Source organism: Bombina bombina, chromosome 2 (assembly GCF_027579735.1).
Source record: "Bombina bombina isolate aBomBom1 chromosome 2, aBomBom1.pri, whole genome shotgun sequence".
NCBI lineage: Eukaryota > Metazoa > Chordata > Amphibia > Anura > Bombinatoridae > Bombina > Bombina bombina.
In genome coordinates, this window is record NC_069500.1 from 628,781,002 (window position 1) to 628,853,090 (window position 72,089).

The following is a 72,089-nucleotide window of genomic DNA, read 5'->3' on the forward strand; positions in this document are numbered from 1 at the left end:
GGAGTTACATTGTGAACCGTGACTCCAGCACCACTATCACATTTGTAAGCCCGGTCGACTGATTGGTGGTTAAAAATGCGAGCTTAAGTCTGGAAACAGGAGGGGGCAATGATTACATGTAGGGTTGATAAAGTGGCGAAATGTAAACTCAAGGTATCTTTAGCCGCATGCTTGAAGAAGGTGTTAGTGCGCTCCATTGTTCTCAGGGAGTCATAGGGAATAAGGGATTAACCTGGCAATGATACAACATGTTCCCTCCACTGAGAGCCCCGGCCGTGGGCCCCGCAAGGTAGTGGGAGTACCCAACCTTTATTAGCGTGACAGGTCTAACCCATATGCTGTGGAGCATTTATCAACATATACAGCCTAATTATTTAAGAAACTAGCTTTAAGCAGGTGTCCAAGTGCAAGTGAATGCTACTAATAGGGGGGTATGATAAGATAAAAAAAAAAAAAAAATATTAGCCGAAATCCAAAGCTCTCCGTTTCCCCCACTAGTCTGTACCTGCTTCTGAGCCCCCATGTTCCACTCCGTTAAGTTGTCCCCCACATAGAACAGTAGTCAATGATTAATACAGGTTATACATAGTTAGAGTCAAAGGTTGCCGATATAAGAAATCAGCTGTCTGAGAGGGGCAGCTGCAGTCTACCCCTCCCCAGTCTTTGGAATATGGCCGACATCTTTTGATTGCAGAATACTCCCCTCCAAGGCAGATAGATATCCTTTTTCTCCAGGCCTGTAAATTACTGCAAACCAACAGTGGGCAAACTGATCAGTGGGTTTTTTGGGTGCCACTAGAGTTTGGCATGGGATCGCTGACAAGGCGGAAAGTGTCCATCTGTGTTTTGCGCCTGTGTGGTTGTCCGGACTGTGCAGCATTATATTGTTCTTGTCCAATTTCCCTGTAACTGAGCTTCAGCCAAGTGGTTGCCTCTGCCTGCGAGTGACCATCAAGTTCCCCAGCTAGCGCAATGCTTCAGCTTGTCGAGAGTGTCAGCTGAGGCCCTGCCTGTAGATTATCGAGTGCCCGCATGTGAAAGGCATCTGATGCTGCATAGTGGTCGCCAGTAGCCGGGTCCCCAACAGAATAGCAATCTCCTTTGATATACTCATGGTCTGAGACCGGCATCAAGCTCATCTGCGTCTGAGTGATATCATTGCAGCAATGAAGGCTTTGTTGTTTCATAACGAAATTGTGAGGCTCTATCGCTGGTATTGTGTGCACTGTGGAATTGGCGCCACATGGTGTGCTTGATTCATAGGAACTGTTCCTTAGAGCGCATACTAAGTTGTTATTGGAGATCTTGGCCATTAGAAAATCGCATGGCGCTTTATTGGGTAGTTTTTCAAAGAGTCTCTCCAGCCTCTCAAGAGAAGGTGTTAGGCAGTATTGTAAGTCCGGTACTCCTATGCAGATCATAATGAACGAAGAAGTACTTAAGCACACACACTCCTCTATCATATATTTGTTTCCCAATATCTTATTGATGTGTCCACATATATATCAGGTGTGATTAAGTTTTGAAGAGGTTCGGTAAGTCAGCCTGATCTGACAGCACCGATAACCCGGCTCTTCCCGGGGGGGAGGTGGATACCAACTGTTAGGCCGCTGCCTTTGGACGTTCTCCGATCTGAATGTCCAATGTCATTAACACAGCAAACAAGAATAGTTTAGATCCCCCAAGTGCCAGGACTATGAGGCTTGATGTTTTTTGTTCATATTATCACTGTGAGAGATTAATAATCGGCGGATTATCAAAGGTTCTGTTGGAGCTTTCAGAAAATGCGTCCGATCCTGAATGCTGCACGGACACCCCCCCCTTATCACTATCTTTTATCTGAACATTAGCCATAACAGCCAGTTCTTTCAATGCATCCCTCTCTGATTTTGTTACGTTATCCTCTGGGATTGTACTTTTATTAGGCATAGATAAGATATCATTGCACACCATATTTAGAAAAGTGAGGGCATTGTGTGACACATTATTAGGAGGCACAAAGTGTGATTTTGCTTTTAAAATTGTTTGCCAACTATTGTGCTGATTACATATATTAGATGGTTCAGATTCCTTAAATCACCAATTGTCGCTAGATCATCTTTATCCAGTATTCCAACCTTTGAACTACATGAAAAGTATTTCTGAAGCAGTATTTTTCTAGTGAATAGATGTGCATCTTTAATGGTCTCAAACTTGTCAAATAAATTGTTGGGTACAAAAGAAAGGCATTTTCTAAGTACTAAGATCTGTGAGTCTGTCAATGTTAGGTCAGAAAGATTAATTATATTAAGACTATTGTCACTTATTGTTTTTTGATTTGGGCTTTCTGGTGGAAGCGCACTTGTCTATAGATACACTTTATTCTCTGAGTAATCACTTAGATCTCGATCAATTTTCTTTTTTTCATCTCAGAGATAAATCTGTCAAATGTTTCCACCTCTCACTTAGTCTTATTATAGGATTTTTGAAAATCTTCTTTTAATTCGTATTGTTTGAGTTCCTCGCTAAATTTCATGATTTCATCTGTGATTTCTTTAACGTTTCCATTTCGTGTTCTATAAGGTAACCCATAAGTGTAAGTGAGCAGTCGGTCAGCGCTACTTTCCATTTTAATTTGAATTCTGGCTTATAGTCACTAAAAGCATGAAATAGCTTAAGACGTAATCCTCTAGGGATGATATTATTATCCTTATAAAAGTTGTACATCCCTATATTCCATTTCCTTTTTATTTGCTTTTTCCTAATTTTTTTAAGTTCTTTCATTGACGTCTGCAGTTATCGGCCAGGAAACAGGGGGCTAATTCCACAGTTTTCCTTAAAGTGGTGGTGGCTATCTAGCAGGATTACCTGCTTTTTATAGCAATATTTACTTATTATAGGTTACGTTTTATACCTGTATATATTCTCAATAGAGGAAGAGTGCTAGAATAACCCTTATCTTTCTCCCCAGTTCTTTTGGGGTTTGTTGGAAATTGTATTTATTAGAGGGAAGCACCGGTCCTGCTCGTTATTAGTAGGTTCATTATTTCTCTATCATACTGTATCATAGTGCCAGTTTAATTTCTTCCAATTTTTTATTTTCCCAATATTTTTAATAATATCATTATCATGAACTTCAATTTAGGTTCATACATTTGAAGATCCACAGGTGAACAGGCGAGTAATTTGCTCTCAATTATGCAGCTATTTGAGGAAGGGAAAACTATTGCACTTTGATTCTGCATTGGGGCTAATTAGTAAGATCTTCTGCAGATTGTGAAGTTTTACCTCATTAATACTAAAAGAGTATTTGGCATCTTGTTTAAAAGGCCACTATCAACAGGATTAATCATGTAATGCTTAAGTGTGACATTGTGAAAGACCTTCTATTTTATATCTGCTTGTATGTCATTTTGCAACAACTTACAATATTAAATATTATTTTTTTTCCAATTAAGCTAAATAAGCTGAATCCATTGACTTATTGCTTTAAAATAAATACTAATTAAAAATTGCTTTAAAAAAATATTACATTCTATGTGTTGTTGTTGTTTATTTTTTTATCAAGTCTAACATAGTGGTAGATTCCCTTTTAGTTGAAAAGCTTACTAACATTTCTTCTCCAATATTCTTTTACAGGTACAAATCCCTATGTCCAGAAAATTACAAAATCCAAACATTTCGAAATTCAAACTTAATTTTTTTCTTTATCACATATTACTATTTTTGCCTTCCTGTAAGTCACAATCTTCTCTGCCTGTGTCTTTGGTTTCATTTTTGTGTTCTAAAATGCAAGTAGTCTATATTTATTTAAAGCAACAAATATTGCTTTTCTGATTACAGTACTGTACTATCTTTCTGAAGGTATTATGTATACAAAAGTATTACAAATTATATAAAGTACCTTTAGGTTACATGTATAAGCTATACTATGACATGTAAATATTGCCTTTATGACAAAAGATATTGTTGTTTATGCTTCGTCCAATCCCCTATATAAACGCTCCCATTTTACAGATGCAAATAATCCAAAATCCCAACTATTCCAAAATCCAAGCCTTTTCTAGGTCCAAGCAGTTTGGATAAAGGGTTTTCTTTCTTTTTATATTTAGTTTATATCTTTATTTACAACCAACAATGTGTACAGGATACAAAATTACATTTAAGCACCACACAGGGCACAATAAAAGGATACAGAGCATATATAAATAAACCAAATACATATTCAGGTAAGCTAGAGTGTATATCTCTCCCATTTTAACTGCACATTGTTGGGATTTTATATTTTATATTAAAATAAAGCACGAAAAAGAAAAAATGAAAAATACCACATAACCAAAAAACAAAAACAAAATAAAAACAATACAAAAACAAGAAAAAACAGCACTAGCTTACAATGATATTGGTCAGCCACTGTAACTTATGAAACATTTAACTTAGGAAAAAAACACCAAAAACAGTACAATAGAGAAAGAAAAAACATAATCATAAAATATATTTTGCTTAGTGTTGGGGCAGTGCAGGGTCAAAAAATAAATATATCTGAACAAAGTAATCATTACAGGTAATCAAACCAATGTTTAACTCATTAATAATGGCCCTGCAAACCCAGTCTGCAATCTACTATTGAAATTAAATTATTTTGAGGCCCTTTTCTATGTAGACTTGTCTCTTATCAAGAGAAAAAAATATATATATTTTTCCTCTCCCCCTCCCATGCTCTCAGAGTATATTTATAAGTCTATATCAATTCTAGTATTTCTATGAATTTGAAAGGGTAAGTAAGTATATTTTGTTCTCTTTCTGGTAAAGCCTTCAAAAACAGGGACCATTTTTTGAAAAATGTTTCTTGATCATCTCTCTAAAACAACACTGAATCAAATTTCTCTATTATACATTGCTTCTTGTTGAAATGAATCAATTCTTCCAGCTTTGGCTCTTGTCTAATTTTCCATTTTTTAAAGATTATATATCTTGCCACTAATATAGCTAGATTAATTATTTTATTTTCTCCAGCAGAGTTCCATTTATTAACTAAGAACAATATTCTCTCCTTATTAAATTGGAAGTTCTCTATTTTTATAATTTGTTTGAGCCAAAATTCTATTTTGATCTAGAACTGATATTTTTGGGCATTTTCATAATAAATGGGTGATATTTGCTGCCTGTAGATAACACTTACTACATTTGCTAAATTCTAAGTTTTTCCACTTGTACCCTTTAAGTGGGGTATTGTAGGATTGGTAAAGGACTTTCAGATGGGATTCTTTCCAGGTAGGAGTTAATGTTGTTCTTTCTACTATTGTAATTTATTTTTTAATGCGTTGATTATCTATTGTACCGTTCCTAAAGTATGGTAACCATTTCCCTACTATATATTGGATATTTCTATCCCCTACTTTCTCCAATATAAAAAAAAAAATGGGGAAAAATAAAATGTTGCTGTGGCACAAACAATTTGTCACTGTACTTCCAACCTGGTAACACTTTTTGTTTTTCTAGATGTATAAGTCATTCATACAATCTAACACATTTAATTTTTGCTACTGACATTCTCTGTCACATACATTAACACTTTAAGAACCAGAGTGTTAATTTCCCATTTGTATATTTAACAATGCATACATCTGACATGATACAGTATCATAAAGTTTTTGAGCAAACAGTTGTATTATATAATTATAGTCTTCTTTAGATCTTATATTCTCTACAAGAGAAAAGTGCCATGTTTGCATTATTCTCTCTTTGCAGCATAGTAATTTTTCTTTTTGTAGGTGCGCTTTAATTCTTCTTGTACTGTGTGAGACACATAGTAATATTTCTTCTCCTACATGAACGACACAATAATTTTTCTTCTACGTCAAGGGACAATATTGCTTCCCCTACGTCAGGGAATTCTAAGTTGGAATAAAAGTGCAATCATCTGGTCTATTGCACCTGACACAATAACTTCCTCATCTAAATATGTATTTGGATCTCCAGGTCATCTGTACACGGTGACACTATTTCTAGCGTTACCAATATAATTTTTTGCAATCTTATTTGCATATTAATAGGCATTTAGTTTGCATTATTAATGACTTAAGCTACACCTGAGAATAATTACAAGATGACAAGATTCTCTCTTGCATCTGGTTATCTCAGCTGAGCCTTTTGATTTATTACATATTGAAGGAAGGTGAACATGTTTTTAAAAGCAGCTATTATAGAAAGAAAATGGAATTTTAGAATTATTAATATACCTCAAATTAAATATTGCCTTTAAAGGAACAGAACATTCTATACATTTCTCTCATGTATATGAGAAAAGCACTAGTTAAACATGTTGAAAATATATTTGTTTGCATGAAAAAAGTTTGCTATGAAATTGTAAAGCCCTTTACTGGCTAGAAATGTCATTAAGGGTTAATGTTTGCTAGAGAGTGGTAATAAACTTGTGTGGGTCAATTGTCACAAGTAGAGCTGTTCTATTTAAATTCTGTGCCCATCAGTTTACAGGTCCTCTTCTGTTTTGGTGAAGACATTGCTTTTCCTGTTGTCCCTCCCTGGGGGATATGCTTGATGGTGGTGTGTTTTACAGCATCTTTAGGGTTGCTGGTAGTTCTTGAATGGCGTAGCCTTGGAAAGCTCATGGGATATAATTTATGTCTCTACCCAGTTCGAGCCAGGCTTGTGTGGCCTAATGAACTGTAGCCCTTATGACAGGAGTACTTTTTAACCACTGACAGTGGTAGGACCCAGTCTTTGAGTACATTGATGGATGAGTGGATCGATGGCTAGGCTGATAGGCGGATGCTTCAGGTGGTTGCCTGGGATGCCTTCTTCCTCACTCTACTGTTATATGTTGTATATATATATATATATATATATATATATATATATATACTGTACATTATACTTTACTAAAGTGACCAACAATGGTCTTTCCATTCAAGTGGTGTTTTCTGGCTGTTTATCTATTAAAGTTATTTTGATACATTTTAGTGAATCATATATCAATTACTAACAATAAGTGCAATTGGACCTTAAAGCCTGAATTCTCTGTAGCTCCCTTACTGCTTTATTGGTAGACAGTGACATGTCTCACAAGCACTTTAAACCTTCTTTAAGATGGAACAATGGAACACAGAAAAATATGATTTTTGTATCCTTTTAAACATAAATTAAAATAAAAGTATACTCCCCAAACAGGAAAGGAAATTGATATATGTTGTTTGTCATAAAAGAATATATTTATAAATGACATGTTATCTGATCCTTGGCACCACAAAAGGATAATTTATTATTAGGCTAGTGCATTCATTTTGTCACAAATGTAAATTTGTGACAAAAACACTAATATTTGTTTAGTTTTCATGAAACGACTATCCAAACAAATGCACAGACTAATTTAGAGAAAAGCAACAAATATTGATGACATTCATTAGTATTAATTTGTTTCCTTTAAATAAGCTTTAAAGGGTTAAATACTTACCTATACTGTGCTGGGGAGCTGAACTAATGCCGACCCTTCTTCTTCACAGAGCCCAAGACTGTGCTAATATGAGGCTTAGCGCGGTGGATCGCAGAGCCTGCATTAAATGATAAGGTTCTGGATTCACTGTGCTAAACCTTCTATTAGCATGTACCAGGGCTTTGTGAAGAAGGGTCAGTATTAGCATGTCTCTCCAGCACACTAGAGGGTAATTTTAAGTCTAACCCTGCTACTTACCTGTTCCTAACTGACTTTAACAGATAACTGCAAAACAATGAATTTTATACTAGCACAATTATTGTGGCTAGTCTTGATGTCTATGCTCAAGCCTGGTATGGCTACCCCAAATAAGGCAAGTGGCTGGTAATGGTTGTCTATTGAAAAAAATTGTAGTATTAAATGTATTAAAGACAACTCCTTTAGGTTTCATTTTCTATTGAAATTAAAGCTTTTGTTTAATGAAACCACCACCCACTGCACGAAAAACATGTCCTTTTAAATAGGATAAACCTGCAAAAAGAGCAGCCTCCTTATCTTAGCTTTTTATATACACAAATACTATAGGTACTGGTGGTATAAATAAAAACAATCCAAAATGAAAGAGAGGAACAATTTCCAATACCTATAATACTATGCAGCTGGTACGTATGTTGCTTTATGAATAATCTGCTATAACAAATTACACACAGCTGGTATTTGCACTCCAAAGAAATAATATAAAAATAAACCTTGGGTCAATTCCACCATCACCAACAACAGGAACGGAAACAGACAGTGAATAGGATATTGTTGCTGGGATATTGTGAAAAGTTAATTTATAAAGCACAGAAACATTTCAGGCAGGTGATAAAAATGAAAGATATATATTAAAGAAAATAGTTTACATATGTGGAGTGGTACTTTATTATCTACTTCTATATAGTAATACTGCATCTGGCATTGAGAATGTGGTATCTATATGCTAATGTCTATGTACTCAAGAATAATAATAACATACATAGTTGCACATTTTGTAATTATATTAAAGTGTATATATTTGTACAGAATACAAAAATAGATAATTTGCACAATGTTGAAATAAATGTTAATTGTCAGCTGGACCCTAGACTTCCACTCATGCATATCAATTAAAAGACATTGATAGTAAAAATGTATTTAACTGTAAAGCATAAACTGATAGCTCAAATAAATAACAATTCTCCAGTACTGCCATATGCCACTGTGCCCAATTAAACACATGCTTTACAATTATAGCCCTCATTTCCAATAAAGGCAACTGGGATGTAGAATGACTTCCAGTTACTTAAGCCAAAAGCTAAAGAGAATTCTCAGCCTGAATATGCTACTTACTGTCTGTGCCTGTATTCATGTTTTAGAAAATAAATGTTTTTTTTGTTTGTTTTTTAATAAGCATTTGTTAATATTTGTGATTGCCAATCACATCATGGGACACCTAGCTTTAATTTCCTAAATGTAATTAAAACAAAATAATAGACAATTTTTACTTCTTTGTAAGTGTCTGAATAAAACAATGCAGCATATGCCAGAAATATAGGTTTGGCAAATTTGGTAAAATACAGGAATAGAAAGCCAAATAGTGATCATATTGAAACTTTACATTTTCAAGTTTAATAAATTGTAAACACTATCACTCTTCTATAAGATTATATGACAGAATTCCATTTTCCTTGTTTAGTTTGTTAAAAAAGGGTGTGTGTAAGTGTAGATAGATGGATAAGAGATAGATAGATAGATAGATAGATAGATAGATAGATAGATGAAGTATAAATGTATGCACGTAAAGCTTGTGTGTATGTGTGTATGTTTATAGATATAAGAAAGACAGAAAGATAGATAGATGATAGATATGTATATAGAGTATATATAGTATAATGCAAGTAAATCATATGTGTATGTACTGTATATAGATATAAGAAATACAGATAATAGATAGATAGATAGATAGATAGATAGATAGAGATAGATAGATTTATAGATAGATGACAGAGAGACAGTTATGTGTGTGCAAGTAAAGTACGTTTGTAAATGTGTTTGTACATAGATAATAGATAGACAGATAGATTGATAGATATGTGTACAAGAAAATTATATATGTAAATGTTATGCAGATAGATGATAGATAGATAAATAGATAGATAGATATGTGTGCAAGCAAATTATGTATGTAAATATGTATGTATGTAGATAGATAGATAGATGATAGATAAATAGATAGATAGATAGATAGATAGATGGATAGATATACAGATATATACAAGTAAATCATGTATTTCTATGTATATATATATATATATATATATGTATATATATATATATATATATTAGATATGACAGACAAACAGACAGACAGACTGTGTGTGTGTAGACAATAAAGCATAGTTAATGTTTATTCTCAAACAAAAATAATGCTAAAAAACACCCATTTTTTTCCTTCTGCCATTTCTTAACTTATGCTCTTGGAGTCACTGCGAGCATGAGATTTTAAAAATGGGTAAGGAAATGCTATTTTTAGCTAACATAGTTATTGCAATGCAGGTGCAGAGAGCCCTCATATAGTGACAGCTCTGCAGAAATGAGCTCACACCAGCTAGCTGCTGAAACTGCTTAATGACCGAGGAATGGCCCATGTTCTGTAGTTTTAAACAACCTACTTATTTATCTAGTTACAGTGAGAAGAGCAATTTATCTGTAACACATCTCTGTAAATACCAAACTTCCTGTAAGTTGAATAGTTTTAGCACTTGAATGTTCATGGCTACTAATGAATTGCATGCTCTGCTTCTAGTAGTGACAGAAAAAAAAACAATTTTCAGTGCACATATTGCATGAATAAGGTATTCCTGTATGGTGGGATGATGTAAAGAAGGGATGGCAAGTAAATAGTCAATTAAGTCCCCATATCGATAATTAATTATAAAATTCATTATTTGGTCAAAACAAAAATGACCACATAAGAAGTGTGATTTTAATCCAGTCTAATATACGTGATGGGGGGTGCTCACTGTCCGGTATTCCTGTATGGTGGTTTGCAATAATTACAGTGTATTTTGGCAATAACAAACTCAGACCTCATTATAACGTCTTATAAATTCTTTTAAATAACATATGTAATATATATAATCTGGCATAAGAAAATAGATGCAGTGGATTGCATGTCTCAAATGAATCTGTAATAGAGCAATAATGGAGCAAACATTCCTATTGTGTGTGTGTGTCCAGTGTTGCTAAATAAAGCTATGGTGCCTTTGAACTACAGAATAATAATATGTGCAATTCTACAATAACAGTCACAATTTAGATTTTATCAGTTACACACTCACCATATGTTGGTTTAACCTAACAATTCATTATGAATAATTTGAAAGCCATAGGTTCACAAACTCCCTCTCATTCACTTAAATTAAAACCACAGCTGGTGAGCATAAACCATTTGTTTAGTTCTTTGGCCCATTACACTCACGGTCACAGACCTGCATGTCTAATAAGAAACAAGTTGATGGGAGTATGAAAAAAAAGACAGAGAGGGAAGAGAGCTCATTATCAAGGTCTGTGGTTTGACCTTCTTCCTCTCAACACATAAAAATATTGAAATGCCCTTCTGTACTATAGTCAGATAGAAATGAACTACAAATAAAGTGAATGTTGCAATACAAATGATAGTTACATAGACAATACCAATAAATACAAACAGCAAGATTACAAGTGTTGCGGTGCGGCTATACCGCTGAAAAATTGGCCTTTGCGCATGGAATGGCAGGTCTCCTGTATTACAAGTTGTGGCAAAACGGCTATACCGCTATAGTTTTAGCCTATACCGCAACGCTCCACTCAAAAAATGGCTTTTGAATGTGGAATTTTTAGTTCTCCCGTACTATAAGTTGTTTCGTCAGACTATTACGCTAGCATTATAGCTTATACCGCCGCAATCCATTCCATGACCAGTAGTTATGGATTTTGCGAAACAAAAATGTTTCACAAAACTTATAACAAAAATGTTACAAAGTACACTAACACCCATAAACTACCTATTAACCCCTAAACTGCCATCCACCTGTATCGCAAATACTATATTAAACTTATTAACCCCTAATCTGCCAACCCACCACATCACCAACACTAAATAAACCTATTAACTCCTAAACCACTGGCCCACCATATTGCGACACACTAAATTAAATTATTAACCCCTAAACCTAACACCCCCTAACTTTAAATTAAAGTTACAATATAACTACCTTTAAATTAAAAAAAAAAACTTAAACTATAAATAAGCCTAATAGAACTATTTTAAAAAACTAAAATAAATTAAAAATAAAAAACCTTACAAAAATAAAAAATCCTAACACTACGAAAAATTAAAAAAAAAACTAGCATTACAACAACAAAAAAAACACTAAAATTACAAAAAATAAAAAAAATCTAAGATTACAAAAATAATAAACAAAATTATCCAAAATAATAAAAATTAAACCTAATCTAATACCCCTATAAAAATAAAAACGCCACCCCAAAATAAAAACACCCCCTAATCTAACAATAAACTACCAATAGCCCTTAAAAGGGCCTTTTGTAGGGCATTGCCCTGAAGCAATCAGCTTTTACATACATGTTGCCGCCTGGATGAAAACTTTACTCCATCTTGAAGAAGATGGATGTCCGGAATTCAGGAACTGAGTACATTTTTGGGGGTTAGTGTTAGGGTTTTTTGGGGGGGAGGGGGTTTGGGGTGTTTTTTTTGGATTAGGGCTTTATATATTTTTGTTATGGGCAGCAAAATAGCTGATTGTCCTTTTAAGGGCAATGCCCATACAAATGCCCCTTTAGGGGCAATGGGTAACTTAATGTTATGTAAAAGAGGTGATTACTTCAGGGCAATGCCCTACAAAAGCCCTATTGAAAGTTTATTGTTAGATTAGGGAGTGTTTTTATTTTGGTGTGGCGTTTTTGTTTTTATAGGGGTATTAGATTAGGTTTAATTTTTTATTTTATTTTTTGGATAATTTTGTTTATTATTTTTTGTAATCTTAGAATTTTTTTATTTTTCGTAATTTTAGTGTTTGTTTTTTTTGTAATGTTAGTTTTTTACATTTTTCGTAGTGTTAGGATTTTTTAATTTTGAAACTTAGGTTTTTTTATTTTTCCTTTATTTTAGTTTTTAAAATAGTTATATTAGGCTTAGTTATAGTTTAAAGGGACAGTCAAGTATAAATTAAACTTTCATTATTCAGATAGGACTTTTAATTTTAATTGACTTTCCAATTTACTTTTATCATCAAATTTGCATTTTTCTCTTGGTATTCTTAGTTTAAACTAAACCTAGGTAGGCTCATATGCTAATTTCTAATCCTTTGAGGGCTGCCTCTTATCACATGCTTTTTAAATCTCTTTCAACACAAAGAGACAGAAAGTACATGTGGGCCATATAGATAACACTGTGTTCAGGCACAGGGGGTTATTTTAAGATTTAGCACAACACAATGCTAAATTTAAGACAATAGATAATAAACAGTCACAGTCATGTGATCAGGGGGCTGGAAGAAGGTTCCTAGATACAAGGTAATCACAGAGGTAAAAAGTATATTAATATAACTGTGTTGGTTATGCAAAACTGGGAAATGGGTAATAAAGGGATTATCTATCTTTTAAAACAATAACAATTCTATGGTTGACTGTCCCTTTAAGCTTAGTTTTTTTACTTCACAGGTAAGTTTTTTTATTTAAAGGTAACTTTAAGTTAAAGTTAGGGGTGTTAGGTTTAGGGGTTAATTATTTGAATTAGTGTTGGGGATGTTGGGGGTAGTGGATTAGGGGTTAATGATTTTATTTAGTGTTGGCAATGTCGGGACGACTAAGGGTTTATGTAAAGAAGCTAGGTTTTTACATAACTATAGACATCAATGGGGAATGCGTTATAAAGATCGCCATTCTGCAATCACAGGTGTTAGGATTTTTTAAACACTTTCTGTCTATTGATGTCTATGGGGGAAAACATGCACAAACACGTCAAGTCAGGCATTGGCTTTTGTGTGGTATGGAGCTTATTGCACCATACCGCACAACAAAAGAAGGTTTATTCTGTAACTTGTAATGACAGCGCTATGGAAAGTGCGGTACCGCTAAAAATGTAGCGTTATTTACGCACCGGGTTTAGTGCACAATTTGTAATCTTGGTGATTGTGAGTTATTTCATAATTCATCTATATCACTCATCTAAATTGTAGTGGTCATAATGTAGTAGAGAATACCAAAGCAGTGTGTATATGCCCTAGATACCATAAAACAAATTTATGAAACTAATATCTCACAAAAACAATAAATAAATCACTGCTGGATACTGGCAAGATTCTAATTATGCAATAGAATTGCATAATGAATAAGTGCATAATAAAAAGATAATGATTTAACATCTACTCTGAATTTCAAGTAAGCAGTAGATTTTTTTCTGACAAAAATTTTTTTTCTCCCATTTTCTGGCCCCTTTTATCATGTGACAGACATCAGCCAATCACAGACTAGTATATGTATACCCTGTGAGCTTGTGCACATGCTCAGTAGGATCTTGTTCCCCAGAAAGTCTGCATATAAAAAGACTGTGCAAAATGTGATAATGGAAGTAAATTGGAAAGTTTCTTAAAACTGCTTGCTCTATCTGAACTATAAAAGTTTATTTTTACTTGAGAGTCCCTTTACGAGAAAATGTACCCCCCCCCCATCAGAGCAGCAGCTGTGAGGATCAGCTCCTTTGAAATCTATGACACTGCTTAAATTGAACTTACTGGGGAAAAATTACTAAACAAACTGATAAAAACAAAGAAAAATAAAATAAAACTAACAGCCTTTATAAAAACGCTCACTCTAACATGTGTAAAAGAGAAAGTTAAAAAAGATACATATATTTTTAAGAAAATAAAAAGGGACAACTACTTGACCACTTGACCACTGCTCGAGAATGCCATAGAACACTGTGGAATGTCAACCATGAGCCCCTTGTTTGTGTCTGTAAGATTGTTGTTACAAATGTCTTTCTATCCAGCAGGTCTATTTTAACACAACAAATTACATTTCAATATTTAACATGTACACATATCTATATAATGTATTTTTATAGTCTTGAGGGTGTACCCCCCCCCCTGCCTTTTTTCAAGAGATTCACATTTGCTGAAAGAGATATCATGTATTGGGTCATTTCACACAACTATGTATGTTGATGGCAAGAACGTCCAGTAGCGTTTCGCTAAAAAAGATAAGGGAAATAACGATAGATTACATTTTGAACATGATCTCACCTTACCAAAGAGACCCTTTGGCAGCTTAATGGGTATCTATACATTTAGCCAATTGTGGATTCTGAGGTTTTGGTCTATATATTTCTGAGATTGAAAAAAAAAAATGCTACTGTAACTGATTTCAGTTTTTTTTGTTAGTTCTAAATATCCCTTTAATATAACTTTAGGGATAAATTGTTGTTATTCTTCAAGTAAGAGATTGAAAAGGATGTCATTCATTATAAAATAAAATATTCTTAAAAGTCTCACATTTTCTCCACTAGTGCTTAACGATTATTTAATAATAACATTATTGGTGCACATTGAAAAAAAAACCATTAAGTGCAATTTTCCTACATATGCTGTTTTCTATGAAGAAGCATCTTTGATAATGTCTGGGTGATTTAAAGTTTATTACATAGCTTTTCTAGATTGCTCTTAGCTAGAAAATTAAAGGAAATTGCAAGTGTAATCCTGCAATCACAGTGAATATTTTAGCCCATTTTGTACAATAAAAAGCTTACTCTTCTGCAGCAACATAATCTAAGATTTGCCACTTATGCATTGATACTTTTTTTAGGTTTCTGGTTGGCTTTCAAGCTTTCATATATATTTTTTTTTCACTGACTCTTTTTAAAACTCCTTTACTTGTTTGCTGTATAAGTTAGCCACCACAGTGTATTGATTAAAATATATGTTTCACATACCATGTCCTCTGCAAACAGAATATTGCACACTTTTTGTTCTTACTGTGAAATGTGCATATAACATTACATCATTACAAGAAGCTTTTTGTGGGCTCTCATTATGGTATGCCTCCTAAGTAATGGATATGTGCTTTATCAATCACTTGACTGTTTTGTGGTTGGAGAGGATCAGACTTTCACATCCTTTTTGACACACACTTTGAGCTCAGTTACCAGTGTTTAATTGCTAAAAGCTCATGTTTGAATAGTTTATTTGTTATGTTTATTTATACAGCTTCTGCTTCATTAGGGCTTTAACTACATGCATTATGTATCGTCTTTATCATTTTTGTTTATTTTTTAATTTAATTTCTTTGATTTTTTGTTATGTGTCTACTTATCCCAAAGTATTTACAATATATTACAATGTATTTACTAATATATTTCTTTTCCTGGAGTATGATATATGTATATATTTTTTAAATAATAAAAAAATCAGTTTGAGCTCCATCCACAGACTGTGTCTGACCAAGTATTTATTAGAGATCTGTAAAAAAAAAATTAAATAAATAAAAGAATAAATAAATAATTTAAGATAAATTGTTCATCAGGGAAATATGTCTTTAGTTTCAGTTTAATCCCATATCTGTCTAAGTTAAAATAGTATTTGGTGCTACTGCTACAAGTCAGCAGCAGCACTCTTTTTTATGTCAAAAACAAAACTAAAACCTATATAATTATTGGCTGATACGGACTGTGTCTGACCAAGTATTTATTAGAGATCTGTAAAAAAAAAATTAAATAAATAAAAGAATAAATAAATAATTTAAGATAAATTGTTCATCAGGGAAATATGTCTTTAGTTTCAGTTTAATCCCATATCTGTCTAAGTTAAAATAGTATTTGGTGCTACTGCTACAAGTCAGCAGCAGCACTCTTTTTTTATGTCAAAAACAAAACTAAAACCTATATAATTATTGGCTGATACGGACATTGCTGGATCACCATTGAATTAGTGTAAAAAAGTAAACTTTAAAGCCTTTACTGTTAACTGTTTTATCCGCAAATCAACTAAATATTTATTCAATCTTTTATTCATTTAATTGTTAAAGGGGCTACATGTTTTGCATTGCATTTTTAAGAATGTACGTGTTGTTAAGAAAAAGTTACTTAATTTTAGTATTTATTATTATTATTATTATTATTAATAATAATAATAATAATAATAATAACCCAGCCATTCCTTTGTGGACATTATAAAAAAGACATAAATTACTTTTTTTAAATTGATATTCTCTATTCACACATTATAACATTTAAAGCTGAACATTAATTTATATATTTGTTTAATATTTTTTATTAAGGTTCACCCAGCAGTACAGAAAATAAAAGAACATCCTTCAATGTGTAACATTAATACATAAATTCACAAATGCATACAATGAGAGGCACATGCCCCCCCCCCCCCCCTTGCTGCAAATGACAATAACAGTCACATTGAATGGTAATCACATCATACAGTACAACATAACACGCCTTCTGGCTGAGAATGAGGGCCACTTTTGGACCCTTCATGTTCCTAAAACTTATGGAAGGCCAACGGTAACTAGGGGACCGCTGTTGGGTCTCATCGAAAAGGTAGAACCTAATTTTATTATTATTTTTAGACCTGATAGGCCACTCATAGGCCAAGCACTTAACACAATAATAACAGCTGTAACTAACGAGACGACTTATGGGTGCCAGATAATGACTGACAGAAACTAATAAAGTAGTCACTGAGTATAAATTTGTACTATAAAAATACGAAAATTTCTGGGCAGTGATTTTACTTAAAGAGAGACTTAAAATATATAGTCGGCATATACAATACATTTATATCAGAGTGCAGCTATTATGTATAATTAAGTTAAGAACACCTGCCTTAGGTTTGCACAGAGAAAAGTGTAATAAGTGGCAGGGTCCAGTAGCTGTGAAATAGAGAAAATTTAGTGCGTAATGTAAGGCAGAGACTACCTAACTCTGCTTAGAATTATGGAGGATTTTAATTACCCCTAACTGCAATATTTCTCTATGAAAATGACATGCACATACACATTATCACTACAGGGCAAACAAGAATAGTAGTATATTGCAACTCTAAATTAGTTTTGTCCTATTATAGAAAATCCACTCATCTCAAATATAGGCTAAACTGACATAGTTCAGGCATCTAAGCCGTCATTGCATACCACATTGTGCAAAAAGAAAAGGAAAGCCACCCTTATGTTTCAATATACTTAAATAGCTATAATGTGTAGTATATTTGAAAGTTTAGACTCTAATTGAAAGCTAAAACAAGACAAATAGGGTCACTCAGACCTAGGATACTCCATACAGGTATTTCTGGACTACATTTAACCAGGGCTCAACTGATGTGGGTGCTGGCATCCCTTTTAAGCTTTCCAGTTAAAGTTTACATGAGACTGGTATAAAACTGACATGTGGGAATATAAAGGGTCACATTGAGGACACACAGCACATAACTAAGGAGCATCCAGAATAAGGTTATATTACTGCATGTAGCCCATTGTACTAGTATGTTGCGTCTGACTATCAAGAAAATAACAAAATTAGAAAGGATGATTAAACAAAATCTACAGATAGAATAAGCACTCCAACAGCAGTCATAAAAGCATAAAACCTGGAAATAAACTATATGCTGTAAGGGCTATCATGAGGCAATATGGCACTATCTCACATTAGCACAGAACATTACTAGCTCTAGTATATAATATATATGGCAACACATACTAAATTGTTTCCCCACAAATTGATCATCCACACCAAACTAAGGTAGAGAGGGGCTACCTTAACTCATATGCAAGTACAGAATATGCCATAATTGTTTGTCAAACTAAGAATCTGGGCTACGAGACACCGTCAAAGGGTGATATCTCCAAGCACAGTCTGCCACAACTGACATATGTCCAATCCAGAGACAAATTTTGGGTTGGATGATCATCCTGGAGAAGGTAAGTCAGTATGGAGACCAAGCTGTAATCTAGATGGATTCACGAGGGTAAGCGTCCAATAAGTGTTATTCTCCCACTACTGGGCTAGAATAGTAGGGCAGGATTGTATGTGTCTCATGGAAATCTGCTCTTCTGAAAATCTCAGTTAGCCCACTCCTGTTCTAGAAAATCCACAAATTCCTACTCGGGGACAAAGCGCTCCCTCATCTCCAGCAAGAACTTTTGATCAAGAGATCGATAGATGCTAGAGCAGTGGTGCAAAAGGGAGCCGGCCACTCTCCCCTCCACCGCCACCCACCTGAGATCCCCCACAGGGCTCTAGTATTTCCCGTGCATGCTCTCAATGATATCCCCACTTAGGGGTTGCTTATAGGCAAAGGTCCCGTTGCTTTCAATTGCACTTGCCTTAGATGCCCAGGAGGGGCTGAACTGAGATAGTGCCTTGGGTAAAGCAGGCTTGAATCCAGCTTCTATACCCAGCCCCAGGGTTTCCCTCTGCCACAGGTCGATCTCCAAGTCGGCAGGCTTTTCATGTGTCGCCATCTTTGGCAGGGAGTAATCAGTTGGTCCACTCGTGGGCTGCAGTAGTAGAATCAGTTTGTCGATCCTATCACAAAGTTTCTTATCAAATTCCCCCATCTTCATTTGGAAGTAAAAGTACATCTCCTCCATGGTCTATATTCCGTTAAGTACAGCAAGATCTTTATGCTATGATACAGCAGACTGAGGCCGCAGTCATAGACGTTTCCCCAGAATATAAGGCCACATGTTGCAGTGCTTCTTGTTCTCTGCAGGCTCGCCAATTGAAGCCTGGTGTACCTCCAAGTCACAAAGAAGCTCTGGGAAGGTTTTATACCCAAGGAAGTATATTTTTAGTACTTAGATTCAACTTTTATTATTTATGATGCATAGAGCTCACACACAGTACGTCTGCTTAGTAAGGCAGCTAGCTCCGCCCCCTATTTATTTCATTTTAAACATTATATACTAAGAATCCAAGGGATTTTTACCTCGAAATACATAAATTATTGCACTAAATGATAGTTTGCTTGTGTGTCTAGTCCATATTCTAGAATGTTTTATGCATAAGCTAACTAGAGCTGCGACTAGGGTTTCAACAATTATAAGGTCTCAGCAGACACTTGCCACTAAGCTCATGCCTTATTTCCCTTCAGATCTCCAATTATATCTAACTGGATTTGGATATGAAAGGGGTAGGTTAAAAATGTATTGGGTGGAAAAGTTTCACATTTGTCTGAGATTGAATATTGTGGGGCTCATACATTCACTTTATTAACCATTGCATAAGTGAATGCTGCCCCTGCTCTCAAGAGTATTTATGCAAGAACAGGCCTTGTCAATCACCCCAGTCAAATCAGTCCGGGGTGATTTTCACCCACTAACTCTATGTTTAAGGAGAATGTTTGTGAAGTAATGATTTAAACCACTGCTTCATAAATATCAGTTTCAGGCTCAAATGAGAGAACCTGCAACCAATAGGGGACTTAAAGGGACATAATACTCATATGCTAAATCACTTGAAACTGATGCAGTATAACTGTAAAAAGCTGACAGGAAAATATCACCTGAGCATCTCTATGTAAAAAAGGAAGATATTTTACCTCACAATCTCCTCAGCTCAGCAGAGTAAGTTCTGTGTAAAAAGTTATACTCAACTGCTCCCAGCTGCAGGTAAAAAAATTAAAAAAAATTAAGAAATGAAAAGGAGCAAATCAGCATCAGCAGTGCTGAGGTCATGAACTTTTACTGTGATCTCATGAGATTTGACTTGACTCTCATGAGATTTCATTGTAAACTTCCTTTACCTGATTGGTGAAATAAGATGAGAGTGCACAATGCTCATCCCTTCAGATGTCCCAGGACAGACACACTAAAATGCTGCTTAGAAATCCTTTACAATGGGAGGTGGCTACAGAGGAACTTTTGAGGTAAAATATCTTTCTTTTTTACATAGAGATGTTCAGGAGATATTTTCTAGTCAGCTTTTTACAGATATGCTGCATCACTTTCAAGTGTTTAAACATTTGAGTATTATGGCCCTTTAATCTTTTAATAAATCTATCCCAAAGTACTGATCTACTTTAAATGCTAAAAAAAAAAGGTAGACTGATCAGTGTGGTGAAGTAAGCAAATGTCAAAGACAGCATATTAGCTTGTGCTTAGGGCAAATAAATCCTATATAACCCCTGGCCTCATCACTGCAAAAGCTCCATTTAATGTATGACACAAGAAATCTGTAGTGACCGATCTATTCTTCTCTAGCATAAATCAGTGGATAATATTGGAAACAAGTAGTAATACGTTGCAATGTTTTTACTAACATATTAAAGACCAATATTCTTGAAGTTTTATTTAACTATTATATTTCAATGTTTTATAAAGCTATAAAAACAAATGTTTTTTTAAATATTTTCTTTTAGTTTTGTGAAAATTCATTACAAGCAAAAAAAAATAAACACAGCATTCTAATAAGCACTGTTGCAAGTTTATAACATTCCTTATGAATGATTTACACAAGTGACATATATGAAAGGAAGCATACTGCATAACAAAATTATCAAGTCGCCTGTCATGTCCTTTAAATCATGGCCAGTCATGCATCTGCCAGCAGCTCTTTTTCACAGGGTCAGTTCTGTTAGCTAGAGCCATATGACAACTGTACTAACTGGACAAGGTATCCAGGCTAAATGTGAAATAAATCATTTGTACCACCTGTTAAACCTGAGACTCATGACGCACCTGTAAATTTATGTTTTATGTCTCAGACTATCATTTCTGAAAAGTAATCACAAGAAACCCTTTAAAAAATGACAAGCACAACTGCAATGTATTCTTAGATTACACTTAAGCATGTTTATATGAACGTAATTATAAGGAAAAGAAAACTCTATCATGAAAAATAAAGGAACACTGTTAAATATAGGCCTTCCAAACAGTTTCTAGGTGTTCCTTTCATTAGTTCAGCCACAAAATATGTTTTGTAGCAAATAATCTTGGCATCTGCACTTTTCCATGTAATAATTATTTAATTGTATTTGAAATTTAAAACATTTTTTCTTGTATGCCTGGAGTTTTTTTTATAAAACTATTATACAGTTTTTTTTTTTTGTTTTTTTTTATAAAAGTTAGGTTAAAGGGACACTGAACCCAAAGTTTTTCTTCCGTGATTCAGATAGAGCATGCAATTTTAAGCAACTTTCAAATTTACTCCTATTATCAAAACCCTGGGTGGCGCTCACTTAACCCTACCTATGCACATTTCAACCTTCCTATCTCTTTAAGAGATGTGTGCATTCCCCTGAACTCATCAATGATTTCTCTTTAACAAAGAGTCCATATAATGTCCATATAATATTACTGTAATCTGATGAAATTGAAGCATTGTCTGTGAAAATGACTGTGGACATTAGTCAATTTCCTGTCACAACTTCCAACTGATATGAACCAACTACCAATAAAAGTTTGTTTTTTATTCTCCTCAGCAAGTAAGTTATTTTGCAAGCTTCAGCAATACAAAATATTTTATTTAAAACTTTTCTGTTGCTTACTTTCTTCTCGTGCCTGTGAAATTTGATCAGCACATCAGGTTAATTGTCATTTCACAGACAGTGTACTTTAAGTTCCAGTAAAAAATAAATAGTATCTTTGCAGATATACCAAAATTAAAAACTGATATCACACTTATCAAGTTTATGCTATTACATATTTAATTTTGCTGACTTCGGACAAGTGAGTAATTGTTTTTCTCATTTAAGTAAGGGTGAAATGGCTGTATTAGCAAAGCAAAATATCTTTAGTTCCTTGAGTATGTAGTTCTGCTGTCATTTGATATTAATCAATAACCTTTTTAGTGAGATTGGAGTCCTGGCATTTTTACACTTGCTGAGTCAGTGTAAGACTTATATTTGAATGTTGGTTATACTGAATTATCTTAATAGAGAGGTTAAATCAATAACTTGTCGCTTGGCATGACATCTAGTTTTATTTATAAAATGTAGTAAATAAATATCTTGAAAACAATGGTGTTATGTACAGTGACCTCAAAGGGACTTAACAATGGTATGCAACTTGAACAGCATTTAAAAGGACATTATATATACACACACATCATCAGTGTATATCAACAATCAAGCAGTGTGTTGCAGAATATCTTTATACAAGATAAATGCCTTTACAGAATGTTTAACCATTATTTTGCTGATAGCTTTTTAATATTTTAAGTCCATTGCCATAAATATTGAAATGTATTGAGTATTGACCAATTAGGGGCAGCTATAAATGAACCAATCACTGTGTAGAGAGTTGTAGGGTTAGGTTTGCAAATTCTGAAGGTTAAAATTTTGCCAAAAAACTTTTTTATTTATTTATTTATTCATTCATTCATTCATTTTAGGCAATGTAATATTTATTTATTTAAGATGGTAACCCTTAGCCCAGTAGTTACCTTTCTCATCACCAGATACTACAATATTACCTCCTTTTCTTGTCAACATTTGAACTTATACTAAAACTCTATTAAGGGAACAGAATACACCTTGATATTTCTATATTAAATGTTTAGTTTGTAATAATGAAACAATTCTGTAATATATCTTCGTTATTTATTTTGCCTCTCTTCATGTAATTTAGCTCTGAAAATAGAGCAATTTTTATTTCTCAGAACTTGTAAAGTACCCTGCTCACTTCTCAAGGATATATCTGTGACTAACTGTCTTTATCAGTTAACAACTGCAAATCAAACATTTTATATTATGTTTATGACAGTAACTAGCCTTGTTATCTGTGGACTAAAGCCCAGATTGGCTCCTCCAGGGTGAAGTTTGGCTACTGAAAAATATTTGTAGTAAAAAGGATGTTAAAGTGCAAAAAAACAGGTTGAGATGTGTGCATGTCAAAAAAGGGCTAATTAAAGGGACAGTCTAGTCAAAATTAAACTTTCATGATTCAGATAGGGCATGCGATTTTAAACAACTTTCCAATTGACTGTTATCATTAAATTCGCCTTGTACTCTTGGTGGTATTTTTTAAAAGTTAAACCTAGCGAGGCTCAAACTGATTTCTAAACCGCTGAAAACCAACTCTTAGCTTAGAGCATTTTGAAAGTTTTTTACAGTTAGACAGTACTAGTTCATGTGTGTCATATAGATAACATTGTGCTCACTCCTGTGGAGTTTTTTAGGAGTCATCACTGATTGGCTAAACTGTATGTCTGTCAAAAGCACTGAGATAAGGGGGCAGTCTGCATAGGCTTAGATACAAGGTAATCACAGAGGTAAAATGTATATTAATATAACAGTGCTGGTTATGCAAAACTGGGGGATGGGTAATAAAGAAATTATCTATCTTTTTAAACAATAACAATTCTGTTGTATACTGTCCCTTTAAAATAGTTTGCATAAAAAAAATTGCTGGAAAGTATTTTAAAATATTTTTCAAAAATAAACAAAAATACTTAAAGGGATAGTCTAGTCAAAATTAAGCTTTCATGATTCAGATAGGGCATGCAATTTTAAACAACTTTCCAAATTACTTTAATCATTAAATTTGCTTTGTTCCCTTGGTGGTATTTTTGAAAAGCTAAACCTAGGTAGGCTCAAACTGATTTCTAAACCGTTGAAAACCGCCTCTTAGCTCAGAGCATTTTGAAAGTTTTTCACAGTTAGACAGTACTAGTTCATGTGTGTTATATAGATAACATTGTGCTCACTCCCGTGGAGTTATTTAGGAGTCTGCACTGATTGGCTAAACTGCATGTCTGTCAAAAGCACTGAGAAAAGGGGGCAATCTGCAGAGGCTGAGATACAAGGTAATCACAGGGGTAAAAAGTATATTAATATAACAGTGTTAGTTATGTAAAACTGGGGAATTATCTATCTTTTTAAGCAATAAAAAATTCTGGTGTAGACTTTCCCTTTAAATAGCCATGCTGTCAGGACTGGTCTACTCCACCCCCCTTATCAGTGTTTAGACACAGGCATTGTATTTCAACTGAGTTCACAGCTTCTAGGCATGCTCCAGCAGATAATCCCTATGCACTTTTGCATTCTTCCAAAACACCAACAAGATATAGATACAGCCATAAAAAGAAATGTGTGTGGGGAGTTAGAGCTTTGCAATTTGGAAACTTAAAAGAAAGGGTTAATGGTGAGGCACTGCAGTATAAATTTGCAGGTAAAGAAATTAAAGTACACATTATTATATAATGTCTCTATCACAACTTGTTTTATATCCCTTTAATTTGTTTTAATTTCTTTTAGATTTGTCTGATATGTTATTCTATAGCAACACAACATAAATGTCTTACATTTACAAGGTGTTTATTGTCCCTTTAACACCAGATATAGCGAGCTTCCCCATCAATGCCAGACTCTACAGTTACACTAATATCCCTCCTTTTCCTTATTACCTCCATCTCTTCTCTCTCCTTTGCCCCTTCAAGTTTTAAGTTTTACGTTTTTAGGCTAAGTGTTAATGATGACCACTATAGAAAGTAACTGAACTGAAAATATAATACATTCTAAAATAAGCACCTGTGTGTGCATGTGTGTGTTTGTATGAGTGTGTGTTGTATAAGGAAGGCACAAGGCCAAACACATTGTAGGAAAGGACAATAAAGGAGTAGGACACATGGTGACAAAGTTTCAGGTGTTGCTGTTTGCCAGAATATCACTATTCTGAGAGAGAATTCTTTGATATGCAATGAATAACTAGATAGCAATGGGTTAAATTATATTGCATGTGTGCACAGTTAAAGACATACAAATAATCATTGATTTAACAGTGTAGAAAAGGAGTCATGTATTAAGAACAAAAAATTGCCCAGGGCCTTACTATGGTCTTTTGCAACAGTGCCCAGACTTTTATTGTGGTGCATTTTACCTTTCCTCTCCATTTATTGCATTTTAGGAAATCTGATTTTTTTTTTTGTGTGATGAGCACCAATTGTTGTAAAGAATTTTGCCAAAGAAAGACTTACAAATAAAGTTTTTATTTAAAGTTATTTGAGCTATAAAGCAGAATATACTTACGGGAAATAATTTACACATTGCTTAAAAATAAATAGATAATATACCTACTGGCTGCAGGGAATTACCTTACTTGGTCTCACTTTAGTTTTGCAAACCTACTATATTTATAATCTGTTTGAATATTTTTAAAACACACATAGGATTTTGCTCTTATATAATTTTCTGGTTTTTATGTATTTCATATATATTTGATATACTTTTGGATCTTGTATAAAAAATGCAGCATATAAAGACATTTCCAGTTCCTCAGAGACTCACTAATGTTTTGTATATAGAGTCATTTTGATCCTTTAGATTAGACATGTTTTTGTTCAGAAAGTTAAGCATTAGATGTTTAAAATGTGAAAACTGCTCCCTACATAGTAATATGTTACCCAAGTTTCTCTGTAAATTTAGTGTTTTTCATCTGAGATATTCTCCATTACATTAGCTTAGTAAATTATTAAGTTGTTATACCTCAGGAGAGTCCTTTGAGGTTTAGCACTCCCTGAGTGGCATTAGCTGTAAAGGCAGATGAGTATGCTCCAATTATTTGCACTCATCTAGCAGGAACAATGGAATAGTAATCTGTAGGGACCAACTTCAAGACTTGAAAAAGACAATAGAGAAGAACGAAGGTCGCAAACTTAAAGATAAGAGATCTTTAGAGACAACTTAAACTCTACATTATGAATAAACATTCTCATTATAGATAGTGCTTGCTGCTTTTACTACAAAACTCAATGATAAATCACATTCCTTGGACTTTGATTTGTATATTCTCAAACACATTCAAAATACTGCAACTTATCCAAATACCCATTAGACTGAAACCAGATATGGTGCTACAAGACTGAATTTAAAGGGACACGAAACCCAAATTTTTTTCTTTCATGATTAAGGTAAATAATACAATATTAAATAACATTCCAATTTACTTCTATTATCTATTTTGCTTCATTCTTTAGTTATCCTTTGTTGAAGAAATAGCAATGCGCATGGGTGAGCCAATCACATGAGACATCTATGTGCAGCTTCCAATCAGCAGCTACTGAGCATATCTAGATATGCTTTTCAGCAACGGATATATTTATTTTAGGCTAAGGGGTGTTTTTATTTTGGGGGGCTTTTTATTTTTATAGGGCTATTAGATTAGGTGTAATTGTTTTTTTTTTTGATAATTTAGTTTATTTTTTGTAATCTTAGTTTTTTTTATTTTTCATGATTTTAGTGTTAATTATTGTTTTTATTATTTAAATAGAGTTATATTGTAATTTTAATTTAAAGTTAGCGGAATGTTAGGTTTAGGGGTTAATAGTTTAATTTAGCGTTTTGTGATGTGGGGGCTGGCAGTTTAGGGGTTAATAATTTAGTAATTATTAGTGGCGAAGATGTGTGAGACCGGAGGTTTAGGGGTTAATAACTTTATTATAGTTGCGGCGATGTCGGGGAGCGGGTAATTAGGGGTTAATAGCTTTTATTTTATTAGTGTCGGCGATGTTGGGGCGGCAGATTAGGGGTTAATAACTTTATTTAGGTGTCAGCGATGTCGGGGACAGCGAATTAGGGGTGTTTAGACTTGGGGTTTTTGTTAGGGTGTTATGTTTAAATGTAACTTTTTTTTCCCCATAGACATCAATGGGGTTGCGTTATGGAGATTTTTCATTCCCCACTTCAGGTGTTAGGTTTTTTTTTCTAGCACTCTCTCCCCATTGATGTCTATGGGGGAAAGCGTGCCCTTGGATTTTGTGCAGTATTGAGCTTAGTGCAACCATATCGCACGCACAAGAAGGCTTTTCAGAAACTCATAATGGCATTGCTATGGAGGGTAAAATAACGCAACTTTTGTTGCATTTGTTTCACACCCTGATTAGTGCAAAACTCGCAATCTAGGTGTCTGACATTTGTCCGAAAAAAATCTACTACTTATTTGAAATTTAAACTAAGTGCTTTTGCATTGTTTTTTTTTATGCATTTATTGATTATGTTATTCCTCTGTGTTTAGTTGTCCTTTGATTTTCATTGAAATAGTATAGCACAGAAATAAATGAAAAACTATGCTACTTGAGCAGATTTTTTGTGCTCCAGTTGTTTAGTGCTTTAGAAATCTCCAACATGAATTTACAGCAAACCCCACAGAAGTCTTTAATCTGCACCCAAACTATCTGACATGCAGATGCCTTTCATTGGCACAGTAGAAAATAATATAATGTGAAAACAAAAAATGGAAGTGGTATGGATTGCTCTTGAGCAATGTTAATGCTCAATAGTGCTAACATTTTTGTTGTTGTAATTTAGACCTTAACGGGTAATTACATTTTGATTTGAATGTCTCTTTAGCAAAATCAACTGAAATGCAAAAACAAGTAAATAGAATCATCTGGTGAAATTGAGAAACAGAAAGACAAAGTAATGTTTAGATTGTTAGGAAAAAACATATATAGAAATACACCAATTGCAGGTAAATTCACTATGTCATTGTCAACACACTATCATGAAAAGAGAGAATATAAAAATAGCATATGAAAGAATTTACTTGTTTTTTAGAATTAAGTGCTATATCTCAGTGAACGTGCATTTTCTTTAATAGCATCATTAGTTTTCACTTTTCCATTTTTTCTTTAGATATATAGTTGCAGTCCAGTTGCAGTTGTATTTGGACTTCTCAGCTTGTGCAATCATTATTTTCTACCACAGATAATAGAGGAGTTTCTATTCAAAACAAGATGTTAAAGTCTCTATATCTAACTTTACTATGATTATAGATTACTTCCACAAATATTATGTTATAGTTTTTTTGCTATAAAATGTACATATTGTTATATTATTTTGTTTTTTTATATTATTGCGTATACACTGTTAAAAGATGCCTCAGCCTATGTTGTACAATAAACCATGAATATTTATAAATACATTTTATTGATTTTTACAAAATATCTAACACTACAGAGAAACAAATATTAACAATGTATTGTTATACTTGTCAAGTCAAGATATATCCAAACATATAACAAATATATGTTACCCCAGCATATAAGAGCGGCTGATAATTCCCAACCGCAGCTTTTTCTGATCTGGAGGCTCGCAAGTGGACACTCGGCAGACAACATTTGCATATACTTAATACAACTTCTGCCACCATAAAGTCCTGATCATAATTGGGATCTACAGTATTATGTTTACTCTGGTTACAAGTTTATGGGACACAGTTAATAAACCAATAGTTGTTGATGTTCAATCTCACATCATGCATACCTACTGTTTATAATGTTTATATGTTATGGTTATATAAACCAATTGTTAGATGTAGATATAGGCAGATTATGCTGAACCTATGGATGAGATCTCCTTTCCGTTTAACCTCATTACAGTTTGTTTATTAAAATATTCTGCTACGTTCATGGCTATTTGGCGTGGGACAGAGATCAACGTCTCAAATAACCTATCCAGCATGGATTATGCCCTATTGCTTTACTAGACGCTGTTACTACTTATATTCCTTCTTGTATGTTACCTAATGCAAATGTCAATATCGGATCTGTGTCTGGCCTAATATCCCATTAAAATAGTTCCAGAGTAGTGCTATTAGATAGTTTGCATACATTATAAATGTAGTTCACAGATATTGTGAAAAGTTACACCTCTAAGGTGATGCCTAGAGGTATAGGTGTAATTACACTTTATACAATGCAGACTTAAACAAAATATATTCTGTATTTACTATAACCACCCATATAACAAGTTTATAATCTTATATAAGTTATATGTTTAGTATCACTATCTTGCATTATTGAATAAGCTGGTGAGAGAGGCTGAGGAACTTAAGTAGCAACCCATAACAACATTAACTAGCCCATTCAACTCACATCTTCTCATAGCTAACAGGGTTAAAAAGTCAGATCCACACCATGATAATTCAGGTAAACATATAAATATAGACATGCATCTCCTTAACGGTCGTACCCACAGTGCTTATAGAATATATCCTATATATACTAAGGTCCTCTAGAAGCGGGATATCACTCTGATACAGATTAACAGTGATTGGGAGCATATAGTAGATCTAGCTACAGTAAGAGACTCTAATATCAGGTACATATGCTAAAGGAGGCTTTAACCCAGCCAAACTACAACTAAGTTATATATTGCTATGATTATTTTGAATGGTTATTCACAGATACCTATTATGTTTGTAATAATTGGTATATTTTGTCCATTAGAAATGTAGGCATATGATTTACTCTACCAACTGGATCACTATTATGATTTTTTATATTTTTTATTTGTCTCTAATCTCAATAAACTCCCTATACTTTAAACAATTCTTTATTATAGTCTGTGAGGAGTTGCGCCTCCACAACCTAGTATTTCACATAGTCTATTGCATGTTTGAATTGCCTCCTACTAAACTTGCGATCTGTCTATTGTGACCTACTTGGTCACATATAACATAATGAGTAGGATCCACCTTGATACTGCCCTCAAAACAATAAAGCTCATAAGAGAGAACCCCCAACCACATTTCTGTAGAAGTATTTACCTGCCTTCATTACTAGTCTAAACACTGACTCAAGTTTTCACTGAGCTAGTAGTAAATCTGGATATTTTGTTGTTTCTTTTTTTTTAATTACCATAATATATTCTATATATCCATAATATTCCTTGCTCATATCTCAAACAAAAGTTGTCTATATTAAGATAATAGATTTGTATGGGTCATGCTTGTAGCTACAAAGCTTTGTACCTCCCCTGTATCAGATGGCCCAGAAGTAGCTACCTTCATTTCCCAGAATATATATTTAAAGAGAGGTTTCCAAATTTTTGTTCAACAGCATGACTCATAATAACTTTGTTCTATTTTTCATTATTTGGCTATAACACTGTTTTGAATATCACACTTGACTATTCATGTCTGTTAAATGTCTACTCATGTATTGATGTCAAACCTCAATAAAATATTTAAACGAAAAAAAAATCATTTAAACGAAATAGGGACCATTGTTTACTAATTGATAGTCCCAATAGCAAATAATACCTTAGTAATTTTTAAAAGAAAGAATGCTTTACATAAACTCTAATCACATTATTATTGTGCCCTTTTTCACAAAATGTGGGTGGACAATGTTCCCAGCAAGGGAACCTGTCCTCTTGAATTTGTGCTTGCATGGAAACATTTGCTACATGCACTTAACATTGGAAAGCAAGTGTTTGTGTCGACCCGTCCCCTGCCCTCACACAAACACAAAAGTAGGACTTTTCAATCCTCTTGGGTGAATCAGACAAGGATGGTTCAACTCTATCCCCTCTAGATGGCGGGGAGGTTAGGAAGCAATGACTTTAAGACTACTGCTTCTTAACATGCAGTTGCAGGCTTGCATGAGCAAACGTATACCACCTCTCAAGCTACATTCTCAGCTTGATAAATGGAGCTCTATGTATCTAGATTTAAATATATTTTTTTTATTTTGCTAATCTCAGATAAAAGCTATGATAATTATTGTGTAATCTTAAAAAGCTTCCTACCAAATTTAAAGGGAACGTTTACTCAAACATGAATACAATTTTAAACAAAAGAGAATAACAATTTTATCATGGTATGGCTAATTATTGTTTTATAATCTATGTTTGCTGCAAGAAATTATTTTTCGAACCTGTAGTCTAAGCCCATAATAATATTTTGTGGCCATGTGGCCAGTCCATCGATACTGCTTCCTCGATAATGCATGCGCCGCCCCTGACGGTGATGCCTCCGCAAGTGTAAACATGGGCTTCCACTGCATAAAAGCACGCCTGTGTTCATATGTGAAAACTTTTCTTTGTGGAACTGATGAGCTGCTTAAAATCCTCTACTGTTCTATAACACTTTAATATTGCACTACTAATGTTTGCACACTCACATTGCACGCTTAGTAATGACTAGTGGGGTGCGCATGGAGTCTTTTGCGCATAGTTAAAAAATATTTTCGTGCATCTAATTCATTGCACAAATTTGATTTGACAGAGGGTGGGCTGAAAATGTGATGTTGTCCATCCCTTTTAACTGGGCATTCTGGGATCATTGAGGACTGCGTGTGAAATACAACATAAAAAGGTATATACATTTATTTTTACATATTCAATTTCAGTATACATTAATGTAAATCATCTCTGCACATCATGTTGCTGCTGCTGCAAGATAATGTTCATAATTTAACATATATCATAAAGTAAATAGCAAAAAGAAATGCAATGCTGAAAAACAACTGAAGATATACGTTTAAGACTTGAAAATTCTTTAATTTTTCATATATTCAACTAAACTCTTTAATTAGCAGGTCACAGATTATGGCAGAAAACTAATGATTTTTCTCTATGTTCTTGCCAAGTGAAGAAGAAGAAGAAAAAAAAAAGAAGACGCATCTATTTTTGCTATCCCAAAGAACACATGGAGTAAAAAATACATGTCAGTTTTCTTGTGCTCCTGCTGGTGTTTGTTTCAAGAGACTGATATTTTTAGCCTAGTAGAAAATTCACATTTTCAAGATATGACTTATATTTGTATACTTTTGAAAAGATCCAAAATAGGTATGATTAGATAATGAATTAATATGTCTTGAGAATAAAGAATAAAACTTCCCAGCACGTTGACATGCCATATGTTGATCAAATAGCATTGAAAGTATAAATATCAAAATGAATAGAAAGTACATCAACACATGTGATCTCTGTTAAGGTGTTAATTCATTTATTAAACATTCATGCCTTTCTGTGTGCGAGCATGTCCTTCTGCATAATTATAATTTACCAACTATAACAAGGTTCAATTAAATAAACATAACTGTAAGCAACACACCTGACACCCATCTATTTGCAGATTTTCTGTTGCCAAGCTCCTAAGGTTATTGTGATTTGTTCTTGAATATCTGTGTTGCTAATGGTATAGATGATATTTTTTCATGAATTTAGAACAATTATTAATTGTCTACTGGTATTCAGATTGTTTATGTAACAAAATGGTTTTTATTATTATTATTATAATTATCTAATCCTTCTATATAGTGTCATGGACATACAAATTATTTGTAAAATCCATTAGACAAAAATAAAACATGGCAATTTTATTTATTACACATGTTGGGTGAATGTAAAATGGTCACATTTTTACGTATTAGTCACTTATAAATTAACAGGCCCTTTAATATATATATATATATATATATATATATATATATATATATATATATATATTAAAAAAAATAATATATGCAACAGATTTATAGTTCATTTATAGTTTTGCCTTTGTTTTTGACAATACTAATAAATGAAAAATAATTTGTTTTGCTTTTCTTGCTTGTAGCAGCAGCACTAGTTACTACTTTAACTTTATTTAAAAGTTTAAGTTTAACTTTAGGTTGCTGTCCAGCTGCTCCTCTGATGCCATGAAGACATTGTCCATGGGAAATAGCAAGCTAATGGATTTTCATTGACAAGCACATTCCAAACAACCCCATGAATTAATATTAGATTAAATATATTCAAAGTCCATATATAGAGATGGCAGAAGCTCTGTTTGTACCAATAAAATTGTTTGTGACAAGAGGTCACTCATATGATTATTTTTTTTATTTCCTATTTTATTTTTAGAGTGAATTATTCTAATATTCTAAATAGCATGTGTTTATAAGATGTTTATAATTATTTGTAGTAACAGCCATAATGCAACAGTACCACCATGTAAAATCACACATTATAGTAACAGATACTACTTGACTATCAGCTAGATTACAAGTTGTGCGTTCATCTTTTAACACTGAAAATATGGTAATTTCAGCTTTAAAACAGCACTGCAGCCATTACGAGTCTTGTCGGTATAGGTGTACCGCAAGCCTTTTAGCCTGTAACGCAACGTCAGTACCGCACTCTTAAAAATTATGTTTTTTTAAGGGGATTCCCATAGCGCTGCCATTACGAGTTTTGCGTTCTGGCTAAAAAAAATGGCATTTCAGCCTAAAACGACAAGATCCGTAATGCCATCTAAAAGCAGTAGTTATGAGTTTTACGCTACAAATCTGTTACATAAAACTCATAACTAAACTGCTACAAAGTACACTAAACACCATACCTATAAACTACCTATTAACCCCTAAACCGAGGCCGTCCCACATTGCAAACACTATATTAAAGTTATTAACCCCTAATCTGCCGCTCCCGACATTGCCGCCACTAAATACATTTATTACCCCTATTCCGCCGCTCCCCGACATTGTCAGCACTATAATAAACTCATTAAGCCCTAAACCACCGCCCTCCCGCATCACAAACGCTATTTAAATATTATTAACCCCTAATCTGCCGTCTACCCACATCGCCCCCACTATACTAAAGTTATTAAGCCCTATACTGCGGCTACTATAATAAACCTATTAACACCTAAACCGCAAGCCACCCACAACGAAATACACTAAAGTAAACTATTAACCCCTAAACCAAAAGCCCCCCTCATCACAATAAACTAAATTAAACTAGTAACCCCTAAACCTAATGCCCCCTTAATTTAAGATTCAAATTACAATTCCCCTACCTTAAATTAAATTAAAACTTACCTGTCAAATTAAAAAAATAATAAGTTTAAACTAACAATTAAACTAATATAATTATTAAACTAAAATTAAACTACCAATTAAATTACACTAAACTACACATTAAAAAAAAATCCTAACACTACTCTAAAAATTACAAAATATCTAATTACAAAAAATAAAAAACACTAAATTACAAAAAATAACAAACACTAAAGTACGAAAAATAACAAACGAAATTATCAAAAATAAAAAAAGAATTACACCTAATCTAATAGCCCTATCAAAATAATAAAGCCCACCCAAAATAAAAAACCCTAGCCTACAATAAACTACCAATAGCCCTTAAAAGGCCTTTTGTAGGGCATTGCCCTAAGTTAAACAGCTATTTTACCTGTAAAACAAAATAAAAAGACCCCCTAACAGTAAAACCCACCACCCAACCAACCCCCCGAAATAAAAAAATAAAAACCTAAGCTACCCATTGCATTGGGTATTGGGCATTTGGATGGGCATTGCCCTTAAAAGGGCATTTAGCTCTTTTACATGCCCAAACCATAAACTAAAAAAACCCACCCAAAACCCCCCCCAAGATCCACTTACAGTTTTTGAAGTCCCGCTTGAAAGATCTTCATCCAGGAGGCGGCCTCTTCAATCTTGATCCAGACGGCATTTTCTATCTTGATCCCGGTGGCTCGGATCGGGCCCATCCTGAAGACATCTGGCGCGGAGCATTCTCTTCATACGGTCGCTGCCGTACACTGAATCTTCAATGCAAGGTAAGCGATCCAAGATGGCGTCCCTTGCATTTCTATTGGCTGAAAAATTTGAATCAGCCAATAGGAATTAGAGCTGCTAAAATCCTATTGGCTGTTCAAATCAGCCAATAGGATTTAAGCAGCTCTCATTCTACTGGATGATTCAAGGGTTTTTTGGTTAGTTTTTTTTTTAGTTTATGGTTTAGGCATGTAAAAGAGCTGATAACTTTAGGGCAATTCCCTACAAAATGCCCTTTTAAGGGCCATTGGTAGTTTATTCTAAATTAGTTTTTTTATTTTGGGGTGTTTTTTTATTGGGTATTAGAAAATGAATAATTTTTATTTTTTTTGATAATTTGTTTGTTATTTTGTGTAATGTATTTTTTTAGGGGGTGTTTGTTTTTTGTAGCAAAAGAGCTATTTAACTTAGGGCAATGCCCTACTAAAGACCCTTTTAAGGGCCCTTGGTAGTTTATTCTAGATTAGGCTTTTTTATTTTGGGGTGTTTTTTTTTTTAAAGGGCATTAGAATAGGAATAATTTTTTTGTGGAAAATCTTGTTTTTTTTGTTTGTAATGGTAGTTTTTTTTATATTTTGTAATGGTAGGTTTTTTATTTTTTTGTGATTTTAGTGTTTTTTATTTTTTGTAATGTTAGGTTTTAGTGTATGATAGCTAAGGTTTTATTTCACAGGTAAGTTTGTATTTATTTGAACTAGGTAGTTAGTAAATAGTTAATAACTATTTACTAACTAGTCTACCTAGTTAAAATAAATGCAAACTTAACTGTGAAATAAAATAAAACCTAAGCTAGTTACAATGTAACTATTAGTTATATTGTAGCTAGCTTAGGTTTTATTTCACAGGTAAGTATGTATTTAGTTTTAAATAGGTATTATTTAGTTAATAATTGTAAATTTAATTTAGATCTATTTTAATTATGTTAAAGTTAGGGGGTGTTAGGGTTAGGTTTACGGTTAGGTTTAGGGTTAGGCTTAGGGTTAGGTTTAGGGGTAAGTGTAGGGGTTAATAGTTTAATTTATGTTGTTGTGATGGGTGTTGTGATGGGGAGGCTGATAGTTTAGGGGTTAATAGGTTAATTTAGTAGTAGTTATATGGGAGGCTAGAGGTTTAGGGGTTAAATAACTTTATTTAGTTGCGGCAATGTCGGGAAGTGGCGGAATAGGGGTTAATAACTTTAATATAGTGGTGGCGATGTTGGGGTGCGGCGGAATAGGGGTTAATAACTTTAGTATAGTGGCGGCGATATCGGGAGCAGCAGATTATGGGTTAATAACTTTATTTAGGTGGTGGCGATATCAGGAGTGGCAGATTAGGGGTTAATAACTGTAGGTAGGTGTCGGCGATGTCGGGGGCAGCAGATTAGGGGTGTTTAGACGTAGGGTTTATGTTAGGGTGTTAGGTTTAAACGTTATTTTCTTTTTCCCCATAGATATCAATGGGGCTGCGTTATGGAGATTTTCTTTCCGTGATCGCAGGTCTTAGACTTTTTCTGACCCACTCTCCCCATTAATGTCTATGTGGAAAGCATGCACGAGCACGTCAAAACAGCACTTGTTTTTTGTGCGGTATGGAGCTTAAAAGCACCATATCGCACGCACAAGCTGAGTTTTGAAAAACTTGGTATGGTAGCGCTATAGGGGATTAAATAATGCAACTTTTGTTGCATCCAGTAATTTCCCTATAGCGCGCATAATTCGTAATCTAGCTCTATGTTCTTAGATGTCTTTAATAAAACCTTTTAATTTTGTTTTTTAAAGAAGCTGTTCTTTAAAATAAAACAAAAAGGAATATATTCTATGGTATTTGAGCATTTAACCAAAGTTTAGTTTTACAAAATTCCCACTAGACCTAAAGAGATATTAGAGCAGCAAAAGTTCATTATACAAGGTAGCATTTGGATGAGTTGATTTATGCCTGATAAAATGGTGTGCCAGCCATGAAAGGCATTGTATGAAGGGTATATGATATCCTTGCAAATTATAGTTTGCTTTTAATGTTTTTACGTACTTATGTTTTAAATAAAATAATTTGCTTTTACAATGAGCATGCTATTTCTTTAATCCTACGGCTGAGAGGAGAGCAGCATTTGGACCTGAAACAGCATGGGTGAAGTGGGCTGAAGCACTGAGAATATTCAGCATGTCTCTATCAGCACACTAGGGTGCTGCCACAAAATGTGAGTAACCTGTACTTCTATATCATTGAAGCAAGCGAAGATACTATTGATATGCACATGAGACGCCCTCTTTGTTTGTTCACACTTTTAGAGTCATTGTATAATAGAAGTAAATTGGAAATTTGTTGGGAAACTTGTCTGCACGCACAATATTATATGAAGCATCTTAGCTGTACAGGGTATACTTTTTGATTGGTAATCATGTTGTCAATCATGAAACTAAGAAATATGACTGGGTTATTATCATAACACTTGAGATTTGCTTAAAAAAAAAAATTGGATAAAAGGAGGTTGTTTTTTTTTAATTTAATGGAACACCCACCAGTGTAACAGCACAGGAGAAATGCATTGTGGAAAAGCTATAGCTTGGCCACACTTTCATACGATCAGTGGTGTTTGCTTTCTTGCTGTTCAGCAGTTCCTTTATTCAGTGCAACCATTGTTTTTAACTGTTTTTAATTAATTTGGATTGTTAATTAAACATGTACAGCCAATTTTTACCAAGACATTTATTTTTAAATCTTTTGGCATACGGTGTGTAATTTCTCGCAGTCAAGCCAAAAATATACTGGGCTAGATTACAAATACTATTTTATCGTGTGCCCGTAAAAGGGCAATTTTTATGGGCACACGTTTAATAACCAACCATTACAAGTGGCTGTTTAATGCTCATGTGAGCTTGTGGTTTCACTTTGCTCTAAGCACAATTAACCAGAAGTTAGGAGATGGACTGTAAAAGATAATCTCTGTATGCAGATTTCACATGGATCTTAATACCAAACAATTCAAACAATAAATGACTGAAAATAAGGAGACAAAACCTAAGGGCCAGATTACAAGTGGAGCGCTATTTAGTGATTATGCTAGATCGCTAATTGTGCTAGAAGTTAAAGTAAAAAGTTATTGCTCTCACTCTCACCAGACACGCGCAAAAAACTGAACTTAGAATATAGTGCATGTAATAACCTATTCCCCCATAGAAGTCAATGGAGAGAAAAAAGTTGAAAACCACTCAAAAACCTAATCCCATATTCTTATGTGTGCTAATCTGACATGAAAATATATATATATTTCGCATTTGAATGTTCTTCAAATAGCAGAATATATTCTTTTTATTCATAAATACATAGTTCTACATATATCTGATGTTTTTTTGGTACAATATATATCTATATACAAAGAGAGAAGAGATCTACCAGGAACAAACAACAGCTCAGTAGCTTGTTCTATGGAGAGTTACCACCTAGGAGCAGCCTCTTTTAGCCCAGTTGTGCTTTTCACAGAGGAAAGCTTTCCTGAAGTATATCAGTCTGATCGGGCCAAGTAAGATCAGTCCAGCTCCGAAATACCAGGCAATTCTCCTCTGAACAAGAAACATGACAATCCCAGAAAATCGTTTCAGCCATCTGTGGCCTCGTCAGTGAGGTGCAGCTATATTACTCTAAACAACATAAAGAGACAGAAGCGCCACATGGCCCAATATTGTATAAGACAAGGAAAATGGTGTATGTGACAATTGCACTCACATGTGGTAGGACAACCCTAGTGGTGTGGATGGAACAGTCTGGGATCAAATGCAGTCACCCAGGAGACTGACCTGTGATGGATATTTGGGTATCTGTAGATAAATATATAGAACACAAAGGTGCCTATATGGCCTAGTATTGTAGGAACAAGCAGGGAGAAGTAAGGTAAGATATACACTCACATTTGGTAGAGCACCTCCCTTGGTGTTAAAAAGGCAAGCTGGGATTAATAAAGTCACCCAGTAGACTTAATCTCCAGTAATCAGGAACTCCCAGTGGTCCAATCACAGATGGAAGATGTGTAAAAAAAGTCCAGTAAGGCAGCAAGTGGTAAGTCATAAAAACATACTTTATTAAAAATAGGTAAAAACAATTGCAAAGCGTTTCTAAGCCAACCAGTGGCTGTTTCATCAGGCTTAGTGAAATGAACAAAAAACACTTGCTATATATGCCAAACTAACAAAGCTAAATGATAGGCAGCACCTGGAGCGGGTGTTTGCCTCGTGAAACCAATCATAGCCAATGACGAGGGACCACAATCTATGACATCATGTGCTCATATACAATATTAAAGGTACAATGTTAAAAACAAAATTGCATTCATAGTTGTAATATATATACAGTATATATATATATCTTATTTATCAAATGCTCACAATATAAACTGTGAATTATCAACATAATAACATCAGTTAAGCTATGTTCATAATTGAAACAATTTCCAAACAGACCTTCCATCTCCTCATATATAGAATTCACTACTATTACACTTGCTTTTTATTTCATCTCTTTTATCCCATATCGTGTTTCTTTAGTTATCAACACTCCTATAATCACCTATAGCCCACACTTACATCTCCTGGATAAATTATCATAGTTATCCATCCCCTCCCAATACTAATTACAAACAGGTTAGCACATTTATATAGTGATACACCTTTATCACCTCTACCCGCCTGTCACTAGGCATCCTATATACAGCCCCAATTTGCACCTTGTTGGTGAGGTACTGATTGTTAACACTGACACATTTGCATTTATCTCAGTGATGATTTTCAACAGCTAATATTTATTTATCACTTCCTCTGACGCTCAACTTATACTTTAGGGTTCACATATTGTCAGACTTTTTACACCATTTTACACCACATTTTGATAACTAGTCTCTGTTGGTTATCATGAGTGATTGAAAGTTTTCCCCTCAGTGAACACTGGTACCATTAATATTAAATTATCATTATCGGTTCACTAGCACATTTATCATCTTTATATTTACATTAGTGTTTTTTTACTACACTATCAATAATCATAAGACCTTTTCCACTAGTCACATATTGCCACTGTCAGAATAATTTATGTTTCCAACACTTAGGAAATATATCCGATACTTTTGACAAGTGCCGTCCTTTGGGTTCTTACACTAATATAAACATGTATAGTTTTTATTAAGCTTTTGGGCCCATCTTTACTATTTTTTACCTATTACACATAACACTCACATCACTAATCTTTTGTGATATCACCCTTGGGATTATAGGGTCATTAATGTCCAGTGCACGATACAATTTTGTTGTACTACACTATCCTGATAAGACTCCACCTCTAACTCTGACGTGTTTACTGGTCAGACCTATGAAACATTGGATAGAATATAAATCCCTACACACCTATCGGCACATGCCACATAATATCCGACAACAGCATCACATTTCTCACACGCTGCATGTGGTTATCAACGGACAACGGCTTTGCAGCATAAAGCGCTCTATCTTGAGTAAACATCATAAATGATACGATTAGTTATAAACAAAGTAAGTTTGTCTCGACCAGGATATCTCATTGTCCCAAATAACATTCATAGGCCTAGATTTGGAGTTCGGCGGTAGCCGTCAAAACCAGCGTTAGAGGCTCCTAACGCTGGTTTTGGCCGCCCGCTGGTATTTGGAGTCAGTGATTAAAGGGTCTAACGCTCACTTTACAGCCGCGACTTTTCCATACCGCAGATCCCCCTACGCCATTTGCGTAGCCTATATTTTCAATGGGATCTTTCTAACGCTTGTATTTAGAGTCGTTTCTGAAGTGAGCGTTAGAGCTCTAACGACAAGATTCCAGCCGCCTGAAAATAGCAGGAGTTAAGAGCTTTCTGGCTAACGCCGGTTTATAAAGCTCTTAACTACTGTACCCTAAAGTACACTAACACCCATAAACTACCTATGTACCCCTAAACCGAGGTCCCCCCACACCGCCGCCACTCGATTAAAATTTTTAACCCCTAATCTGCCGACCGCCACCTACGTTATATTTATGTACCCCTAATCTGCTGCCCCTAACCCCGCCGACCCCTGTATTATATTTATTCACCCCTAACCTGCCCCCCACAACGTCGCCGCCAGCTACTTACAATAATTAACCCCTAATCTTCCGACCGCAAATCGCCACCACCTACGTTATCCCTATGTACCCCTAATCTGCTGCCCCTAACATCGCCGACCCCTATATTATATTTATTAACCCCTAATCTACCCCCCTCAACGTCGCCGACACCTGCCTACACTTATTAACCCCTAATCTGCCGAGCGGACCTGAGCGCTACTATAATAAAGTTATTAACCCCTAATCCGCCTCACTAACCCTATCATAAATAGTATTAACCCCTAATCTGCCCTCCCTAACATCGCCGACACCTACCTTCAATTATTAACCCCTAAACTTCCGATCGGAGCTCACCGCTATTCTAATAAATGGATTAACCCCTAAAGCTAAGTCTAACCCTAACACTAACACCCCCCTAAGTTAAATATAATTTTTATCTAACGAAATAAATTAACTCTTATTAAATAACTTATTCCTATTTAAAGCTAAATACTTACCTGTAAAATAAATCCTAATATAGCTACAATATAAATTATAATTATATTATAGCTATTTTAGGATTAATATTTATTTTACAGGCAACTTGGTAATTATTTTAACCAGGTACAATAGCTATTAAATAGTTAAGAACTATTTAATAGTTACCTAGTTAAAATAATAACAAATTTACCTGTAAAATAAATCCTAACCTAAGTTATAATTAAACCTAACACTACCCTATCAATAAAATAATTAAATAAACTACCTACAATTACCTACAATTAACCTAACACTACACTATCAATAAATTAATTAAACACAATTGCTACAAATAAATACAATTAAATAAACTAGCTAAAGTACAAAAAATAAAAAAGAACTAAGTTACAGAAAATAAAAAAATATTTACAAACATAAGAAAAATATTACAATTTTAAACTAATTACACCTACTCTAAGCCCCCTAATAAAATAACAAAGCCCCCCAAAATAAAAAATTCCCTACCCTATTCTAAATTAAAAAAGTTACAAGCTCTTTTACCTTACCAGCCCTGAACAGGGCCCTGTGCGGGGCATGCCCCAAGAATTTCAGCTCTTTTGCCTGTAAAAAAAAACATACAATACCCCCCCCCCAACATTACAACCCACCACCCACATACCCCTAATCTAACCCAAACTCCCCTTAAATAAACCTAACACTAATCCCCTGAAGATCTTCCTACCTTGTCTTCACCATCCAGGTATCACCGATCCGTCCTGGCTCCAAGATCTTCATCCAACCCAAGCGGGGGTTGGCGATCCATAATCCGGTGCTCCAAAGTCTTCCTCCTATCCGGCAAGAAGAGGACATCCGGACCGGCAAACATCTTCTCCAAGCGGCATCTTCGATCTTCTTCCATCCGGTGCGGAGCGGGTCCATCTTGAAGCAGGCGACGCGGATCCATCCTCTTCTTCCGATGTCTCCCGACTAATGACGGTTCCTTTAAGGGACGTCATCCAAGATGGCGTCCCTCGAATTCCGATTGGCTGATAGGATTCTATCAGCCAATCGGAATTAAGGTAGGAATTTTCTGATTGGCTGATGGAATCAGCCAATCAGAATCAAGTTCAATCCGATTGGCTGATCCAATCAGCCAATCAGATTGAGCTCGCATTCTATTGGCTGTTCCGATCAGCCAATAGAATGCGAGCTCAATCTGATTGGCTGATGGGATCGGCCAATCGGATTGAACTTGATTCTGATTGGCTGATTCCATCAGCCAATCAGAAAATTCCTACCTTAATTCCGATTGGCTGATAGAATCCTATCAGCCAATCGGAATTCGAGGGACGCCATCTTGGATGACGTCCCTTAAAGGAACCGTCATTAGTCGGGAGACATCGGAAGAAGAGGATGGATCCGCGTCGCCTGCTTCAAGATGGACCCGCTCCGCACCGGATGGAAGAAGATCGAAGATGCCGCTTGGAGAAGATGTTTGCCGGTCCGGATGTCCTCTTCTTGCCGGATAGGAGGAAGACTTTGGAGCACCGGATTATGGATCGCCAACCCCCGCTTGGGTTGGATGAAGATCTTGGAGCCAGGACGGATCGGTGATACCTGGATGGTGAAGACAAGGTAGGAAGATCTTCAGGGGATTAGTGTTAGGTTTATTTAAGGGGGGTTTGGGTTAGATTAGGGGTATGTGGGTGGTGGGTTGTAATGTTGGGGGGGGGTATTGTATGTTTTTTTTTACAGGCAAAAGAGCTGAACTTCTTGGGGCATGCCCCGCAAAGGGCCCTGTTCAGGGCTGGTAAGGTAAAAGAGCTTGTAACTTTTTTAATTTAGAATAGGGTAGGGAATTTTTTATTTTGGGGGGCTTTGTTATTTTATTAGGGGGCTTAGAGTAGGTGTAATTAGTTTAAAGTTCTTTTTTATTTTTTGTACTTTAGCTAGTTTATTTAATTGTATTTATTTGTAGCAATTGTGTTTAATTAATTTATTGATAGTGTAGTGTTAGGTTAATTGTAGGTAATTGTAGGTATTTTATTTAATTATTTTATTGATAGGGTAGTGTTAGGTTTAATTATAACTTAGGTTAGGATTTATTTTACAGGTAAATTTGTTATTATTTTAACTAGGTAACTATTAAATAGTTCTTAACTATTTAATAGCTATTGTACCTGGTTAAAATAATTACAAAGTTGCCTGTAAAATAAATATTAATCCTAAAATAGCTATAATATAATTATAATTTATATTGTAGCTATATTAGGATTTATTTTACAGGTAAGTATTTAGCTTTAAATAGGAATAAGTTATTTAATAAGAGTTAATTTATTTCGTTAGATAAAAATTATATTTAACTTAGGGGGGTGTTAGTGTTAGGGTTAGACTTAGCTTTAGGGGTTAATCCATTTATTAGAATAGCGGTGAGCTCCGATCGGAAGTTTAGGGGTTAATAATTGAAGGTAGGTGTCGGCGATGTTAGGGAGGGCAGATTAGGGGTTAATACTATTTATGATAGGGTTAGTGAGGCGGATTAGGGGTTAATAACTTTATTATAGTAGCGCTCAGGTCCGCTCGGCAGATTAGGGGTTAATAAGTGTAGGTAGGTGCCGGCGACGTTGTGGGGGGCAGATTAGGGGTTAATAAATATAACATAGGGGTCGGCGATGTTAGGGCAGCAGATTAGGGGTACATAGGGATAACGTAGGTGGCGGCGTTTTACGGAGCGGCAGATTAGGGGTTAAAAGTGTAATGCAGGGGTCAGCGATAGCGGGGGCGGCAGATTAGGGGTTAATAAGTGTAAGGGTAGGGGTGTTTAGACTCGGGGTACATGTTAGGGTGTTAGGTGCAGACGTAGGAAGTGTTTCCCCATAGGAAACAATGGGGCTGCGTTAGGAGCTGAACGCTGCTTTTTTGCAGGTGTTAGGTTTTTTTTCAGCTCAAACAGTCCCATTGTTTCCTATGGGAGAATCGTGCACGAGCACGTTTTTGAGGCCGGCCGCGTCCGTAAGCAACTCTGGTATCGAGAGTTGCATTTGCGGTAAAAATGCTCTACGCTCCTTTTTTGGAGCCTAACGCAGCATTTGTTTTAACTCTCGATACCAGAGTTAAATTTATGGTGCGGCCAGAAAAAAGCCCGCGGAGCGTTAACAGCCCTTTTACCGCCGAACTCCAAATCTAGGCCATAGTATCAGGTCCTCTATTGACTATGGTGAACGGAGCTAATTAACTCAGGTTTCCTAAATGTCGATTATGACTATTACGGTCATTGGATGAATTAATTTCAGAGATTCATATACATACATTTTCTCATACTGTCACTATCATCTATCTTAGATAGAATAACTCACATAAGGAAAATATATTTATAAAAACTGTTTGGAAATTGTTTCAATTATGAACATAGCTTAACTGATGTTATTATGTTTATAATCCACTGTTTGTGTTGTTAGAATTTGAGAAATAAGATATATATTTTATATATATATATATATATATATATATATATATATATATTACAACTAAGAATGCAATTTTGTTTTTAACATTGTACTTTTAATATTGTATTCAAGCATATGATGTCATAGATTGTGGTCCCTCATGATTGGCTATGACTCAATTGATTGGTTTCACGAGGCAAACACCCACTCCAGGTGTTGCCTATCATTTAGCTTTGTTAGTTTGGCATATATAGCAAGTGTTTATTGTTCATTTTAATATGCCTGATGAACCAGCCACTGGTTGGCTGAGAAATGCATTGAAATTGATTTTAGCTATTTTTAATAAAGTTTTTATGAATTACCACTTGCTGCCTTACTTGACATTTTTATACATCTTCCATCTGTGATTGGACCACTGGGAGTTCCTGATTACTGGAGATTAATCTACTGCGTGACTTTATTGACCCCAGCTTGCTTTTTAGCACCAAGGGAGGTGCTCTACCAAATGTGAGTGTATATCTTACCTTACTTCTCACTGCTTGTTCCTACAATACTAGGCCATATAGGCACCTTTGTGTTCTATATATTTATCTACAGATACCCGAATATCCATCACAGACCAGCCTTCTGGGTGACTGCATTTGATCCCAAACTGTTTCATCCACACCACTAGGGGTGTCCTACCACATGTGAGTGCAATTGTCACATACACCATTGTCCTTGTCTTATACAATATTGGACCATGTGTTGTCTTTATGTTCTTTGCAGAATACTGATCCTGGATCGTGGCCTTGATCCGATACAGACAGCTGCCTCTACTGACCCAGCCATCTATCCTCATTTGATACTACCATCTTTAATGACACTGTATCATATATAGTCAATATATGACTATCTCACTTTTAGCACTGCATTTGACATTTTGTATTTTTATCACCCTTAACCCCTTCTGTGTCTCTTGATAGGCACATCTGATAGGGGCACCTTCTGTTTAATCTGTTTGCACTAATGCTAGTGTGCTGATGCCATTTTAGTACCATATTTCAGCAGATTTATTAGTGATCACTTACATTAGCATATTGATTCACATCTGAGTATTAAACATAAGAGGTGTTTATTTTATTTTCATTTTCCTTTGGTGACACAAGGGCGCCCCTACCCCTCTCATATATTCCTCTAAGCACACATGGCAAGGAGTCCACATCTGGGGCAACCAGATGTGGACTCCTTGATCATTGTACTTAGAGGAATATGGCTACATCTCACTGACAAGGTCAAATGAAGGCCGAAACGATCATCTGGGGTTGCTGTGCTCATTGTTCAGAGAGGAATTGCCTGGTATTTCTGCGCTACATTGACCATAATAGATCCTTGCTCATTGTGCTTAGAGGAACATGGCTACACTCAACTGACGAGGCTCAAGGACTAAAAAGAGGCTGTACCCAGGTGGTAAATTGCCATATAACAGATTAAGAATGTTACTGAGCTGGTTGTTCGTTCCTGTGAGTGCGCTTCTCTGTGTGTGTATTTAGTCTCTCTAATATATATATATATATATATATATATATATATATATATATATATATATTTATATATATACATTATGGTAAAGATTTATACAGATATATAAAGGAATATCTATTTATAAATACTTAGGACATATTCTGCTATGTGCAGAACATTGGAATGTGAAATATTTACAGTAAATACACACTATAACACTTTATTAAATATGAATATTGCATAATTATGCTTTAACATGTTTTTATCTACTTAATTGCAAATGGCTCCAATGGACATATATATATATATATATATATATATATATATATATATATATATATATATATATATATATATGTCTATTTATGTGTACATATGTATTTATGTTTTTGTATGTGTATATATGTCTGTAAATACATAAATACACATACATGTAGATAAATACATATGTATTCAAATACACACACACACACACACATATATATATATATATATATATATACACATGCATATGCATCTTTAGACATGTATATGTATGTATGTCAGTTAAAGCCTGTTGCCTGCCTTTTTATCCTAACACCTGAGATCTTATATCTTTGAGTCATTATAGCTTTTTTTGCAATATTTTTTTTAAAATATTTTTTTATTAGATAGTGTTATTATGAGTATAACTGTATTGTGCAATGTATTTTTTATGTGTTTTGTGACACTTTTTGTTTCACAAAACAATTAACCAGAGCTCTGAGGATGCACTAATCCAATGAGCATTAACTTCAATTGTGCTCAAGCGATTGTGTTTACTTTCAACTTGTAATATGAGCGCAATTTAACTTGCTCACAAATGGATGTGAAAACCTGATATCGCCCGCGTGCAAATCTTTGTGATCCTTTATGTATATTGATTATTATGTATAGAATAAAATATTTATATATTTGCTTCAATGCTTTTATGTTAAAACCCCATGTAAAAGGTGACTTAAACTTTGTAATTGCAATACCTTACTGTAGTCTTGCAATACATTTAACTACCAGCTAAATGTAAAAACTAAAGAGAAAACAGGAGAATCGAAAGGCGTCTTATGTGTGTATTAGTATGTCAGATTCAATCAATCAATAAGCAAAGCCAAGTGGGTACTCACATTTGGCCCAAGTACACATATGTACTGGTAGAAGCCGGATGGTAAGGTAACTTGGGGTGTACCAGCTATCCCTCTCCAGACATAGATCGATCGGTGCAGGGGGATCCTGCCACACTCGGTGTGAATATAAGTCAGTTGCAGTAGTTATAACTGCTCAAGAAGGTGATTAACCAGAGCTTGTATAAAACAAGTTAGTTTATTAAAAGCAAAATTAAAAACATATAATGCAAAGCGTTTCTCAACCCTAGCATGGACCGTTTCATCAGGCGTAATACACCTTCCAACTGACAACCTATTTAAACTAAATCTAGCCAATGGTTAGAAAGGACACACCCATTATGGGCGTGCAGGAGTACATACATTCCTAATTTATTAATTGACAATAAGCAACAAACTTATGGTTAAATGAATACATAGCAAGCATATATAATGTTGTATAATAAAAACTGCACCATACATGGCAGGCAATCTAAACATTCCAAACCTGCATAACCAAAAAATAGCAATAATATAGTCATTTGTATAATCTGACACATGACCATCAATCAAAGCTGTAAATACTACATAAAATAAACCCTTATGTTAAGTACACATTTATTAAACAAGCAAATTCTCAATTTGGATCTATTGAGATGAGGATTGAGATATGTGGTGTGCATGTGTTCAATGCTGTTAACTTATAGCTATGGTTTGTTTGCTCATTAGAGGATAATATTTAAATCTGTACAATGGTTATGTGTATAGATATATTGATTACAGATATTTGACATTGTATAAATTATTGTACCTTAATTATGTATGAATGATTACAGTGCAATGTGGTATTTGACATTATACAAATGACTATAGTATTGCTATTTTTTGGTTATGCAGGTTTGCAATGTTTAGATTGCCATGTATGGTGCAGTTTTTATTATACAACATTATATATGCTTGCTATGCTTGCTATGTATTCACTTTAACAATAAGTTTGTTGCTTATTGACAATTAATCAATTAGGAATGTATGTACTCCTACACCCCCATAATGGGTGTGTCCTTTCTAACCATTGGCTAGATTTAGTTTAAATAGGTCGTCAGTTGGAAGGTGTATTATGCCTGATGAAACGGCCCATGCTAGGGCTGAGAAACACTCTTCTTTTCTCTATAGCTACTTCCAGATAACTCTGTGAGGAGGAGAGCAGTCTTCTATCTGTGTAGCATTGATTGACTTGAGTTGGATTACTTCATCACATTGGATAGACTACATCATCTCTTGTTTGATATCTTAATTGGAACTCTCTACTGGGACTTTCCCTACTTACTACCATTGGAATATATGGTTTGACCAATTTGTTATACTAATATATATTTATATGCACATAATTATCAATGTATTTGGTATTTTTAAGGGCATAATTTGAGTTATATGGTCTCTACATACCTTACTATAGAGTGCCCCCTCATTATCCAATATATCTAAATGTAAAAACTATCATGTTTGCTGGAATTGTTTTTTTATTTGCCCAACTATCCCCACTGTTATTCTTATTTGAAGCATCCAATTCAGACTTGTTACTGGATCAAAATTGTTGCTGTCATTTTGTGAGCAAACTTGCATTGTTTTGCAGTATCTTGTTTTATGTCCCTTTACATTTAAAAACTGATCACATAAAAACCTGTTATATAATATAAATGCAAAAAGGGTGAGTACTACACGTGCATTTGTTTCTTTATGCAAATTTGTTAATGAAACAAGGATATACATGTCATTTTCCCTAAATGAATATCCAAATGATTGCGCAACAAAATTTAAAGGAAACAAATAAATACTGACGAAATTCATTAATATTAATTTGTTTTCTTTAAATTACTTTAAAGAAAACACTTACCTGTAGCACGCTGGAGAGACGAGCTAATCACAATCCTTCTTCACCGAGCACGCTAATAGGAGGATCCCAAGTCTTGCAGTAAAGGTGAAGGTCATTTTGTGCAGGTCCTGGGATCCGCCTCCTTTTAGTGTGCCCCGGGGCACAGAAAAGACGGATCAGGATTAGCGTGGCCCTTCAGCATGCTGAAGGTAATTAATGCTACAGGTCAACTTTTTCACCTGTAGCAAAGGATCATTTACATTCATTTAATGAAAAAAGTGTAAATGTTCCACAGATATTCAGTATTAGTTTTGTTTAAAACTAAATTAATACTGAATAGCACGGTCAATGAATTTTTCAATATTCGTTACAAAAGATTTGACTAAACCAAATGTTTTGCCTGTGTACACCTCATGTGAGAGCAGCTGATACCACATAAAAACTAAGAATTAAAAAAAAAAAAATATTGTTATTTTTGTATTATTTTTAAAAGTACAAGGTAAATAGAAACATGTTTACAAATAAATGTAAGATAAAACATCTCAGCTTTAATTGTTCTGTGCTTGTATTTAGCTAAGGGATCATTACCTCAGCTAGAGGAAGTCCATGTCAAATACATGCCATGATACCTCAACTTAGAAACATTATGTTAAATAAAGCATTAATCATGTTCTTTTCATCGAATGTCTCGTATAAATGTTTTAAAAATGTGCTATGCTCTTAGCAGATGCCTTAGGAACCAAAAGAATAAGGATTAAATAAGCCTAAATGTTGTGTGTAGATAAGGAAGTGAAAAGACTATTTAAGAAAATTGGATCTTTTGCCAAACACTGTCTATTGAAGCAAGAAAAGGGCATGCGTTATCAATTAAGCAGTTTGACAGCAAAACTGAATTTCAAATAAATGTCTATAATTTGAAACAAAATATTTTTTGTTGAATAGCAGTTTTGCATCTTTTTTGAATACCTCTTATATAACCAGCTTGTCTCATATATTCTATCAGCAGCACTAAAAATAAAAAAAATAAAAAACTTTTTTTTTCTTCTATTTTTTAAATATTGCAGTTTGCTAAAGGTCTCTGTATTATATTTCCCTTTCAAAAGTAATTTATAGTTTATTTCAAATTAAGGCAACATTTGTGATGCAAATATCTTCTCTGGTGTGCCTGAAAATCAATATATATCATTAGCACTTTCCGTAATGCTCCCATTGATTTCAAAATTATTTTTAGTGAACTTTCTGCTGTGAATGTAAGATTTTGAGTGGGCTTCCCTCCATTTTCACACTGGGATGCAACATGGCAAATCTATTACATTAATAATATTGTGTAACCACATCTTGTTCATACTTTTGACATATATATTATGCATTTACAGATCTATAACTTGTGTTCACCAAGTATAATGGAATGTTTGAAGCAGCTTTGGAACATAATTCCCTCACATTTGTTACTTTGACCTTTTTATATTACAATACAGGAAAAGTAAATTATTTTTCTCGCTCTGCCTCTTTATCTTTTGCCATTTCTCTCTCTATCTTTCTCTCTCCCTTTATGTCCCTCTATTTCTCACTCTCTCTCCTTTTCCATAACTTTTGATTAATATGAATTCTATACTAATTACCTAAACTCCAGTTCTCATAAAGAATAATATTAAAAAAACTCCCCATGCTTTTGAGCTAAACAAGACAGCTCATGTGTTGTTCCAGGCAACACAATCATCAAAGTGTGGACCTTTTTAGACATTTTGATGTGCTGAACTGAGCAGATACTGTTTAATATGTTACCTTATGTACCTGAAATAGATGAAAGCTTAAAGGGCCATAATACCCAAATGTTTAAACACTTGAAAGTGATGCAGCATAGCTGTAAAAAGCTGACTAGAAAATATCACCTGAACATCTCTATGTAAAAAAGAAAGATATTTTACCTCAAAAGTTCCTCAGTAGCCTCCTCCCATTGTAAAGGATTTCTAAGCAGCATTTTAATGTGTCTGTCCTGGGACAGCTGAAAGGATGAGCCTCGTGAACTCTCATATTATTTCACCAATCAGGTAAAGGAAGCTTACTATGAAATCTCATGAGAGTTAAGTCAAATCTCATGAGATCACAGTAAGAGTTCATGACCTCATGCTGATTGGCTGCTGTTCATTCCTTCATTTTTTTTTTTTTACCTGCAGCTGGGAGCAGCTGAGTATAACTTTTTACACAGAACTTACTCTGCTGAGCTGAGGAGATCGTGAGGTAGAATATCTTCCTTTTTTACATAGAGATGCAAAGGTGATATTTTCCTGTCAGCTTTTTACAGTTATACTGCATCAGTTTCAAGTGATTTAGCATATGAGTATTATGTCCCTTTAATAGACTTCGCTGTTTGTAAAGTAGGCGCACAAGTAGCATCACGGCTGTTTGTGCGTGTCAAAAGTAGCACAAATATTACAAGTTGAAAGCTTGAATACAAAGTTGCACAAAAAAACATCAAAAATACATTTAACAGTACAGTTACACTCATAATAACACCGTCTAATAATAATTATTGAAAAAAGATATGAGGTCTCAGGTGTAAGAAAAAAAGTACTGCAAAGGGCTTTAACATAGAGATACACACATACACATGTCTAAATATGTATATGTATGTTTAAATATATATATATATATATATATATATATATATATATATATATATATATATATATATATATATATGTGTGTGTGTACATATGTATTTATGCATTTATATATATATATATATATATATATATATATATATATATATATATATATATATATACAGTATTTAGGCACATGCACAGTTGTACACATATAAACACAAAAATGTATATGTATACATATATACACATACAGTTGTAATCAAAATTATGCAACCCCCATTGCAAATAAGGTTTATTGTCAAAATGTACAGACTTTATGCTGTTTACAATGAACTAATCAAACAAGAGCAATTTAAATAGCTCAACACAACAAATGCTGGTTTCACCAAATTCAAATGAAAACACAACTTTTAATAAATTCTGCAGTCCCAAAATTATTCAACCCCCTGAATAGAATCCCTCACAATAGAACAAATATGCAAAAAAGGTGTTGTCTCAAGCACACCTGATGCAACTAATCAAGGACTTCATTAGTTGCCCCAGGTGTGCTTGAGCTAGAACACATGAACTACCTGAACTGGCTAGGGTTTTTTTGAGTGTCATGATTGACAGCATGTTAGAAATATGACTAAGTCAAAAGAATGGCCCAAAAAGTTAAGAGAAGAGATCATCACCCCCACACAAACAAGGACCAGGACACAGAAAGATAGCAAAGGCACTGAATGTTCCTAGAGACAATGTTTTTGTGGAAGCATAGTTTACAAGTTCAAAGTTAAAGGAACAGTGGTTACATTACTTGGATGGGGCAGAAAAAAAGAAGCTATCATGGCTGAAACCAGATTTCTGAGAAGACAGGTTGATAAAAACTCTTGAGTGACTGCAAAGACCTGCAGCAAGACTTGGTGGCAACAGACACTGAAGTTTCAGTTTGCACTGTAAGAGGCGTATTAAATGCAGAATGTTTCCATGCCAGAACTCCAATATGTACACCACTACTGACCCAAAAGCACAATAAAGTTGCCTCCAATATGCTCAAAATCATACAAATAAGCCACAAATTTTGGTATTCTGTTCTTTAGAGCAATAAAATAAAACTGGAACTTTTCAGTCCAATGGATTAGCAGTGTATCTGAAGGAAGAATGAAACATATGCTGAAAATAACACTCTGCCTACAGTTAATCATGGTGGTGGCTCAGTGATGCTCTGGGGCTGTTTTGCATTCTCTGGCACTGGAAATCTGCAGTATGTGGAAGACAAGATGGATTTATTGAAGTATCAGGTAATCCTAGGAAAAAACTTCATGCCGTCTGTGAGGAAGCTGAAGCTTGGGCATCATTGGACCTTCTAATAGGACAATGATCCAAAGAATACCTCAAATTCCACCAAGGCTTGGTTGCAGAAGAAGTCCTGGAAGATTCTTCAGTGTCTATTACAGTCACCTGACTTGAACCAAATAGAAAATCTGGTGGGATTTGAAGAAGGCAGTTGCAGAACACATCAAGTGATGATCTCTTGAACCAGTTAAATGCTGGTGATAACAAATAAAATAGCAGTATCCTTAAAAAGCAGGTATAGCACTTAAAGTACAGTTAAAACTGAGGGAAGTGGGATTTAACAAAGCCCCTATTTCCTCCTATTTGTGCTATACCTTGTATAAGTGTAGGCTCCTCTCTATCCCCCTTCAACAAATGGAGAGGGAGATTCATGCTCTGTTAGAGATTAAAGTGTACTTTGAGTGATATTGCAGGTAGTTTTCATTTTTATGGTGATTGTCTGAAACTTTCAGGAACATGTGACCCCTCAAATAGATTAACAGGTAGTTGCTGCCCTTTTGTGACTGCTGTCTCCTTTCTCATCTGCAGTTTGGGGTGGGGGGGCAGGATTGCAACACAGGGTCACGATCTGCCTTGGGGAACCAGGGATACCAAGGACCCTGTTCAAAAGTGATTGAGTCTCACTTCCCCTATATTTTCCAGTCCATTGACAGTGGGTATTCTTGCAATTAACATGTATTATTTCATGAGGTGTATAATATATCATATCTTGTACATCAAATCAGAATCAATAACAATGCTGAAAACCAGTCATTACAACAATGCTTCATAAACACATTTGCAAAATGTGTTCTGTAAATGCATGTAACTGGTAAATATATGCATGTCTTCTTTGCTATGATAAAACAGTCTCACTGGAAAGAATAACTTTGGTCTTGACAGTCTCACAGATAAGAATAAGGGGTCGACTGTGGCTATTTTAGGGCGTTCTCAAGGCGTCGGCCAAATATTTCACCTCAACTTTACTCTATGGGGTAAATTTATTAATATGCGAGCAGACATGATACGATGTAGCGTATTATGTCCGCCACACATCAATAAATGCAGAGAGCAGTTCTTGTGAACTGCTGGTGCAATTCTGCCCCTGCAGATTTGCAGCCAATCGGCCGCTAGCAGGGAGTGTCAATCAACCCGATCGTATTCAACAGAAACAAGGGGCATCAAGTTCCATACGGAGCTTGATAAATTGACCACTATGTGTGTAATTTAAAAAGTCACAATTACCCTAATGAAGTATATCTTTACTTTACTTTGTAATGTTTTGTAAGCATTCTTGTGATGCCAGTTCTATGTATCAAGACATGAATAAAGCATTACTCACTGTGATAAGGGGCAGTTGTACATCTTTAAGAATTCTTCAATTTTTTAACTTGCAAAGTTATGGCATGTATGTTTGTGAGATATCAGTTTCATAAATGGGTTTTATTGAATCTAGGCAAGCGATTGAGAGATGTAAATGCTCATCAAACCTATCAGCCAATGAGCATTAGGAATTACAACACATTTTTGTTCAGAAAAGTAAACACTTCATTTAACATCTCATTTTTTTTTATATCAATAATAGATTATTCTTGAAAATAATGTCCCTTTGAATAACAAAAAAGCTTTAAAATGTCCTGTATTTTTTTCTTTATACAAAAATAAATTGTAGACAACAGCATAAAACAATACCAATTTAATATTTGTATTTCCTGCTGCATGCCAGTTTTAATGTCCAGAGAGATATTCCATTTAATTTTCTATTTCTGACATTAGTCACTGCTGTCACATTAAAAGACATACCTTATCTATAATCATGTTTGGTTTATGTAAAACAAGAGGTTGCATAGCTTGATTTCTCAACAGGAACTGTGGCAAGAAATTAAAATAATGGCTCTTATGGCAGCAGACTGCTGTGATGACAGTAAGATAATTTCCAGGGCCTGAGAATTTAAAAAATGTTTTGACAACCAGCAGTGAAAAGCTTTCATCCTGGCTTTCTTACATAAAAGTACCAGTTTTTATGAATTCTAATAATGGACTATATCAGATCAAGAGGGATTAGAATTACTAATTTGATCATGACATAAAGAATGTTTACACTTTAGAAATGTAAATATCACTCAATCCTGTTAAAGAGGCTTTAGACACGATACATTTAAATCAAAACAGAGCATATTGTGTAAATATAATTTTTTAGTACGGGTAAAGCAGCATGAGTTTAAAGGTTAAATCTCTTTGTAAAATAGAAAACTCCAACTAATTTATGAGTACATTTTACAACTACATTAAATAAAATATGTTACTTAAAAATGTTTATTTACATTTATGAAATGTTTTTTTTTTTTTACTTTTTTTCGTGATATTTAACTTTTCATGCTGTGGTATATTTATTATTATTAGTATCACCAAATCAAAGACAGCTAGATTACGAGTTATGTGCACTGTAGGGAAATTAACGAACACAACAAAAGTTGCGTTATTTAACCCCCTATAGCGCAGCCATTACAAGTTTTTAAAAACCCGGCTTGTGAATTGCGATATGGTGCTTTTAAGCTCCATACTGCACCAAAAACAAGCAATGTTTTGACGTGCTCGTGCACGCTTTCCCCATAGACATCAATGGGGAGAGCGGGTCAGAACACCTGTGATCGCGGAAAAAGCTCGGTAACGCAGCCCCATTGATGTCTATGGGGAAAAAAAACTAACGTTTAAACCTAACACCCTAACATAAACCCGAGTCTAAACATCCCTAATCTGCCACCCACTGATATCGCCGGCACCTACATAATGTTATTAACCCCTAATCTGCCATCCCTGATATTGCCGCCACCTAAATAAAAGTATTAACCCCTAATCTGCCACTCTCAATATCACCACCACTATACTACAGTTATTAACCTCTATTCCCCTGCACCCCACCATCTCCCACACTATAATACATATAATAACCCCTATTCTGCCGCTCCCCAACATCGCCGCAACAAAATAAAGCTATTAACCCCTAAACGTCTAGTCTCCCACATCACTACCACTAAATAACTCTATTAACCCCTAAACCGCCAGCAGCCACATTGCAAAAATCTAAATTAAATTATTAACCCCTACACCTTCCCCTAAACCTAACCCTAATCCTAACACCCCCTAACTTTAATATAATTACAATAGAGCTAAATTAAACTTACAATTATTAACTAAATAATACCTATTTAAAACTAAATACATACTTACCTGTGAAATAAAACCATTATTGTAGCTAGCTTAGGTTTTATTTTTATTTCACAGGTAAGTTTGTATTTATTTTAACTAGGTAGACTAGTTAGTAAATAGTTATTAACTATTTACTAACTACCTAGTTAAAATAAATACAAACTTACCTGTGAAATAAAACCTAAGCTACCTTACACTAAAACCTAAACTTACTAAAAATAAAAAAACACTAAAATCACAAAAATAAAAAACCTACAATTACAAAAAAACCCCAAATTATATAAACAATTTTTTTATGTATTCCTATTCTAATACCCATTTAACAAAAAAAAAAAAAAAACACCCCACAATAAATATCCTAATCTAGAATAAACTACCAATGGCCCTTAAAATGGCATTTTGTAGGGCCAAACAGCTCTTTTAACTGTAAAAAAAATACAAACCCCCACTAACATTACAAACCCCCACCCCCAAAACCCACAAAATAAAAAAACTATCTAAAAAACCTAAGCTACTCATTGCCCTGGAAAGGGCATTTTGTATGGTCATTTCCCTTAAAAGGGCATTTAGCTCTTTTGCTGCCCAAACCCTAATCTAAAATAAAAACCCACCCAAACCCCCCCCCCCCGACAATCCACTTACAGTTTTTGAAGTCCCGCTTGAACTATCTTCATCCCGGTGGCAAAGTCCTCATTCAGGCGGCGAGAAGTCTTCATCCAGGCAGCCTCTTCAATCTTCATCCAGGCTGCATCTTCTATCTTGATCCCGGCGGCGCGGAGTGGGTCTATCCTGAAGACATCCGGCACAGAGCATTCTCTTCAGCCAATAGGATTTAAGCAGCTCTTATTCTATTGGAAGATGAATCATCCAATAGAATGAGAGCTGCTTAAATCCTTTTGGCTGATTTGAACAATCAATAGGATTTTAGCATCTCTAATTTCTATTGGCTGATTCTATTTTTTCAGCCAATAGGAATGCAAGAAACGCCATCTTGAAACGGCTCCCTTGCATTAAAGATTCAGTGTACGACGGCAACCATATGAAGAGGATGCTCCGCGCCAGATGTCTTCAGGATGGACCCGCTCTGCATCGCCGGGATCAAGATAGAAGATGCCGCCTGGATGAAGATTGAAGAGGCTGTCTGGATGAAGACTTCTCGCCGCATGGATGAGGACTTCGCCGCCAGGATGAAGATTGAAGAGGCCGCCTGGATGAAGACTTCTCGCCACCTGGATGAGGACTTCGCCACCGGGATGAATATTGAAGAGGTCGCCTGGATGAAGACTTCTCGCCGCCTGGATGAAGATCGTTCAAGCGGGACTTCAAAAACTTTAAGCGGATCTTTGGGGGTTAGTGATTTTTTTTAAGGGCTTTTTGGGTGTGGTTTTTTTTAGTATAGGGTTTGGGCAGCAAAGAGCTAAATGCACTTTTAAGGGAAATGCCCATCCAAATGCCCTTTTCAGGGCATCGGGTAGCTTAGTTTTTTTTTAGAGTTAGGTTTTTTTATTTTGGGGGGTTGGTTTGGTGGTGGGTTTTACTGTTGGGGGGTCTTTGTATTTGTTTTTACAGGTAAAAGAGCTGTTTAACTTAGGGCAATGCCCTACAAAAGGGGTTAATAATATTTAAATAGTGTTTGTGATGCAGAAGGGTGGTGGCTTAGGGGTTAATAACTTTATTACAGTGGTGACGATGCCCGGGGAGTGGCGGAATAGGAGTTAATAATTATTTTTAGTGGCGGCGATGTCGGGAGCAGCAGATTAGGGTTAATAAGTTTAATATAGTGTTTGCGATGCGGGAGAGCCTCGGTTTAGGGGTTAATAGGTAGTTTATAGGTGTTTAGTGCACTTTGTAGCAGTTTAGTTGTGAGTTTTTTGTAACAGTTTTGTTGTGTAAAACTCATAACTACTGCTTTTAGATGGCGTTACAGATCTTGTCATTTTAGGCTGTAACGCAGGTTTTTTAGCCTCACCGCAAAACTCATAATGGCAGTGCTATGGGAATCCCATTTAAAAAAAGTAATTTTTAGGAGTGCGGGACTGACATTGCATTACAGGCTAAAAGTCTTGTGGTACAGCTATACCGACAAGACTTGTAATGGCTGTGGTGCTGGCTTAACACTGAAAATGCCATATTTTCAACATTAAAAGACAAATGCACAACTCGTAATCTAGCTGAAAGTCATTAAGAATTAAGAATTGGAATAGATAAACATTGCAAAATGGTGAGCATATGTGTTGTAATGCCTACATTTTAATTACTATCTGCCCTAGACACTAAACAAAGTATTAAATAACTTAAAGTTTGCATGAAACCCAAAATGTTTCTTTCCTGATTCAGATAGAGAATACCATTTTAACCAGTAATGCTTTGCGGATCCTGAGCCTACCTAGGTATTCTATTCAACAAGGTATAGCAAGAGAACAAAGAAAATTAGATAGTAGAAGTAAATTGGAAAGTTTTTAAAATTACATGCTCTGGGGCCGATTTAACAAAGTGCGGACGGATATGATCCGCTGTAGCAGATCTTGTCCTCCGCACATCGATAAATACCAACAGCATATGCTGTCTGCATTTATCATTGCACATTCAGTTCTGCTGAACTGCTTGTGCAATGCCACACCTGCAGATTCGCCGCTAGCAAGGAGTGTCAATCAACCCGATGGTATGTGATTGGGCGGATTGCTGTCCACCGCCTCAGAGGTAGCGGATGAGTTAAGGAGCAGCGGTCTTAACTCCTGTTTCTGGCGAGCCACAGGCTCACGTGGAAACAGCTGCATCAAGCTCTATACGGAGCTGGATGAATCGGCCCCTGTGTCTAAATCAGGAAGGAAACATTTGGGTTTTATGTCTCCTTAAATGTCTAAAAATAAAACCGCTCTATTTCATATATGCAGTGTATTTCTAAACAGTTAAATTTTTCTTTCTTTGTGTTTAACCCTCACTTTAATTAATGCATTATTTATCTGCTCCAGTCTTTTCTAACAACTCACTTATTTATACAATTTTCTGTTTCTAATCTTCATACTTTTAAATGCTTACAGAAAATATCAAATAACTCATAGAAGAATATTACTTAACTCTTAAAATAATAAGCACATCCTTCAATATCCATAATAATCTTCCTCATCACATTCTCCCAACCAAATTAACCTCTTACTCCTACCCCATTCTCATTAGCCATCGAGATTGTAAGTTTAAATGAAACGTTCATTTACTCCTTTTCAATATGTTTTTATATTTCTATTTATTGTTGGGGTTTATTTAGGGTGACCTTTTTACCATAGCAAAATATGTTGGAGCTTTAAAAATAATTACTTGACTTAATTCATTAATTATTCATTTCTAGACTGTAAGTTCTAATGGGAATGGAGCCCTCGAAACCTCCTGTACTTGTTTGTTATATTTTATCTGTTCTCTTACAAGTTTTATATCATTGTTTTAATTATATGAGTTGTGCCCATGGACAGTACTGCAGAATACTATAATTACATTAGCAATAATAATTCATTCATGAATTTATTAATAATAATTAATAACACCACTAATAATCATAATACATTATTTATTTTAATGAGATTAAATATCAATTATTTAAAGATAAGTTATCAGCATATAATGTAAGTGAAATATGTCCACTGAATTTAATTGTAGTAAATTGATTACATTTTTAGAGGGATATGATATAAATTTTGGGATTGTATGGGGTGTGTTAAGAAGTTTAATACAAAGAATCAGTTAAACATAAAGAAATAGTGGTATATTAATGCCAAGATTTATCAAAGACCGGGCAGAGAGGGGCGTAAATCTTTGCCTTTGTCAGCTTGGCTTTCTTTCGTGGGCAAGCATAAGCTGCCCGCATTTAACATTGCACATTATGCAAATTTTATAATGCCGTCCCCTGAAGGGGCTGTCAGTCTCCCTGGTGAGAAAAGTCTAGGGGATTGAGATACACCACTGAACAGTTGGTGTAATAGGTTCAGAAGCAGCAGTCTGATGCTGGGCCACAATAAAGAAACACAGATGTTTGATTAAAGTACAGCAAGTGGGTTTGTTTGTCTATCTATCTATCTATCTATCTATCTATCTATCTATCTGTCTATATATATATATATATATATATATATATATATATATATATATATATATATATATATGCACACAAACACACACATATTTAGTGTACGTATCTAGCAAGAAAAACTAACAAAATTATCTGTTGTTGGAGAGTTCTTAATGATACCCTGTAGAATGTTATGTAACATGTTTTTTTAACCTTTAATGCCCATATTTATGAATTAGCAAGATTATTTTAGACAGACTACGCACATCATTGGTACTACAGGACATGCTACGTAAACTAGAGGTGAATGCTACAGATTACATCTCTTTATTCCTAAATATAAGAAGCTATGCTGAGACTTGGTTGAATTAAATACAGATTACATCACTTCTGATATTCAATGACATTTCTTCAGTTACTTAGGCTAAAAGGAGAGCATTATCTCACATTACAGCCTTGCTAAAAGATAATTACATCAGACATAGATGACTCTTTCCCTTCCGCCTCTCAATTTTAAGTAGAGCATTCAAGTTTCAATGAAATTCCCAGCGGAAAAACAATCGATATGCAAAAATTAACACCGTGCATGTTTAAAAACATCTGCATATAATTTCAATGTCATCCAGATAATAATTCAAAAATTTTTTTAAGATTTAAATACGTATATGGAAAGAACGTAGTAAGTACGAATGAAGGAAGGAGGAATATTTGTTGAAGGCATCAATGGTCCTACAATGTAATTAGCTATTTATTTTTTGATTGCTGCTTTCACATTTTACTGGGATTCTGGAGTCTGTCAAAGGATACTGGAACACACAATGCTTTTACAAAACATATACAGAAAATGTACATGTACCATCTCATCATACTTACCAGAATGTCAGCATGCAGACTTTATGAAAAATAGCAGTTCTGAACATATGGTAAAAAGCGCACAAATCTAAGAAAGTCTAAGGGGCTGAATTATCAAGGTCCGAATGGAGCTTGATGCCCCTGTTTCCGCGTAAGCCTTCAGGCTCACCGGAAACAGCAATTATGATCGCTGCTCCATAGCTGGTCTGCCTGCTCTGAGGCTGTGGACATCAATCCGCACAATTCTATATGATCGGGCTGATTGACACCCCCTGCTAGCGTCTGATTGGCCGCAAATCTGCAGGGGGCAGCATTGCACAAGCAGTTAAGGTTATATTTACTAAACACAAAGAAAGGAGCAATAGATGTGTTTATACACAATTGTTTAAAGTAACACAACCTAACTTTGAAAAAATTAAGTGACTAATAATTTCTCAATATTGTATAAAACTACATCAGTTCTTCCTGTGTTTTTAAGTATACACAGCTGATCATGGTCCTTGAAAGCCAATTTGCAACGTGCTTATATCCAAAATATCCATGTTGCATACTGAATCCCAAAGATATTTTAGCTTGTTAATTTTTCAAGGTTTCAATCAGAAATGCGAGACATTGCTTCTAAATTGAACATAAGAGATTAAACATAATTTTAGCACACATAAATAACTCAAGATCTTGCTATACATAACTTTGGGACCCAATTAATAGCATTTGAGTTCATTATTGGTGTTTAAAGGGAAACTTAACAGTCTGTTTCATCCTTCCAATACAAAAACACTAGGTATATACTTAATAGAAAGCATAACAATACAGGTAGCACTCAGTTTACGCAGGGGTTAGGTTCCAGAAGGAATGGTTGTAAATCGAAACCGTTGTAAATTGAAACCCAGTTTATAATATAAGTCAATGGGAAGTGAGGGAGATAGGTTCCAGGCCCCTCTCAAAATTATCATAAGTAACACCGAATACATTATTTTTAAAGCTTTGAAATGAAGACTTTAAATGCTAAACTGCATTATAAACCTAATAAACAGAATATATAATTAAACTAAGTTAAATGAACAAAAAAAATTGCTAAACAGCATTATAAACCTAATAAAATAATCACACAACAAAGACTTCACTTGCATTTTTCTGCAAACAGTTCTTTCTATGCATTCCTATCTGGACTGATTTATAGACAGGAAGATCTTGTTCCTTTGAAATCTGCTCGATAGCTCAGGTCTGGTTAAACTGATTAATTTCAGCTTGCTTGGCTTTGCTGCAACACAAGCGGACAGCTCCACCTACTGGCTATTTTAATCAATGCATTGCTTCTCAATAATTTTCAATAGCAGTCACATGACTGGAAAAAAGGTTGTTATTCTGAAACGGTGTAAATTGAACCGTTGTAAAACGAGGGCCACCTGTATGTATTATTAATCTATTTAAATGGATTTGACCTTTTATTTTATTTTTTTTTAAACTTCATGTGATCAGTGTTCATTACTTCCTGTCACAGCCTTTCAGGAGTTGGTTTAGTAATAAAATAGACCAGATATACAGGGATTCAGATTTGCTCATGATCAGAACTGACAGAATGAAACTTAAAGGGAAAGTCTAGTCAACATTTAAACTTTCATTATTCAGATAGGACATGTAATTTTAATCAACTTTCCAATTTACTTTTAACATCAATTTTTTTTTTCTCTTGGTATTCTTAGTTGAAACTAAACCTAGGTAGGCTCATATGCTAATTTCTAAGCCCTTGAGGGCTGCCTCTTTTCACATGCTTTTTAAATTGCTTTTCACAACAAGAGACTTGATAGTTCATGTGGGCCATATAGATAGCACTGTGTTACAGAAAGTTATTTAAGATTTAGCACAACACAAGAATGGATGTTTAGATTGGATTCTATTCATCTGAAGGTACTAAACTCAATGCCTGCTTTGGGTGCTCTAACATAAGGGGTCCCTATATGTGGTAGATATACATATCTGGATGGTAGCATGGTTGTGGATGGGGACAGGCCTTGGGATCTTGCTGTATTTTGACCGTAGGTATGCCCAGGACTCTGTATTGTGCCAGGTCGTGTGCGCTAGTGGATCAGGCTGATGGCCCCCTAGACCTATTTGGGCTTCCATCACAGTTACATACTACTTGATTTGTCTCCCTTTGTACCCTTAGGATAGGATGTGCTGAAACTTCATAAAATAGCCCAGTTTGCCTTACCCTATCTTTGCATGTTATAGTCTGCTTATTACGGATGTTGTGGTCATTAACGTTTCAATCCCATAGAAGTATAAAAATATCTGTCCACTTATTGTTCATTTTCTTTGCTATGTAGTCTTTCAATGTCTACGTTTATACTTTGACCACTTTTTTTTTTCATTTTATGTGATGGAATCGATATAATTCACTTGTTTTAATGATTGTTTTCACCTTTGTTTTTGCTATATGTCAATGTACTCAGTTCCAATATACTACATTGTGGTTGGAAAATTCTCCAAATACTTACCACAGTATGAAATTCCAGGAGTATTTACAAATTCTCTCTTCTTCGCCCCACACCGCGTGATTGCTTACATTTCCAGTTCCGGTTGAGTACCGTAAGTAACGCGATGTCCGGTGGAAGCCTTGTTTTTTCAACACGGGTGAAGACATTGGAAATTATATAGACATGTAAGGATCACGAATAAGAAATGTGGATTACATATATTTATATTGGAGCATCTTTTTGTGATAATAGAGGCCAGAGCTCCAACATTACAAAACCGGACATGATGCAATATCCAGTATACACTATATTTTTATATGTTTGTAGATGCCATTTTGAATGTTGAATTTTTTTGTATGTTTAGTTATACATACATGGTTGTTTGTTTATACACAATTAGTCACATGTTTTATTAATAACGTATACCACACTTATTGAAAATGTAAGTTATACGAGCTGATCTTGATGAGACCGGAAGTGGGGAATGTACACTTCCGGTTCAAGATTATTCTATGATATACTAAAACCGGATATGATGTAATATTTCACATTTTTTTGCAACAGGAAATGGGAGATATAGTAATAATTGTTTGCCTATTTAAGCACTGCACTTGTGTGTTTGTTTGTGTTCTGAAGAAGGGGAAATATATCCCTGAAACATCAATAAATTTGACTTCTTTATTTGATGCAAATCCTGGTTTGTTGCTGTTTTTTGGATTGTTATATTTTACACGGACCTACTAGGTAGTTGACCTCAGGAGGGCAGATTCGTATTGGAACTGTGTTTATATATATATAAACATAAATGTGGAAGCAGCTCAGCGGGCGACATATCGGAACAGTTTGTTTGGTGTAGGTTACATTAAGCTTACATATACACAAGAAATATCAAAGTGTCACTACCAAATTCTTCAAAATATCAATGTTGGGAAACAATATCATTCACACAGAATATAATTAACCAGTCATAATATGCTTAAAAGCTTTATTACATGTATATACGATGTCCTGTACACCAGTGATGTACACTGAGTACTTAAAAAAGGTTATTTTATATTTTTTGTGTTTTAGAGAAATCTTTTCAGTAAATGCATTGACACTTTAAGATTTAATGCTTACTTTTTCTAAAAATAAAACATTTATTCTTTCTGCAGTTAGTGAAGTATATTGGACACACTGGACCAAGTCATTTCATTTTAAAATTTGTTATAGATCCTTTCAATATATTTCACAGCCTAGGGTATTCAATATAAAACAACATTCCCTGTGAGCAGAAAATCAAAATCAAAGGATAAACAAAATTAGTTTTAGGTAGCTTCAAATTACTCTTAGCAGCAGACTAAAGAACAAATCTCATAAAGTCTGTTATTAATAAATAACATCCAGTGATATTACCTTTATCCTACATACATTTACTGCCAGTAATATCCACAAACATTTCTAATAACCATTGATCATTGTGTGCTATGAAAGGATGGATTTAAAGAAGCTTCAAAGAACACATAATCGTGATTTAATCTGATCTACTCAATTAAAAAGATAATAGTCTTGAGTGGTATAACTAATCTTTTTATCTTAAATTTCTTTCTCTTATGCTGTGCTTTCTAATATTTTCATGCCAATTCAAACCAAATATCTTTCTAAGCATTCATGTAATTAAAAAAAAAAAGCATACTTATTTTGAGATGTCAATATAAATTATATTGGGCCAAATTACGAATGAAGCTCTATTTATGTTTCCCACTCACGTGCTAATGCCACTAGAAGTAAGTTTTTTGTGCACATCGGGTAGAGCTTGTATTACAAGTTGAAAGTCAAAAGTTTTTGCTTTTGCGCCAACCAGACGTGCTTAAAGATATGAACTTCAAATACCTTGCATGCATTACCGTATTCTATTTATTTCCGTGTTGTATTTATTCATATATATATATATATATATATATATATATATATATATATATATATATATATATATATATATATACCATTGTATGCAAAAGTTTAGGCACCCCTGACAATTTCCATGATTTTCATTTATAAATATTTGGGTGTTTGGGTCAGCAATTTCATTTTGATCTATCAAATAACTGAAGAACAGTAATATTTCAGTAGTGAAATTAGGTTTATTGGATTAACAGAAAATGTGAAATATGAATCAAAACTAAATTAGACAGGTGCATAAATTTGGGCATCCCAACAGAAATATCACATTAATATTTAGTAGAGCCTCCTTTAGCAGAAATAACAGCCTCTAGACGCTTCCTATAGCCTGTAATGAGTTTCTGGATTCTGGATGAAGGTATTTTGGACCATTCCTCCTTGCAAAATATCTCCAGTTCAGATAGGCTTGATGTTTGCCGAGCAATTAAAGCCCGCTTAAAATCACCCCCACAGATTTTTAATGATATTCAGGTCTGGCGACTTGGATGGCCATTCCAGAACATTGTACTTGTTCCTCTGCATAAATGTCAGAGTTGATTTTGAGCAGTGTTTTGGGTCGTTGTCTTGTTGAAATATACAGCCCCGGCGTAACTTCAACTTTGGGACTGATTCCTCAACATTATTCTCAAGTATCTGCTGACCCTCAACTTTAATAAGATTCCCAGTACCGGCACTGGCCACACAGCCCCACAGAATGATGGAACATCCACCAAATTTTACTGTGGGTAGCAAGTGTTTGTCTTGGAACGCTGTGCTCTTTTGCTGCCATGCATAATGCCCCTTGTTATGACCAAATAACTCAATCTTTGTTTCATCAGTCCACAACACCTGAATCCAAAATAATAATAATAATATAATAATAACTAGTATTTATATAGTGCCTTTCTCCCAGTGGGACTCAAAGTGCCTTTTCAGTGCTCGCTCTAGGAATAAACCAAATTGGCAGCTGAATAGTAATAGTTGTTATTATTACCCAATTTAATGGTACTCATTTTATCAACCTTGGAAGGATGAAGGGCTGAGTCGGCACTGCCGGGATTTGAACCTGTTAACTAAAATTATCAGTTTAGTAGTACCCAGAACACCGATATGATCATTTTAGTTATGGGCTTCATAATGTAATTGTTATAAGGTTATTAATAGTATGTCGCCCTCTCCCTTTAAATGCCATCTAGCAGGGGGTGTTTATTGATAATGGCTTTGCTCCCTTTCCTACTAACTCTAACGCCGGCTCTGACTGTTGGAGGTTGATATTATGATTGGTTGCTGGAATGCGGTGTTTCATTAGGTGCTTAGTCACAAATTTCAGTATGATATTTATCATGCACCAGCACTATATATAACATAAGTTTGCACAGAGCAGTGGGTTGGGTCTGATTGCAGTGATTTGGCCCAGGGCCAATTAGACGTGTAGGCATCTCATGTCCAATAGGTGAGATTGTTTACAGAGCCATGTGGACTAGATGCATACAGCCGCTGTGGAGGAGGTACTAACAGCATTAGGATACTGCTGATTAATATTATTGGAGGGACGGAGGGGATATACATTTACTAGGATGATCACATAGATAAATCGCATTGGCTACACTATGAGTTTGCACTCTCACATAGATTACTTACTTACACATTATATACATCACTGAGTTTACATAGGCGGATTGCACACTGCTCAATCCTGTATTTTGCACATGGTTCCCCTTGATTGGTAGCCTGTAGAGGGAGGGGATTACAGGCCTATAAATGTTTGTTCTTTTCACTTATTGATTGTCAGAAGAAGGGACGCGTGCAGTCCCAAAACGTCACAGTAATAAAAGGATTGTCACAGTTGACTGAAGCCCAGTGAGTGCTTTATTTTCAAACTTTTGTACATTTCTTCAATAGCACCCTGGCAGCTGTATGGTGTTTGTGAGAGTGCACACACAACTCTTTTGGAATATGTCTGTAAATGCATATATACACATATAAATACATAAATACATATTTCTCTTGTAAGGTATATCCAGTCCACGGAATCATCCATTACTTGTGGGATATTCTCCTTCCCAACAGGAAGCTGCAAGAGGATCACCCACAGCAAAGCTGTCTATATAGCTCCTCCCCTAACTGCCACCCCCAGTCATTCTCTTGCAGCTCTCGACAAGGGAAGTAGCTAGAGAGATGTGGTGCATTAATGTAGTTTATCTTCAATCGAAAGTTTATTATTTTTCAAATGGTACCGGAGTTGTACTATTTTAGCCTCAGGCAGAAAGTTGAAGAAGAGTCTGCCTGAGGTTTTTGATGATCTTAGCGGTTTGTAACTAAGATCCACTGCTGTTCTCACACATAACTGAAGAGATGGGTAACTTCAGCTGGGGGAATAGCGTGCAGGATTACCTGCTCTGAGGTATGTGCAGTTTTAAATTTTTCTAGAGAGATGATAAGCTAGAAAATGCTGACAATGCCTGATTTATTTAAGGTAAGCCTGATTACAGTGATTTAATAACGACTGGTATCATGCTTTCTGCAAAGGGTAATATTTTTGTTATTTACTCTCATTACTTAATAGATATAACTTCTGCTTGATGTATATAAACGTTTATTGCAAATGGTGATAAAACTTTATTCTGGGGCCCAGTTTTTCCACATGGCTGACTAGATTTTGCCTAGGGATAGTTTTTTTAAGACCCTCTCACTGTGAGTACATGTTGGGAGGGGCCTATTTTCGCGCCTTAATTGCGCAGTAGTTTTTGCAGCTTGAGACATCCAGCTTCCCTGAAGGAGTCCCCTAAAGGGTTTTTGTGCCTTCCAAAGTCGTTGTATGGGCAGGTAGGAGCCACAGTAGAGCTGTGGCAGTTGGTTGTGACGGTTATATTGTTTGTTTTTTTTATCCGGTTTTGAAACTAAGGGGTTAATCATCCATTTGCAAGTGGGTGCAATGCTATTTCATTCTATTATACACACTGTAAAAATTTCATAGAATTTACTGCTTTTTTCACTGTTTTGCAGTTTCTGTAATTGTTTTTTTCTCTTAAAGGCACAGTACCGTTTTTATTTTTTGCTTGTTCACAGTTATTAAAGTGTTTTCCAAGCTTGCTGGTCTCATTACTAGTCTGTTTAAACATGTCTGACATAGAGGAAACTCATTGTTCATTATGTTTAGAAGCCATTGTGGAACCCCCTCTTAGAATGTGTACCAAATGCACTGATTTTACTATAGATTACAAAGACCATATTCTGGCTTTAAAAAATTTATCACCAGAAAAAATTGACAAGGAGGAAGTTGTGCCGTCTAACTCTCCCCACGTGTCAGAACCTATAATTCCCGCTCAGGGGACGCCAAGTACATCTTGCGCACCCATTGCGTATACCTTACAATACATGGCGGCAGTTAGGAATCATACCCTTACAGAGGTATTATCTAAACTGCCAGGATTGCAAGGAAAGCGAGACAGCTCTGGGACTAGAATAAATACAGAGCTATCTGACGCTTTAGTGGCTATGTCTGATACACCCTCACAATGTACTGAAGCTAAAGCAGGGGAGCTTCAATCTGTGGGTGATTTTTCTGATTCAGGGAAGTTACTTCAACCTGATTCTGATATGTCTACATTTAAATTTAAGCTTGAGCACCTCCGCATATTGCTCAGGGAGGTCTTAGCAACTCTGGATGACTGTGATGCTATTGTAGTCCCAGATAAATTATGTAGATTTGATAAATACTATGCAGTACCTACTTACACTGATGTTTTTCCAATCCCTAAGAGGTTTTCTGAAATTATTACTAAGGAATGGGATCGACCAGGTGTACCGTTCTCTCCCCATCCTGTTTTTAAAAAGATGTTTCCTATAGACGCAGCTACACGGGAATTGTGGCAGACGGTCCCTAAGGTGGAGGGAGCAGTTTCTACTCTAGCTAAGCGCACCACTATCCCTGTCGAGGACAGTTGTGCTTTTTTAGATCCAATGGACAAAAAATTAGAGGGTTACCTTAAGAAAATTTTTATTCAACAAGGTTTTATTCTCCAGCCTCTTGCATGCATTGCCCCAGTCACTGCTGCTGCGGCTTTCTGGTTTGAGTCTCTAGAGGAGGCTCTACAGGTTGAAACCCTGTTGGAAGATATTATTGACAAGCTTAGGGCCCTTAAGCTAGCCAATTCATTTGTTTCTGACGCTGTTGTTCATTTAACCAAGCTAACAGCTAAAAATTGAGGTTTTGCTATTCAGGCGCGTAGGGCGCTATGGCTTAAATCCTGGTCAGCTGACGTGACTTCAAAGTCTAAACATCTCAACATTCCCTTCAAAGGACAGACCCTATTCGGGCCTGGACTGAAGCAGATCATTTCTGACATCACTGGAGGAAAAGGTCACGCCCTTCCTCAAGACAGGTCCAACAAATTAAGGACCAAACAGTCTAGTTTTCGGCCCTTTCAAAACTTCAAGAGTGGTGCAGCTTCAACTTCCTCTAACACAAAACAAGAGGGAACTTTTGCTCAGTCTAAGCCGGTCTGGAGACCTAACCAGGCTTGGAACAAGGGGAAACAGGCCAAAAAGCCTGCTGCTGCCTCTAAGACAGCATGAGGGAGCAGCCCCCGATCCGGAACGGATCTAGTAGGGGGCAGACTCTCTCTCTTTGCCCAGGCTTGGGCAAGAGATGTCCAGGATCCCTGGGCATTGGAAATTGTGTCCAAGGGTTATCTTCTGGAATTCAAAACCTCTCCCCCAAAAGGGAGATTTCATCTCTCACATTTATTTGTAAACCAGATAAAGAGAGAGGCATTCTTACATTGTGTTCGGGACCTCTTAGTTATGGGAGTGATCCAACCAGTTCCGCAGGAGGAACAGGGGCAGGGCTTTTATTCAAATCTGTTTGTGGTTCCCAAGAAAGAGGGAACATTCAGACCAATTTTAGATCTCAAGATCTTAAACAAATTTCTCAGAGTCCTTCAAGATGGAGAATATTCGAACCATCCTTCCTATGATCCAGGAGAGTCAATATATGACTACCGTAGACTTGAAGGATTCTTATCTTCACATCCCGATACACAAAGATCATCATTGTTTTCTCAGGTTTACCTTTCTAGACAGGCACTACCAGTTTGTGACTCTTCCCTTTGGGTTGGCCACGGCACTAAGAATCTTTACGAAGGTTCTAGGGTCCCTCCTAGCGGTCCTAAGGCCGCGGGGTATAGCAGCAGCCCCTTACTTAGACAACATTCTGATACAGGCGTCGACTTTTCAAATCGCAAGGTCCCATACAGACATTGTTCTGGCATTTCTGAGGTCCCATGGGTGGAAGGTGAATGAAGAAAAGAGTTCTCTATCACCTCTAACAAGAGTTTCATTCCTAGGGATTCTGATAGATTCGGTAGAAATGAAGATTTACCTAACAAAGGCCAGCTTGTCAAAACTTCTAGACTCTTGCTTTGTTCTTTATTCCACTTCTCGTCCTTCAGTGGCTCAGTGTATGGAAGTAATCGGTTTCATGGTAGCGGCAATGGACATAGTACCGTTTGCCCGCCTACATCTCAGACCACTGCAACTTTGCATGCTCAGTCAGTGGAATGGGAATTACACAGATTTGTCCCCTCTACTAAATCTGGATCAAGAAACCAGGTATTCTCTTCTCTGGTGGCTATGTCAGGTTCATCTGTCCAAGGGGATGAGCTTCCACAGGCCAGATTGGACTAAAGTAACGACAGATGCCAGCCTTTTGGGCTGGGGTGCAGTCTGGAACTCCCTGAAGGCTCAGGGCTCATGGACTCAGGAGGAGGCACTCCTTCCGATAAACATTCTGGAACTAAGAGCGATTTTCAATGCTCTTCAGGCGTGGCCTCAGCTAGCTGGGGTCAGGTTCATCAGATTTCAGTCAGGACAATATCACAACTATAGCCTACATCAACCATCAGGGGGGAACAAGGAGTCCCCTAGCAATGTTGGAGGTTTCAAAGATAATTCTATGGGCAGAGGCTCACTCTTGCCATCTATCAGCTATCCATATCCCAGGTGTCGAGAACTGGGAGGTGGATTTTCTAAGTCGGCAGACTTTTCATCCGGGAGAATGGGAACTCCATCCGGAGATATTTACTCAGTTGATTCAACTTTGGGGCAAACCAAAACTGGATCTCATGGTGTCTCGCCAGAACGCCAAGCTTCCTTGTTACGGTACCAGGTCCAGGGACCCCAAGGCAACGCTGATAGATGCTCTAGCAGCGCCTTGGTCCTTCAACCTGGCTTATGTGTTTCCACCGTTTCCTCTGCTCCCTCGTCTGATTGCCAAGATCAGGCAGGAGAGAGCTTCAGTGATTTTGATAGCACCTGCGTGGCCACGCAGGTCTTGGTATGCAGACCTGGTGGACATGTCATCCTGTCCA